The sequence below is a fragment of the Tauraco erythrolophus genome, chromosome 13 (genome assembly GCF_009769465.1).
Source record: "Tauraco erythrolophus isolate bTauEry1 chromosome 13, bTauEry1.pri, whole genome shotgun sequence".
Taxonomy (NCBI): domain Eukaryota; kingdom Metazoa; phylum Chordata; class Aves; order Musophagiformes; family Musophagidae; genus Tauraco; species Tauraco erythrolophus.
In genome coordinates, this window is record NC_141477.1 from 161,657 (window position 1) to 232,501 (window position 70,845).

Consider the following 70,845-nt stretch of genomic DNA (forward strand, 5'->3'; position numbering starts at 1 on the left):
CTTCCAGCCCTCAGCTTGCAGCCCCTGCAGGATTAAACATTGCAATGAGTGTTGCTCCTGAAACTGGGTTTAAGTCTGGTTCCTGAAAGGGAAGTCTGTAAGGCAAAGCAAGGTGAGCGCTGCTTGGGGACTGGTATGTGGAGTTGATGCTCATGTTGCCAGTTCCCATGCCCTGATAGGCTGGACTGCACCAAGATCCAAGCACAGTCCCTCTGTCCATCCTTCCCTCCTTCTTCCCCTCCCTCCTCCATCCCTCCGCCCTCAGGGAGGCTGTCCGAGTTTTTTCTTCTTTTTTTTTTTTTTTTTTTTTCTTTCTTTCCCCCCATCTGAGCTGTACTTATAACTCTCGATCTCACTGGCCTGGCAGCAAGCAGCAGCGCAGAAGACACGGGGCAGGACCTGGGGAGCATGACGGCTCGGGGCATCTCGGGGCTCGTGGGACCCTTGCTGAGCGTGAGCAAAACTCGCTTTGTCTGCCTCCGCAGGGTGACTGAGCACCATCGCACGCCAGCAGAGCGGGGCTCAGGGAGAGGCTTCAGCTCCACGCGCAGGCTCTGGGATGCCCCTGGGGAGTCGAGGTGAGCAAAGCGCTGAACCCTGCCGGGCTGTGCTAGGAAGGGCCTTCTCGGGAGGGACGCGCTCCTCTGCCTCCCTCCGCAGAAGGTGGTGGACGAGGAGGTGTTGGCTGAGCAGGTGCCGGCAGGAGGGAGTGGGTGCCAGGAGCTGCTCTGCTCCTGCTCCCAGAGCTGTGCAGGCCACGGTTGGTGGCGGGGATCCAGACCACGGAGATGACGACACGGCACAAGAGTTCACTGGCCATGGAGTCCGGCTGCCGGGGGGATGGGGGCGGCGGGCTGCTGGCCCACTGCACTCCTGCTATGGGAAGCTGGGATGACTGCTGGGTTGCTCTGGGAATTGCAAGTTCTCTTGGCTTTCTTGTTGCTGCTGCTGTAAAGGCAAAGCAGGGGGCTGCCACCTGCAGCTCCAGGGAGCAAAATGCCCTTTAGGTTATGGAAAGCCAGGCTGAAAGCTCTCGTGCTGTGCTGGCGCGCTCATCTGGACAGGGGGACGGAGGAGCTGGCTCCGTGCGCGGCCGCCCAGGAGGCGGCTATGGGTGCGAGGGGCCGTGCGGGCCCACGGTGCCATGGTCCTGCCGGGCTCCTGCCACCGGTGCCTTGTGCTGGGCTTTGCTGAGGCTGCATGCTCAGGACAGGGTGCGTGGTTTGTCACGATGGACGAGTTTGTGAGTCGAACTCTGCAGTGGAAATCAGGCAGAAGCTGTGTTTGGAAGTGCCTCTAAGTGCATCTGGTCCCTGCCAGGGCGGAGGATGCCCGGCTGGTCACCGAAAGGGCAGATGCTGCCTGTCCATGGGCCCGGCTGACGGAGTCCTGCGGGAGGCAGTCCTGAAGGGCGAAGGCGTCCAGGAAGGCTGGACGTTCTTTGGGAGGGAAATGGCAAAGGTGCAGGAGCAGCCCCTGCCCGTGTGCCGACAAGGCTGCCAGGCACGGCGTGCTCGTCTGTGTCTCTACAGCAGAACTGCTGCAGACTCCTGCCAATGTCTGCTCTGTCTGTTCCTTAGGCTGAATTCAGAAGGAGATTGCGTTCTTGTGAGCAAAATAAAGGGAATCTGCAGATCTTCTAGACCAGCGCGGTCTGGGGCAGACTGTAATTTGCCAGACATGGAGAAAAACAACCAACATCACAGAAAGTACAATAAACCATTTTGCTATCTGACCTTACAGAATAGTCTTACTGATAACCCTCCTTAATGAGGCTTATGAAAGCCTGTTATCAATGGGGTTTCTTTCTAATTGGTTTGTTGCTTATGAAGTTATCTCTGGCAGTACTTGCAGGTATCTTGCTGGTTTGAATGGCCTTGGAAAGTATCTTTTAGGGAAAAACACCAACAGGGAGAACAACCTCTTGAAACCACCTTTACTAGTTCCCTGCGTCACAAAAAGCTTGAGAGTTTTGGGTTTTTTAAAGGGAATAATCAGTTGGCATACATTGAACTTGCGGTGCTGAGTTTGTCACATCTTGAAGATCTTTCCAAAGCTCTGACCATGTATCCTGTGACAGTAACACCATAGTAAAATAGTTCAGCCTAAATGAAGCAAAGTTTAGTCTAATCAATTCTGTCTTGTTTTTAAAATCCTGGTTCAAAATTATTTTCTTAACAAAATGTGACAGGAATTTTTTAAGTTTCAAAAGTAAATAGAAAATAAAAGCTACAGATTTTCTTTCCAGGCTCTTCTGAAGCCTTGGGTATCCAAAGCAGGTGGCCTCCAGAGGAGACTTGAGCCTGAGGCAGATTTAGGGGATATGAAGACATGTAGGCCAGTATGTGAGTGGGTCTGTGGGAGGTGACAGAACTGAACAGTGAAAACCAAGTAATCAGGTTGGGTTTATGCCCCCAACAGAGGCACCTATACTGAGAACACAGACAAACAGTTTAAATCTCCCCTACAGCCAGTGAAGAGAGAGAAGCTGCTTACAGGTGCTGTTCCATGTTGTGGTCCAGGAGCGCTCGGCATCACCCCTGCTCTCAGGAAGGTGAACTGCTGCACCCAGGCTTGTCCGAAGTCACACAGGGGGTCTGTGGTGATAGCATCTGCACTGCTTATATCTATCTGTATGTGCTGTGTGCTATCCCTGGCTGCAGCTCGGCTGTCTCAGGGCTTGTTCAACTGACAGCAACAGTCAAAGCGGGGCTGTGTCCAGGAGGAACTGCATCGAGCAAATCCTCCTCACGTTCCGGGAGCCTGGTGCCAGGATCCTGCTGGGACTGGTGTCAGCTGAAGCTCTAGGTACCTCAAGGACAGCACAAATTAAGTTTTCTGTCAATAAGTCTGCATGCAGCCTTGCAGATTGTTGGATCCAGCGCTCTCTGCTTGCCAGCAGCCACTCGCATTATCCTGTTGAAGAATCCATTGAGTTGCAGCATTAAGTGAAGTCCTGTGACTTTAGCATTTCTATTGTGTGACCAATTATTTCATCCATAACTATAACCAACATTGGAGGAAATCTGCCTATTTGCCATAAAAATGGAATAAATGGGTCTAATCCATCAAAACATAGAGAGGCTTGTTTTGTTTTCTTTTCTTTTGACGTTTGAGAACTAGTCTTTAAACTGCTAATTATGAAGAACCGTTTGTGGGTGTCTCTGTGAAGGAGATTGAAATGTCTTGGAGATGTTCCTTGGCTGTTTGCTTTGGGAAATAGAGTGGTCCTGCTTGGCTGTGCGTGACTGCAATGGGATCTTTCCATTCTGCATGTGGGAATCTCTTCCCTCTGCATCGTGGTCTCAGTGCTAACTTCGCAGCTGTTTTCGTAACCAGGGAACCCTGTTGGAGACTAATGGCCCAGGCATTATTTTCTGCAGCAGCTTTCCGAAAAACAGGAAGCTGGCTGCCTCGGATGAAGGTGCAGCGGCCCCTGTGCTCTGCTGAATTAAGGCACAGCTGCAAACAAAAGGGCAGAGAAGGCAAAAAATACCGTTTCATCTTTTTTTCGTTCTCAAATTTTGATGGAATATGGGGATTGGCTTTCCAAAGAGAGAATTGTTTGGAATTTTCTGCACCTTAACTGTTGCCGATGAAGTTCATGTGACGTTTTAAGAAACAACATCCTTAATCATTTAGAGATGTACTGCAATGATTTGCAGCAGATAAATGGGATCAGATCTAGATGAGGATTGTTACATATGTGAAGTGGAATGAACAAGACCTGCAAACCTGAAAGAGGAGAACGTTTCTTCCTCCTTTTTCCATTACACTTTTACAGGAATTCTTTCCTGTCTCCTGTTCAGCTGGATACATACCCCGTACTCCACCTCTGCCTCCTGTGAATTAAGAAAGAGCAAAGGACATGGTTTAAACTTGATCCTTAAATATTTATGTATTTAACATTAAAAGGAAATTGGCAGAGATCTCCACATGCTTCATGTTCATCTGTCACAGAGCAGAGGGGATGAGCAGTCCTTTCAGCTGCTGGTGTTGCTATCCCAGGGACAATTCCCGTTTAACCCATTCCTCCTCCCAGTCTCTGTGGCTTTCCAAGAGGATGCCTGGCACAGAGGCGTGTAGACACTGCAGTGCTTCCTTGGCTGGCAGGTTTGCTGCAACATGTGGCTCTGGGGCTGTGACGTTTGTGGTCAGTTTATATTGCAAATACATTGCAAGAAATCAGGAGACAACTTTAGAAATTTTCAGAGCTCTGAGCCAGACTTGCTGTTTGTTTCACAGCCCCAGGGCTTCCAGGAGAAGCTTTATAGCAAACAGCGCTGCTTTTTAAAGAAGCTGGATACTGCTTTGTTCAGTCTTGTGTAACTGGGAAAAATCAGGAAGTTGTGAGCTTGACCAGCTCACTGCAAAATTCACTCTGTCTTCAAGGCAGTGATTCTTTCTTCCTATGCCAGAAATGAGAGCAGCAAGGCCACGGGGCAGCACTGGTACTTAGTGCTCAGGAATGTCAGAGCTGTGGGAGACAAGGAACTTTCCAAAGGCCTGGTAGAGTTTGCGTGTTCTTGGTCTGATGGAACAGAAGAGGCAGGACCCAACTTCTGCCACAGGAGAATATCCTGAGCTTTGAGATGGGCACTTGGGCAGTGCCATGTTGGGGGGGTACTGGGCAAAATACTCGCTGCCTCCAGAGTGCTGCCCTGTTTCGGCACTGGAGGTGGGACCTTTGGGTGACCAGGACCTCCTGCTTCTAAGTCACCATTTGGGTATGTACACTAAGGAAAAACATACTGCTCATGTGCTTCCCCTGGTGAATATAATAGATGCTCTCAGTATATACTGTCTCAGTAAGGAATCCCTGACACTGCTGTTCAGGATGGCAGCCTTCTCCATGCTGGTGGGGAGAGCCTGGTGTGCAGGAAATGAAGTGGATGCTGTTTCCCTCTTGTTCTTGGATGCAGTTTCTGCAAGTCAGCACTAAGAGATGCTGATGACCTTGTTCTTAACTCTCTACCAGATTAGATTTTGCAGGCTGTCAAAATAACTAGCAGTTTCTCCTGAGCAAGGACCACATCAGCTCAGAGGAAGTTACTCAGCATGGTTGCTCTGGAAGCTGGGGCTGTACATCTCGTAACAACAAGGCTTCCTGGGATTGAGTTCAGGGAAGGAGTGGACACTTCATGAAAGAACAAGCAGCAGAAAAGGAGCAGTCATCAAGTAATCCCTTTGGAAAGGGAAACAAAATGTGAATGACAGCAGCCCGTATTACATGATTAGTGTCTGATCCTGAGCACTTCTCTTGTTATTACATCACTCCATCCAGGATTAATATCCCCGGCCCAGGATTTGCAATTGCAAACACTTTGCCTGCTTACAGATGCTCCTTCCGCCAGCCAGCCCAGGCAGAGGCAGCGGGTGCAGAGCATCTGCGCTTCTTCATGTGCAGCTGAACGTTTATTCTGAGGGACGTTTGATAAAGTGGGAAATATTTTGAATCAACTCAGATTTGTCTGCCACTGGGAAGTGATAATCTGAATCTTTTCTGACATGTGTGGTGTAGTCCTTCTGAAGCGTGTTTGTATGCACGTTTGCCTCCAAGTGCTGTGTCTCTAGTGCTCAGCCAAAAGACCTCAACAGTGGGCATGCAAGAAAGGGTGGGCTCCTCTGATTTTTGCAACTTGTCTTACAGCTCTGCAGACCAAGTGACGGTGCATTTTATAAATCGGAATGGAGAGCAACTCACAGCCACAGCCAAAGAAGGGGAGAGCTTGCTGGAAGTGGTAGTCAATCAAAACTTGGCCATTGATGGATTTGGTAAGTGTTGCACAAGGGTACGTGCTCTAAAGATTTACGTGTCTGCGCAGTGACCAGTGGGTACCTGAGAATTGTGCGACTGTACACGTGCCACTGTGTTCTGATGAGACCATGAAGGAAGCTTCTCTTCCCCGACCCCTGCTTGCTGGGCTGGCTTACTGCGCTGAGATGGCAGTGTGACCTCCACACTGTCACTGCTGGGATTCTAGTGGCCCGTGTCAATGCGTTTGGCTGGTTAGAGTCAACACACGAATTTGAAAACTGATTGGGGTCTTCCCAGAGAAGAGGCAGGCTGAAATCTGCATCCGTTGTGTTTTCTGGCATCTCTTTTGACATGTTCCATGTCTGTTGAGGGACCTTTTCTCATGCTGTTCCTGAATATAATCTCTCTCACTGCCTTGTTTTTTCTGATTTGCTGCCACTCCCCTCTTTCTCCACCAGGTGCATGTGAAGGGACATTAGCCTGCTCCACCTGTCACCTCATCTTTGAGAAGGACACCTTCCAAAAGCTGGATGCCATCTCAGATGAAGAGCTGGACATGCTGGACTTGGCATACGGACTCACTGAGACGTAAGCCTCTCTGCTGATTGCAGTAGATTCTTAAGCCTCTGAGGCAGATTCTCAGCACCTGGTACCTGTTTCCAAGGGGACAGGACTTACTCTGTGTTACGGTTGTGCCTCTGCTTTCTCTCCAGGCACAGGAGACCTTTAACAGGAACTTCAGCAAAAATCCAGCCTGAACCAGACATCCCAATGTGGGTGGGGAATTTCTTGCTTCGCTCTGTGAACAGATGAGCCTCACTTAATGTTTTCTTCTCAGATCTCGCCTTGGCTGCCAGGTGCACATTAAGAAGTCCATGAATGGTCTGACGGTGCGGGTCCCCATGGATGTATCAGACATCAGGAGGCAGCTGGAGGTTGGAAAGCAAAGCAAACAGTAACTGGAAACAACTCCTGCACGACTCATGTCTTCGTGTTTGGTGTGCAGGGTACTTTGCTTTTGGTTAACACTATTGCTTTTTGTGGCTGGGCTTGCAGTAGACCGTAGAGGTGTGATTCAGTGTAAGTGCCTGTTTGGCAAATCTCTTATTTAAACAAAGTTTCGTGGTAGGGTCTTTGGTACATGTTTTAAGTTACGTGCTTAAGTGCTCTGCTGAACTCAACCGGACTAAAGCATATGGCTTTAGATTTCTCTGGGCAGGTGACAGTAAACATCTGTGCTGTATGTGACTCAGCCTCTCCTTTGAAATTTAAGGAATTCTGCTATTCTAAGTAACTGCTGGGAATTTTGCAGGACTTGGCTCTTTAGCCATAGAGCAGCTTTTTCCCAATTTGGGAAGCTTAAGAAGAGATAGCTGTTCCAAAGACAAGACAGTGTGCTGACTGGCTTGATGATAGAGTGAGTTTGCTAAGCAAGAACGTACTGATAACCATTTGAATGCTGACATTTCCTGTAAGAGAGAACCACTTGCTGTGAATTCGAGATGTTACACGTCCCTGAATTGTTATGTGCTGTCATCTGCTACTTTCTCCAAATACTAAATTTTCCCACTGCTGTTACTACCATGTACGTCCAATAAAACTCTAATAATCAGGCTTTTAGACCTATAAGATGCACTTTTCTGGCAACAAGAACCTGGTTGGAATAGAATGAGTTTAATGGAAACTTAGGTATAATACCCTGTTGCCCCAGTTTACTTGACTGGATTTTTTCCCCTTGTGTTTGAGTGAATATGTCAAACTTGCCATCTAAATATCATAGAGAACCTATGATCTGTAACAGAGTTTTCCAGAGTTCTGCACAGAAACCTTTCCTATGGATTTAGTTAAAACCCGGATATGTTTAGCAACCAATTTTAAACCAGCAAGTTACTGTTCTTAGGCAAGGTATCAATCCCATAAAAGATGTATACATTTTAAAAATGCTTATCTTCTATTAGGGGAGGGACTGCCCTGCGTAGGAGGCTGGGAACTGCTCTGTGCCTGTCACAGCCCCTTCCACCTGACTCTGAAACCAGTGTAAAAACCCCTTTGCACACCAAAAGTTCAATCAGTCAGAGGAGCACATGGCACTTATGCTCAAATATATCCAAGAAGGAGTGATAGCCATGGGGAGTAGGAGACACAAGGAACATGCACAAAAGCAGACATGGGAGTGGATGTGGGAGGAGGGAGTGGAGGCGGGTGGAACGGGACAGTGTTGGGACTCAGCCTGGTAAACAGTCAGGAGAGGAGGTGCTCTGTCCCAGAGGAGTCACAGCTCTGAAAGGACTGTGGCCCAGAGATGACTCACGCTGGAGTGGGGACCACCCTGAGGGGCTTGCAGCCCCTGGAAATAGTAGAGCCCCTCTACTCAAGTAGAGGCAGCAATTAAGAAACTGGGAGCACTGGAAGTAAATGGGTAAGAAGCCAGGACTGGCAGAAGGAAACTGTTACGTGCATCCCCTGACCACCTCTTCCGTCACTGAAGGGATAGGAAGGGACTGGTGGAAACAAGAGACCTTGAGACAATGAAGGGTGGTGGTGGAGAGTTGGGTTTGACTGAAGTTGAACTTGCAGAAGGGCGAGGAAAAGTGTGTCCCTCTGTTTAATTGTCATCTCTTCCCCCTCTCCCCCTAATACCTGAATTAATAATTAAAAGTTTGTGCTAGTTGGCAATAAATTAAAGTAAAATTCCACAACTGGAGGTGTTTCAGCCTGTGACAATAGAACCTGATTAGATGGGTGAAAAACAAATTTTGTGTATTGCGGTAATGTTTTTCATTAGACCAAATGCTGTAGCTGAGGGGAGAAGAGGGTAAACGCTTTCAGACATGCGAGTGCTGCTCTAGGTTGGAAGAAGAGCTGGAAACTCCAGGTTCAGCACCCTGGCGCCAGGCGGGTGGAAAGGCTCCGTTGGCTCTGCGAGGCATTCGGTAATTTCGCCGGGGACCGCCTTTGGCTCCGCCTCCGCCGGGAGCCGCCCCCGTTCGGTGCGGGGCTGGGCCGGCGTTGGTGCGGGGACGCGCGCCGGGACACCGCGCCGTGCCCGCTCCCCGCGCGCGCCCGGGCCGAGGGAGGGCGGGGCCCGGGGGCGGGGCCGGCACGCGCTGGAGCGGGGAGGGGGCGGCCGCGTGTCCGTCCGTGCGCGCGCGCGTCTCGCGCCCCGGCCGCCCGCGCGTGCGGAAGGGCCGGCGCTGCCGCCCGCGTGCGCAGCGCCAGCGCGTGCGAACCGGCGCCGGAGCCGACGGCCGCGCGGGGCGGCGCGCTCCGCTGCTGGAAGGCGCTCGGCATTGCCGGCCCCGCGCCGCCCGGGGGCGCTGGGCGAGGGGGCCCGCCGCGCGGGGGAAGATGAACCAAACGTGTATTTACAAGGAAGACGAAGCTAAAGCAGTTGTACCTTCCTGCTCTGCGGGAAGGCAAAGAGCGTTCCTCTTTATCCTTATCTTGTCAGCTGCCAGGGAGCTTCCCCTCTGCGGCACCCGCACCGATGGGAGCACCGACAGCACATCCACAAGCTGCCGTGGGAGCACGGGGTGAATCACAGCCCCGAGTGGGGTGGTGACCCGCTGCTGGCTGTCTCCTGCCAGGGACCGACAGGAAAGCAGGATGCTCTCACAAGAATTAAGTCAGAATTTGTATTTTGGCCAATTTATACTTGTGATCTTGAGTTTTCTGGGATTAAAGGCAGCAGTTCGGCTTTACTGTTCAGCAGAAGCCACGAGCTCCAGGACTTTTTGTTTTTCTTTATGGCACAGTCCCATGGAGATGGCCAGGATTTGGGGGGTTTAGGAGTGGGGTATTATGTTAAGGCACTTACCTGTTCTTCAGCTACACTTGGAGCATGCTGGGTGGTGGCACAACTCGCAGGTTTCCTGGCCTTCTATCCCTAGGAAATCTATGACTGATTTGCTACATGTATTTTGATAGCCTTGAAGAAAGTGGAACACTTCTGCTAAATTAGTGGATGTACGATTGGGTTCCAAAATGTGGGGAGCATCTTGGTCTCCGGCAAGCTGGACTCTCAGACTTGCATTACTGCGTGGGCTCATGGAAAAGGAGTGCTGCACATTTCCACACCCAGGCCCAGAGGCAGCCGCTAATGACGTCTCTGCACCCTGGGGGGGAAGCCAAGTCTCCCTCTGTCTTGTGGACCACTCTGCCTCTGCTGTGCAGCACGTGCTCCCAACGGGACCATTGGTTTGTGCTCTCTTTTCTGATAAATTTTGGAGGCTTTTGTTTTGTTTTAAACAAAGAAAAATTAATAGAGAGCTGGGTTAGAGCAACTATCCAGGGAAATGCACCCATATTAGGCAGCCTAAGATGAGGAGAGGAAAATGTGTGTTTTGCTGCGCCTCTCCCAGTGTTTCTATAAACGAATCTCTTTCTAACTTGCTTGTAATTCTTTTAGATGATGCAAATCGTGAGCTCTTACTCTGCATTTGGTCCAGGTCCCCCTTGTTTGAACTGAGACCCGCCCAGCCACTCAGCCAGTTTACAATCCATTAGCATGTTTAGAATACAGAATAATCTCTTTTTCCAAGTACAGATAGACTTTTCTCATAATATTTAGTGCTGTTTCACCTTCCTGAAAAGACACAAATAGGAGTAATGCCTGAGCTGATGTGCTGGAAGAGGGCTCCTCATCAGCATGGCTGACCTCACAGACCTGGGGTGGGAAGCACGTGTCTCGCAGCACGACTCTGTTCTGCAAACGCCACCACCCAAATGCAGAGGAGAGGGAAGTCTGAGCAAGGGAAGAAAAGGTGATCACCCCACCACAGTGTCAAACAAACTGTGTGTCCTTTATTGAAATAGTTACAACTGTAGCTCTGGAAGAAGAGACTGTGAATGCCTCGACAGTGTTCACATGTGAGGGAAACGATGGCGGGGGGGTGTGTGTTGTATCATGATTATATACACCTTCATCAAACAAGGGTCACCAAGGTGATCTGGGACACAGAGTGCTACATCTGAGAGTTAAAACACCCTGCGTGTAACAAATCAAACTCTATACACCTCGGAAAGTGGGCTCTGGGCTTCCCCTTCTCTCCCCTGCCTTGGTATTCGATGGTGTGAATTGGAGTGCTGGGCCAGCTTCCTGACACTGCCACAGGCACCTGGCAGATGAGTGGAGGCGTCTGATACCTGCTAGATCATGTTACAGAGGTGGCTTCCCCCTCTGTGCCAGGACTGGACCATGGCAGGTGTCACGCAACTCCAGCTATGCAGACTCTCAGCAACTTGCAGAGGGCACTTACTCCACAAGGACTATTTTTCAGTCATTAGGATTCCATATATTTCTCTTGTCCTTCACCCATTCACTGTTAATTGAGTAAAAGGGTGTCTTTCTGAGAGAAACCACCTTATAAAACTCTCATGTAAGTTTCAAATGAAACATCCTGAACCTTCTTACCTTTGAGATTTTTCTCATCGTTTTCTTCATGCCTGTCAAACTAATACCACGCTTTCAGCTTCTTTTTAGAGCTCACCTGGCAGCATCACAACCCTCTGAGCAAGTCATGTTATGGCTATGGCGCTTCTGAACATTGCTTTGAGTGGAATCATGGGGATGCTCCAAGAGTCCACAGGCTGCATTTCTTTAATGGTGCAACACAAGCAGCCTGCTTAGTGCATCCCTGCCTGGCAGTTCTCCAAACTTACTTCTGCTGGAGCGCACTGGGCCACGTACTATGCTGAGTGGGAACTCAGTGCTCCTCTGAGACAGCATCAGTGCTGTTGAAGCCTGGACAGTCTCAGCTTATGGACTGTCTGACAACTTTCTGGTCAGATGGGGTTTTGCTTCAGTGTTCACTTGACAACTTCCACAACTCCTTGACCTCATGCTAAAGCCAAATCCTGCTTAAGTCCCTTTCAGCATGGCTAGGAATTTTGATTAGTTGCCCTATCCACACTAAAGGGCCTTCTGAAATGTCACCATCATTTACGGAAATATTATAATGTCACCTTTTACTAGGCCTAAAAGGACTGGCTACTTCCAGAGGACACCGAAGAAGATGAATGTTCATAGACCTGCCAAAGTGACAGTGCTAAAATCCTTTATAGTAACTGTGGCTCTGTCAAATGCTGGCTTTGGGGGATGTATGAGAAGAGAGAATCAATGCATAATTAATTGGGGAAAAAAACCAATCCTGGCGTTAAAATGTTACATACGCTTCATTCGATGCTCTGGCACCCAGCCTCAAACAGTAACGAACGTGGACTGTCAGCTAGAGCACTGGGGGACAAAAGATCAGCAGAGAGAAGCAGCAGTGATTTCTGGGATGGAGGTGAAGGGTCTTTCTTTGGACAAATCGTGGTGATGAACAGTGAATAGTGAAGGATTTTGTGCAAATGTAAAGATTTTTAACTAATTCTGATGGAGTGTTAGCTGTCCCAGTTCTCTGGTCATCCACACACATCAGCAGCTGACTGGAGGAAATAAAGCAGAGTTTCTCCTTTCCTGCTTTAAAAAGAAACAGAGTCAGACCCTGTACAGGTCAGCTGATTCATGGACAGGGAGAGTCCGGTGGCATTCAGCCCACTAGACACCCAGCCAGTGAAGTCTCTTCCATATAAAAAAGGGTGTAAAGAAAAAATAACAACCCCCCCCCGCCCCAGCCAAAATAAATGTTAAACCCCAACATTACATACAAATTAGTGTCACTTTACACTTATTGCTCCATGCAGCCTGCTAGATTCTTCACACCCTGATCATATCTTACAGAATATTTTCTGCTGCACATACACAAAAAAATACTCAGTTCTTCCACCTCTGTCTCCCTAGACAAACGTCTCTTCTGCAAACGCCACTGTGTCACGCTCTTCCGTGGCTACCTCTGCCAGTGGCTGGCTCCTGAGCCACTCCACCCTGCTCCGAAGGAGTTCATTCTCCACTGCTTCCGCCTCAGCCATGGGACAGGTCTTGGTTTCATCATGCTTGAAATACTCCCTGACAGTGTTTCGAATGGAGGCGGGGAGGATGATACGGATGGTGTGGCTGAACGTGTTGAAGCCCTTGCTCTGGGTTGGTGCCTGCACCGTTCCCACTGGCTTGCTCTCCAGCTCCTTGGGAGCCGAGGTGCTTTGGGGGCTCTCTTTGTGCTCTGCCTGCAGGGATGGGATCATTGGTTCATGATGGTAGCGCCTGGAGATGGACTGCAGGACAAGGGGGGTATTCTGCCCGTAGAAAACTGTCTGGGGGATATGGACTCTCACAGTCTGCAAGCTTTTGGACAGGCTTTGCTCACTGCTGCTGCTGGGCGAGTCACTGCTGCTGGTGTTTGCCGTGGATCTCTCCATTTCCTCTTTCACTGGAGACCCCCAAGAGCTTTCTTTATTTGGGGTCACATAAAAAGTTATCTTGGTGCGCTTCAGGCTTTCCTGGCTTGGAGGGCAGGCATCGATGCTTTTGATTTCTATGTTCTTCACTGCCTTCTCCCTACGCTGCTGGTGGCCAGTCTGTGGGGATTTCTCGCTAGCTGGGCTGGCAGCTGGGAGCTCAGGGGTTTGTTCAGACTCTTTGGTATAATCCCAGCTCCTGAGCCCTGGGCCAGGGCCCCCTGTACAACTCAGCTGTCTCTCCTCTTCTTCCCAGTCAATGTCAGTTAGCGGGCTTCCTGCAGCAGCTCCGCTGACAGATGGAGAACTTTTCCTCTCTCCAAAGCAATGACTGCTCTCTGCAGCCTTGGGGTCATACTCATGGAAACTGTTTAGGTCACATGGATGTAAAGGCTCAGGAGACGTGAAGGACCTGTGCCACTCTTTCGGGGACCTCTTGGCAATCTTGGGGGACACAGCATGAAGCCTAGCAGACGTGCCAAACATGAATGGCAGGGATGAGATGTCTGTGGGACTAATGGCTGATGACTCTGAGCAGTAGGAGAAAGCACTGTCTAACGAGCTGAGCGAAGAGGCAGATGGGGAGGTGGTGGTAGAGGACAGGCTAGAGAAGCTGGACCTGTTGGACAGGCTGAATTTCTGAAGGCTGAGTTTCTTCACCCTAGAGCTGGTCTGAGGCGACTGCCACAAGTTCTGCCTGGCCTTATTAACCCCAGGGCTTAGGCCTTCATAAATCAACTTCTGGCTCTCCACCTGCAGCTGCTTGAGCCTGTGGATGTAGTCCGTATGGCTGTGCATGATGGTGGCATCGCAGCTGGACTGGCGGGCTACTGGCTCGTGGCTCTGAGCAGGAAGCTGGGAGCTGAGGCAGACGCTGGGCTCCGAGGAGCAGCGGTCCCTGGCTGGACTGAGTGAGCGTATTGAGCCAATGGAGCAGAAAGAGCCCTCCTCTTCCAGGAGGTCATAGCTGTCTGCACTGGTGTTCTTCTGGGCTTTGCTCTGGTAGCAGGCTGTGATCTCACTGAACAAGTCCCAGTCTTCCTGATCCTCATCGAGAAACAAGCTGTTGGATGGTTCAAAAATGGCATCTGTTTCAGGTACCAGGTGGTGCTTTGGTCCTTCTGGGTCACAAGCAGAAAACTCCAGCTCATCAGAGGAATCATCATGCTGAGCCAAGCCTATGCCTGGGGCAGAGAACACAAATTAATTTGTTGCCTATGTCTCCTAACCCCATACAGTACCTTACAAACGAGGCAGGGAAATTTATCAAGTCCATGGAAAAGCAAAGATGATCCATTATTTTCACAGGGCCCAGAGTAGGACTGGGAACAATATAAAAAATTCTGGCTCGAAGAGCATTTGCCACGGGCCTGTGTTCATAGGAAAGTTAACAGAGACAACTTGGTATTTCTCCATTCAAATGTTTGGTTTAGCTTTACAGAACACATCTGGAAGAAAAGACTGCTTGGACATGGCATTTCTAAGGCTATGCTAAATTCTTGTGATGGCTGGAACAGGTTCAACAGTAGCCACAGAGAAAGACAACCATCCTCAGGGACACGTTTCAAGTGATGCACCTCAGACCTCTGCTTTGCCCTTCCTTCCTGCCTATGCCTGACAGACAAAGGGAAAACCAAAACCAACTGTTTTACAATGCCTTTTCTTGGAAGAGACATGAAGGGAAAGACAACTCTATTGCATGAGGAGTTTACCTATTAAAAGATTTTAAACATCTCTGGAAGATACTGTACCACCAACTTACCCAGAGATTCCTCTGAGTTTTTGGACTTCTTTTTGTCTGGTCTTTGAAACAAGGAAGCAATGTCACCTCCAAAAATCTCTCCCGAGTTTTCAATCAGGAACTGCACTAACAAGGCCACCTGGAAAACATGAATTTGCAGCGTTATAGCCAGCTCTATCAAGCAAGTCCAATCAGTCCCAGAATGTTCCTTTTCCTTTGACAAAGATGTAATTTCCTACAGAACCTTTTGCTCGAGAAGCTGTTAGAACATGGCAATGTGCCTGTCTGAACTACAACCGCAGCAAGAATATGAGCTAAATGAACTGGTACAGTGAGCCAGGTACTACAGTTTTCCTTACTAACACCTCATAAGCTACAAGCCAGCATTCCTCCCCTCTGATGCATTGTCCTTTTCATTGCTTACCTTGTCTCTGCAAGATGGCTTTAGATCCTGAAGTGGCAGTGTCTAACTTCAGCTGCTCCATCTTTCTTGTGCTTGCTTGACCATATAGGAAGTTTATCTGGTAAAGCAACCACAGCTTCCCTTTCCACCCTGGATAAACTGAGTGGACAAATTCCCCTACCAGCATGGACACAGCTGCACAGGGGAAAGGACAAAGTCCAGCACTGTCACTGATCCTATGCCTTCCTTTAGTCTACAAAATCCAGTGCCCATAAAAAGCAGTAAAAAAGGGAAGACAAGCATGAGGCCAAACCCAGGAAAGATTACCTTCTTTGTAGACCTGCTCTCCTCTTCAGGCCCAGTGGGACTTGGTAGCCACAGCATATTGGGTGCTATGCAGAGTGCCAGGTTAAAGGCATTCATCTGATTCACACCGGAATTCTGCTCAATATGATGGAGAACTCCAAAGAGGTGTCTGAGCAAGATGAGATTGGCCTCTGGAAGCTGGTTGACTAGACTGTTCAGGGAGTGGGAACAAAGGAAAACAGTGCTGTTCAGAAAAAGCTGCTCCTCAAATATCAGAGGTTGCCTCCCAGAGCTTTTGCCCCCTTCTGCCCTTTTGCAACCAGTTTGAGCCATTTGCATTTGATAATGAAGTAAGACTGTGTCAGTTTTGTGAGAGCCACAACTTTACACGCGTATTGCCTGCCTGCTCTAGTCACAGAGCTGGAGAGACCATGGGACTTACGTCCAGAACATGTGGGCAGAAGTCCATAATGCCTTAACAAAACAATGATTGCCCAAAGGAGATGCATACAGCTCCAGGCCAGTAGCACACGAGACAAGGTCATTGCCTGTGTCCCATGCTATAGAGACAATGGAGGAAGGAGGCCCAGGCCAAACAGTAAGGTTCAAAAGCTGAGCTGAGCCATTGACAAGAAGAGGTTTGATATAACGCATGTCCCACAGGATGCTGATGGACTTGCTCAGGGAACCAGTTTCAAGGCAGTAAAGCCGTTTTCAAGGTCCTAGTCACCACGTTGGCAGGATTATTTCTTCTAACTGCCAATATGAGGATCAGCTTCATTTTGTGCACGTAAGAAAAAAGTTTGCATTGTTAAGGATCTAATTCCACTAACATTTGTTCTACGCCTGGTGGCTGAATTACTGTCTTTTTTCAGTTTGCTAGTTCTGGTAATTTGAATTGGTCATCCAAAAAGAATTTTCTAATGACATTTTTTTGGAGTCAGAAATCTTGACAATGTTCATAAAAGACTATTGAAAGGAAAATGTTCTGACCAGTGACACTGGCAATCAGCAATAGCTCTGGAGCGTTGCCAGGAGTCTCCCAGATGAAATCTATGCTTAGGGCCGTATACTCCCCCTTCTCCCACCAAAAGAAGCTTTTACAAAGGCTTTGACGAACCTTTTGATAGCTTCGATCTTATGTGCCCGATTTTCCGTGTCCACAGCTTCCATCCACAGTCCGTGCATGTCTGAGGATAGAACACTGTCAGGTATATTTCGGAGAAAATCCTGAATTAAATATATATATGCAGAGCAGTCTGGTCAGTTTTGAATTCCTTGTTTTGATTTCATGATGCATATAGTCATTGTTTATTCATATAAGCACGAGATAATACAAGACATGACACAAATACACTTCTCCTCCCCTCCCCGCTTCCACCGCGCTGACCCCTCAGGGCTCTTCCCCTGCAGCACTGCAGAGCTGTGTTGCACAGAGGGTGAGCAGCCAGCCCTGTGCCCTGCCCCTTCGCCAGAACAGGACCGATCTCTTCTGCAGCAGGCAAAGGACTCATATGGAAGGCTGTGCGTAGTTCTGTTTGAAACGTTTCTCAGCTATGGGGATTGCTGGGTTTTCCTCAGGGGACTATTTAACAACTTAATATATGTCTTGCATTTGAAAGTGCCTCAGTATCCTCCCAGTCAACAGCTTTTTGTATTAGGCCAACAAGAGCAAGAGACAGGGATGTTTTTTGATTACTTCAGGCACTTCAATTTTCTGATCAGGTCTAATTATCAGTGCAAAAGATAGGCTTTTTCTTACTAAAACTTGGGTCTTAACCCAAGCTTCATCCCCCACCCACCACAACCCCTCTGCTTGGATTTGGCAGCTGTTTTCCCTCTTGTTTCCTTCTTGTGAGAAGGCCAAACATACCGTGATAACAGCTGCAGCCACAAAGACCGACTCTCCATCCACCTGGACATCATCTCCAGAGTTCAGCTTCTCTTTCAACTCTTTGCAAGTCTTGGCATTGGCAGAACGTCTGAAAATGCCCCTAGTAGAGGGACCTTCATGGTACAGCAGAAGCAGCATATCCTAAGAGAAAGCCCAGTTGTATTTAAGAGCCTAATACTTTACCCTGTTGTTTGTGTATATTATACCTCACGTATTATAACATAATTAGCAAAGACCTAGTCAGTACCAGGAAGAGGACAGACATGCAAGAGATTTATCATGATTTAACCAGGGACAAGAGCCTGTCAGCTAAGTTGCAGGTACAGTTTATGTGGGTACGCTTATCCTGTGGCAAGTGTGAGCCCAGTGGACTCTTGTAGTGAATGAGGTCTGGGCTATGTAGCATGGCATAGTTCACTGACATTGCCCCTTGTCAGCTTGTGATGACCTGGTTAGAGACACCCATTGAAACAGGATGTACATCTGTGCATAAAGTGATACAGATTACACAGGAGAGGGATGCTCTCACCCTTGTTACTGAGCTAGATCTGAATAACAAGCAAATGATGGTCTTCTTCCCTATCCAATCCTCATAAATACCACAAGTGGCTTTAAATTCTGGGCTAAACACATCAGATTTATGGCAGGACGAACAGTCCAGGCGGCTCCTTACCATGATTGGCTTGGGAAGGATCCCATCAGGACAGACAGAGGATAGAGACAGGCCGAAGAGCTTCCGTGGGGTTGTAGGTGACTGCGAAGAAGGGCTGCCTGTGGGGGTGCTGGTGCTGCGGCGCAGGGCCCAGTCAATCAAGGACTTCTTCCTCTTGGTGTGTTTCTGCAGTGACTCTGAAAGAAAACACAGACCTTCATTACACACCTGCCTGTCCTTCCTACTGGCCAGTGAGTGATCTACAGTGGGGGCAGAGTTCTCAGCAAAACAAGGACTTTCTGCCATCGTGTGTTTAATAACTACACTCTTAATGGAGACAGTCAGATAGTATACAGCAGTGAAACCACTAGTTTGTCTCTCAACCATCAGCAAAACTCTTTCAATCACTGTTCTTCAGGGAACCTTGCTGTCTGTGCAATGTAGGAATGGCTTGCAATTGAAAGCTAATCAAGGACTGAAAGCTAATTCTGAACATTTGCACAGACAAATTTAGCCCCTCTGCAATCTCTCACTCTTTGCATGTGCTCAGGTATCAGAGCGAATCTGGGATACGTGTACAGTGTTAGGAAGAGTTTGGCACTGCCAAGGAAAGCAGCAAAGTCTCTGCCTGGTTGTAACACACTCCTGCAGCCCCTACCTCTCCTCAGCTGCATTGGAGCTTGGAGCCTAGGTTTCAGGACAAACTGACACTGTTTTTCCTTTGGGAGCTGATCAAGGAAAGAAGCCTCTGTCCCATCAGCCAGGAGGGTGTTATTGTTGGTTCCTTGTTGCTGGTCAGCAGAGTCCCGGAGACAGTTCAATGCGATGCTGAAAGGATGCTCGTGCCCTGTTGAGCAGAGAGTTGTGTAAAGAGCAGGCAAAGATGCAGAGCTATGTGAAAACAGCTCCATATCTCAGCAGGAGAAAGCAGCCAAGATGCCACATCCAATGGCTCCTACTGCAGCTGGGCCTCTAAGCAATGTTGCTCCAAACCTCTGCCTGTGGACTAAAGAGGCCAGGGCACATCTGTGTGTATGTACGATCATTGCTTTACAAATAAGTTCAGCCAGCTCAACCTGGCCAGCCACTCTTCATTAGCAGCTCTCCAGAACGTTTATGCCACAAAGCACTAGAAACTGGGTTTAAGCCCTGACTAATAGGCTTAAGGGCCCCACTGCACTAACAAAATACTGTAAGCATTGCTCTGTGTAATTAGCTTACTGTGACAGTCTAGTGTGTATTAGATGAATACAAAGTAAGCATATGCCACGACGACTTGGAAAACATCAATAAACACATGCAGAGTTGCTTGGCAAAGGGAGGTAAGTGTGAAGATCTTCAAAGATGTCACCATGTGTTGATTAAATGAGGATCCTGAGACCATAAAAGCCAGGTGACATCTCACATCAGCTTGATGTCACATCTCACATCAGCAACAGTCACTCTACTATTGTTTTTTTAAGTGAAGAGTGCAACGTTTGAGATGTTTCCCTGCCACACACACCAGTATCATTTTTCACTTGTTCCTGCGGTGCTAGAATTGAGGGAAAATGGGAGACCTCTTACCAATGAGAGGGTAAGCAGAGTCATCTTTTCCTGAGATCACCCAGAGGTGGTGTTCATTTGTCCTGCCCTGGAGGTTAAAGAACAGAAAAGAGAAAAACATTAGGTGAAGGGGGCCAGGGTGAGGCTCCACAAGGTTGCACTCCACTCAGAAAGCAACAGACAGCAACAAACAGCTGAACAGGCCAAGGAGCTACGCATGCATGGCTATCTCCAGGAGAGCCACATGGCTGGGAAGGATGGTGCTCTGGATCAGTCTGTCTGAGACACAGTGGAAGGGGAAAGGTTCAGGAGAAGAAAGGACTGAAAGCCAGCAGGATGTAAACCCACATGGTAGTTTCCTGGCCTATTTCAGCAATGTGTTCCACAACCTTCCTTGGTATTAAACTACTGGAACACTGTCAAAGCTACCTGTTAACCACTGTAATGGGAAAGGCTGGACCACTGCAGTAGGGAAGGCTCATCTAATAACATCACTGATCTGTTCAGTATTTCATGGCTGTATTAATAATCCTTTGACAAGCTTGACTCAATCCTGATTCTGGATTGCAAGCACTGACGTCCTCTGAAATCCAAAGGGCTTATTACACAAGGTTTGAATTTAAGGTAGGCATGTAAGCATGTTACTGTGTTTCTGACACTTGGCACCGACACAAATAGATTGCTTTATCTCGTAGTCCAGAGAGTATTAATGCCTTACTGGTTAGCTACAGCAAATCTAGACTTCTCCACATCTGCACTGTTCTGTAAACCAGATGTTGCCAGCGTCCTTAACTAAGATCTGGTAGACTATGCAACTGCCACTTACAGGAAGTCCAAGCTGTAGAAGGGTCCTCTTCATCACACCCTCTGCAGTTTCCACATTGGACACATTGACTGTGGTAGTCTAGAAAGAGAAACATTGGAAGCTAATAAGAAGGCATGAAGTTTGGCTGCAGTTTCTTGTAGCTTGAAAATCTGGGGAAAACATCACTCCTCTGTCTATTGACAGTCTTTAATAAATGTTTATGGTTAGAAGAGTTGTACTAATTTGAACTACACTGGAATCATTGTTAAGGGTGATGGCTATACATTGTGAAAACTGTTCTCCGCTACTTCTTCTATCATGGGTTTATTATACCATCCAAAGATTTTGTCCAGTGGAAATATCAGAAAGTGGGTGGTGTTCAGATGCTGTATTTGATCACATCAGTATTTGACTGATAGTAGTGCCACTATCACGCCAAAGGGTGAACACGGCACAACACTATTAAACTATGAGTGTTTGGGGTTGCTTTCTGAGGGAAGAGTCCCCAGGAGGTAAATGTGACCCACCAAGCTTGGCATGAAGCCTAGAAATATATGCTATTAATAGGAAGAGACTGGGACACATTCCAGTAAAATTAATTCAGGAGAACGCATCAGTGACTCTTTCATGATCAATATCCTCAACTTATTGCACTGAAAATAGGAATGGCTGGGCACTCAACCACAAACCATCACCAATTATGAAGTGAAGCAGAAGGAAATGAGAAAAGAAGCCAGAGGCCAAGAATAATCTTAAGAATTAACTGCTCTTTGGTAAGGGTCTGGCTACCTCCCGATTTCCCAAACCAAAACTCTCTGAGTGGGCTTCCAGTGGGAAGGATGCAGCTGCCCAGATGCATACCCTCTAAAACCTTCTCAGGTGGAACTTGAATTTTAAACAGGGAGAGCAGCAGCAGCAGCACCACAGCCCTGCCTTCCCACCCCTACCCCACAGACCTCCTTGTAATGTTGGTCTGACGAGCAGGTTCTTAGCTTTACTTACAGAAGAACAGTTGTCAGCATCCAGCACAAAGATCTGAAGGGTTAGATTCTTCAGATATTCATTCTGTTTTACCTCACTGATATGCCTGAAAGTCAAACAAAAAGGGAGGGAATATAATTTCACAACTAAACTTGAGAAGGATCCCAAGATTTGGATCCAGGAGGTCCAAGGGATCTGCTCCTTAAAAAATACACTATAATACATACAGATTAATTATGACATGTTGTGGCCAAACACCACGCAGCTGCTCACTCACCATCCCCCACCCCCGGAGGGATGGAGGAGAGAATTGGAGGGGTAAAGGTAAGGAGACTCATTGATTGAGAAAAGATAAATTTAATAATTTAAATAAATAGAAAATTATAATGATAATGATAGTAGAATATGCAAACAAGTGATGCACAGTACAATTGCTCAACACCCACTGACCAATGCCCAGCCTGTCTCCGGCTAGCAATCTCAAGGGACAGAAATCCCGAACCTGCAATCCCAGAAGAGAGAGAACTTCCCAGCCAGCCCTCATTTATATATTGAGCAGGACGACACAGGATATGGAATATCGCATACTCGTAGTGTGGTCACATGCTCTTCCTTGAGACCCCAGTCCAGCAAACCCCCACATGGTAGTACTTTAATTCAGATAGATTTGTCTAGCATAACACCTTCTAGCACCCTTAGGATCATTACTGTCCTCCACAAATCAAGAGACTTCTTCCTCTCTCTGTACCTATATACACACTTCTGCCTGGATGTTAGTGGAAACAACATATAAAAACATTACATGAAAAAGAAACAGCCATAGCCTCTAGATGCCACGAAACACAAACTTTAGTTCGAATCAAAAACCCTCTGAAGAATCAGTAACACTTGTGACATTTCCATAGTGATTAGCAAAGCCGACCTCCAGCTCCAGAGGAGAAAAGGTGCTCCAACAATGTTATCTCCTAGTGGATTTCATCTTTTCTGGACTGTTAACAGCAATTTTGCTTTCACTCCAGGGCTTCTACATTCAGGTTTCAAAGGTGGATTTTTCAAACAGTAGCTAGACACTTAATGTGCTGAAAATCAATTTGGCAATTTGACACCTAGCAATTTCTCGGAAGACTGTAGAGGAGCCACCCAGGAGGAGGATGAAAGGAGTGTCACTTACCACAGTAGTGCTGACAGCCATCGTTCCTTCACGTCAGCTGAGCTGAAGATAAAAAGGGAGGCATATCACCAAACAAGTGCTGAGTGGGTAACAGCCTTTGAAAACTCTACCCAGTTTCATTTATATGTAGCTGTAAGTCAAAGTTCCTTCCTGCAAAGCCCTGGAACAAAAGCACAGTCCTTTCCTGCTTCTGTCCTATTTTAACAAATAACAAAAATCACAATAACAAAAAAATCCCAGCAACTAACTGGACTACATTTCCTGCCCAGGCTGGCGAGTGTTCACATAAGGGATAAATATCTTTCTGTGATGCAGTTAACTCATCTTGTGGGCCATTATTATTTTTGCAGTGACCTTTAATTACAATTTTATTTCTCCTATTATTTCCTTCCCAATGTTTGATGTTCCTAGAAGCTTCTGCTGCCAACACGGGTTACCCAGCTCTCAGTGACATGAAGAAAATGGAACCGCTGTTCAGTCTGGACTGACACAAGCACGAGTTCGTTCAGAGCATGAATCCTAATCAGGAATGCATCACCTGGGAGAGACCATCCTGACCCTTGGAAATGATGAGACAGCATATATGAAACCATGGTCTGGGTCCCATTTCTTTTTCCACCAAGGCAGCTGCCCCACAGACAGAAAAGCCTCAAGCCAACTCAGCCCTTCTCAGCTGTGCCAGCAGAACACCTGAGGACAGAGTGACCCTTGAAGACTGCTGATCTCTCTGCTTTGCAAAAGAGAGTTACGAAGCAGAGGTGCCTGAACTAGCAGTGACCTGAGCTCCCTGTGGACATACCAGCTCTAGATTCAATTTAGCCAGGCTAGACTGAGCTCCAGGTAATAAAAAGCTCACCTGCTTTTTGGTGAGCCTTATTAGCTCAGGCACCACACCAGGACAGCCTTTGAGATGGCATTTGGACACGAATGAGCTACTCTCTAGTCTGCTCCATGCTCCCCTGCATTTCTATTTTTGGGGTTAGGAAGGGCTAAGCAAGCTCTGGACTGTGCTGCTTGTGCAGACCATGTTGAAGACCCTTTCAATTTTTATAGTCCGTTGCTGTGGGCTTGGGACACCTGGAAGTTGGATAATGGATTTAATCCTGGGACAAGGCCATATCTGGCATTTTTCATTGACATAACTAACCTGTCCTTCGTAATGAAAAATTCTCAGTGTCTTACAGAAATGGCTGCTGGCAGGTGCTGAAACAACATGCTGTGGGTTATAAGGTAGCGCAAGCTGGTTTGCTACGGCAGATTTGGTTGTGATGTTCCAGGATGCTCCGCAGCAGGGTTAGCCCTTGCTATAACAATACTTGCAAGGGTTGGTCTTCTAAAAGGCTCTCAGGGACCAACCTGCAGATATCTTTCTAAGATGACTGTCTCTCAACATCTAAGTTTTTACCACACTGCCTAATGTGAGTGGAAGTCTTCTATTCAATGGGGAGAAGGGTTGCAGTAGAGTTCAGGGCCCTATAGCCTCAGTCATTGTTTTGCTTGACACATGGGAGACTTGGGAAGCTGCAAGGCTACAGAGGGATATCTGGTGCCTGATGAGATACCTGAAGGTGACAACATAGTTGATGGTAGGCCAGCCGATGACAAACGAGTTCTCAGGACCCATCTTTTTCTCTGTCACTTCGCTGAGACAGGTGCCGGTCCACACTTCACTCAGAGGCACCTGCTTTTTCAGCTTCAGGCTGGAGGAGGATCTGCAATTCAAATTATGTATTTCTTAGGCCAGATTCTAACATCTAGACCTCCAGTGTCTGGTCATGTCACCTTCCAGTCATGCAGATACAGTGACAGCAACAAGCTCCCCAGAACTAACATCTGGGCACGTGGAGGCATTACAAGAAAGTTTTGCAAGTGGATTTTGGGGTTGGTGGCTGCAATGGGACAGCTGCAGCTTAGGGCAATATGATTCACTAGAGCGACATGCAGGTAGAATCGTGCAGGTGATTTAGGCTAATTACTGTCTATGCTAATAACCGAAGGCTCTGAAGCTCTTATTTATGTGTGGCAGAAGTAGCCAGACCAGGAGTCAGTTTTCTGTCCTTACTGCCTCTTGCCCTCATACTATTTCTTCAAGAAGCCATATAAGGGAAAGGGCAAAACCAATTAGACAACTTTTTCCTTCAGGAAAATGGAGTAAAACATTAATATCAAGAAGAATTTCTGGAGGTGGAAAGGGGAGATGCCACATTTGTAAAGAGTTGTCTTGATGCCTGCTCTGCAAATAGCTCAGAGCCTAGCTTCGACAGCACATACTGAGGAGAAGGACTGAGTGTGAATTCCTCTTACTTGGATTTGGCGATGACCAGCACATCACTGAACAAGATCAAATGTCTTTCCTGGGTCTGTAGGCCCATGGTTAGCTGTACTCGCTCGTCCAGGATGAAAGTGGAGCCTGGGCTGCTGAACACCCCACTTGGCAGCCCATTGTCTGAATGGGAGGAGGAAAGAGTAGTTTCCCTGGAGGAGGAACAAAAATCACAAAACTTTGTCAGAAGCTTTTCTCACAAGGGTTCATGCTTGGACATAGGAGACTGTTTTGGAACAGCCCAATAGCCCCATCCTCCTCCCAGCACTGCCTCTAATGCTCTCAATTATGAACTGCATTTGCCTGCCTATGCCCAGCTAATTTTACGTGCCTTAGACAGATGGAGAACTGCCTAAATGCCCACATCAAATCTGGAGGGATTAAGCTGCTGAAATACTCTTTTTTTCAGTCATTTCTCACTCAGGTGAAACACTTATTCCCTGCACATGCGTGTGAGCTATGACTCGAAAAGAACACAGAAAACCCGTGGCTCGTGGCACTGCTCAGCCTGGCATGGGGAGAGAGTGCTGTTCCTGGACATGTTTTCCATCTGTACTGAACTGCTTGTAAGGGCTGTAGTGCAATGAAATGAACTGCATGTACCCATCTAGTTCCAGCTGTCTGACTCTGCCCTGCCTGGCTGCAATTCAGCATCTTGTTTCTCCTGAGATTGATATAGGTGCTGACCATTTCCAGAAAACCCCGATGGTTTTTGCATGTTGACTGCAGTCAACAAGCCATCGTTGGGCTCGAACCAGATCCTTCCTCTATGCTCTCCCCAGCTGGAAGAGCTCCACCAAGTGCTAATCTCCCCATGTGCCTCTCAGCACCCTCCTGGAGCACCTTCTCAGCGCAGCTCCTGGCTCTGGCTGGCAGCGCTGGCAGTACAATGGGTCCCACCGTCATTTCTGGGGTCCACCCTTGCTCTACAGGTGGGATTGTGCTGAATGAACAAGCAATAGCTCTTTGCTGAGCCTCGTTCAGATACTGGCTTATGCATCTGTTCCCTATACAAGCAAGATGCTAAAATCACCTTTAAACTTGATATTAAAAGCTTTGCATGTGCGTCAATTGAGCAGTGGGAGCCACACCATCTCACAGTCTCAGCAGTGGATTTCCTAAAGCTGCAGAAGTTACAGAACTTTGTAAACACAACAGCAGGATAGCAAAAAAATCTCACCAATACTCTGATGGCCTAAGCAAAGATGGCATCATACCAGCTCCCTCCATAGCAATCCATCACAAGAAATGTTTAAAGCTTCCCTTCCTCATGAGGATATTTTCCAAATAAAGTCAAGAATTTGTTTCTCTTCTTTAATTTTTTTTTAGTGCAATTTAGAAGAGGGTGGGGGGAATGACAAAGAAGCCACATAACTTGGTCAGAAGACAACCAGAGGAAAATCAGTCCTGCCCTTTATTTTAAATGATCCTACGAGACTGACCCCACACACTTGTTTCAGAAAAGCAGAGTGGACTATGCCTCAGCTACCTGTAGTGCGATATAAAAGGGGTATTCTTCAGGAGGGCTGGTCTGGATCTAAATGTCAATCAGTTCAGCTTTATCATCTCTTTCTTACAAAGAAAAAAACCCATCAAAATAAACAAATCCTTCGGGAAGCGTTATCTATAAGCTTGCTATCAGAGCAAGGCAGAAGGGAGAGCAGCATCCCCTGAGCTGTGCCCAGCAGTTACGTGGTGCTGCAGGGGGAAGAGGAGATGATGTTGAAGAGGGCTCAGCTCCCAGTAAAGGATCAAGACGCTCAGCTCGTGGCTCACACCTGGTATCTCAGCAGAAGATGTGCACGTCCTGGAGGACGGCCAGATCCGATGGTTCTCCCGCCAAAGGCCCCGAGCTGATGGCACCCTACGCAGCACTGGCGGGGTGCACGGACTCCCCGGTGCTCCCCACATCCCCAGACGCAGCTCCCGGCCCCCTCGCACACCTGGATGAACCTGTGCCAGACGTGGCCCAGTCTCAGGGCCGCCCTCCAGCTGCTGGTCCTGCAGAGCTGGGGCCGGAGCGGCTGGGGTTGGAGCGGCCGGTGGCGAGTCCCGGGGTGGCCCAGCAGCGGCACGCTGGGGCTGGACACCAGGACACACACCCCCACATACATGTATACATATGCAGACACATAAATATATATATATTTAAGGAAAATCTCTTATTCCTTCAGGAAGTGTGGCCTCCCAGCATTGAGACAGCACGTGTGTGGTGATGACTGACCTGGTGTCTGCAGCTCAGGAAAGAAGTGCCCTGGACTGTGTGCCTGTGAGCTGGGGCTCATTGCTCCCTCCTGGCAGGAGCACACCGGGGTCTCTGCACCGGCCACGCTATTGGGCAAAAGGGAGGCAGTATGGGCTTCCAGCTGAAAGCCAATTTTGGGAAAAACTCCAGGCTGACAACTTAGGAAAGCAGGTCCTCTCCTTACCTAGATCCCGAGTGTGACAGCAGAATCACAATATGCCTCATGCAAGCTCTGAACAGACCCAGAAACTGACAGGCTGTTTCTCGTACCTGATTCTACCTGGGTGTCTCTGCACTGTGCAATATTGTCCAGGTGTATTTATACTGGGATATAACAGGCATCAAATATCTAGACTTAATATTATCTGCACTGAAAATAATGCGCTAGGTTTGCACGGTGGGTTGACCTGAGCTGGCTGCCAGACTCCCAACCAGTCGCTCTCTCACTCCCTCCCAACAGGACAGGGGGAGAAAATAACATGGGGAAATAGAGGAATTCATGCAGTACTTCCCATCGGCGGGCAGATGTCCAGCGTCTGCCTGGGAAGCAGCGCCCCAGCACGCATAGCGGTTACTGGTGGAGACAAATGTGAATGTCCCCCCGTACTCCTCCTTTCCCTCAGCTTTTATTGCTGAGCACAATGCCACTCCAGTAAAAAAGAAACTCTTCCATACCTGTCTACAAACAAATTGCCCTTGACACCACTAAATGAATTTGACAATCAGTTTGATTTCAGTCTGTAGAGCAGAAAGGTGGAAAAAGGAGCCAGAAAGGTACTTCCTCTACCTGGAATGGTACTTGGACTTGCCGAGAGCTTTAGTAATGGCAGAAGGAGTAGATCGTCTTCTTTGGACTATGGGCTTCATCTTCTGCAAGACAAAAAGACATTCCAGTTAGCCTGCCCACCTTGGAAGCAGATCTGCTCATTGCACTCTACAAGTACTCTTTTTATCTAGTTAACACTCATGAAACCTCAGCACTGAGAGCCATGATCTGTGCTTTCAGACACCTCCTGCCTCTTCCTTATTACTAAAACACTTGTCAACTCTCACATTTACGTGGCACACTTAAAAATTTCCTATCTTGAAATGCTTCCAGTTTTCACAGCCAAAATTCAAAGTAATTACATGAAACTAAGCCGGGGAAAAAACCCATAGGCTGAAGGTCAAGAAAAACTTCCTAACACTTAGGCCATGGAATAATGTTAAGGAAAGGCATAGGAAATCCAATTTAAAACTGGACTGGACAAAGATACGAACAGCATATAATACTGTAGGGAGCCATACTTTATGGGCTGAAGGAATGGATGAGGTGACTTAGTAGATTTTTCTGTATCTGTATTTCCCACGATTTACAGCAAACAGACTGTTATTAGGCCCCTCTCCAGGTAGTGAAACCTCAAGATAATTGTATCTCTTTCAACAGCCACAGCCGTCAAGTCTTGTATGACACAGAAATGAGGAGACTGTAGTGTTGAGACTTGTGAATTCGACATGATAACCCTCCAAGTCAACATATACACACGAAGGTCACAGGTCTCCTTTTATTTGCTAAATGAATTTTGTGCCGGAGAAAGATAACAGATTTTAGCCTGGGAGAGAAATCCTTACACCAACGGCTCTTGCTTAGTAAGCATGGGAAAATCTGTCCCATGGCTCATTTCTAATTTCAGCATTTGCCTATATTAGAGTTTTAAGTACCAGGAAGTATGCTGAGAATTAGTGTTCTTTTGACTTCTGAACGTATCAAAATATGCAATAGCCTAAGAATAAAAGCAACCAGGATTGCTGGTTGAAGAGAGGTCCTACAGAGAAAATGCGTTCCTTTATTAACCACCTACTTTTCAAGCTCTGTGCTGAAGGCAGAAATATTCGTTGCACATGAGCTCATTAGTCCCGTCTCTGAGTACACGACACTATTACAGCTCAGTACCTTAAAACCACATGAACGTGACATTCTTATGATGTTAGAGGAAAGTATTATCCCCATCTCACTGAGGGAGAGGCCAAGAATGAAGTAATTACAGTGAATTTGAGTGCCTGGTGTCCAACACATTGGCCCTGATTTTTCTGAGCACACAGAGAGGCTGGCTGAGCGGTTGGTTTGAAGTGTTGTTCCTGCTCACTCTCGCTGGAGCTACAGGGGCTCAGCATGGCTATAAGTCTGTCTCCAGAAATTTATGTGAGGAATCAAAAAAATAAGAACAGGGCATTAGCGACCACTTCAAAAGTTGGCAGAAGTGATTTACCACGCTTCAGAAAGGAAGTCTATGGCAGAAGCCAGCACGGAATCCAGCTGCCAGGGAAGGCATGCTCCTCCTCATGTCCCATTTTGTTTACAATACACATTTTGACTTCTGTGACAAAAGACCAGGCAGCTCTACAGGCAAGAGCTTTCTGAAACACAGGCTCCTGATTCATTGCCTGATCAGGTCCACCAGCGCCCTCCAAAGCACAGACGACCTTGTGAAAAAGAGCGTATGATCACATAACTCACAGTCGGAGTGAGCACATTTAATAAAGCAATTTCCTAACATATGAATACTCAGCTTTGCAACATCAGTAGTGCTCTCTAAGCAGATTCCGTGTGTACGTGTATATATGCAGACAGTGACAGATGGATGGCAATTCCTCCCTCATTCCCTGATATGACCTTGCCAAGCAGAGATCTGTCTTCAAAAGTTTCACAGAGAGAACTAATAAAAATAACATCAGCTCAAAAATGTTTGTTTTAAAAGAGGAGAGTCCCCACTAAAATGGAACATCTGGCTTCCAGAGGTGCCTTAATAGGATAAAAACATTCTTACAAAACATAGTACAGCAAAGCATCAGTCATGCAGAATCTAAGGGTAGGAGGAAAGGATGGGTATGGTTGCCTGATGGAAAAGCCCGGCAGGCTGTCAGCTGCAAAGGTCACTTGATGAAGACAGCAGGCACACAGAGAGATTGGACGCATCTTTGTGCCAGGGACGTGATAGGCACATCCTAAATGCCATTGTAATAAAACCTTGGACGTGATAGCATCTTCTGTGTCGAAGAATCCTATGGCATATAATAACCTGACTGTAGGCAAAGCAATCATTTTGGCCACCCCAAAACTAGTCTCCTATGTGGTAAGGAGCACCAGTGACATACATGACGTGAGTGTATGTAGGAGGACATTTTACACAGAATAAATTTCAGTGGAGATATCAGAGAGTAAAGTACTGCTGGATTTCTTCTCCTGATCGTTAGGAATGATTTCAGATTAAATCTGAACGGTGGCAGTAATGCCTTCCAAAAAGCCTGTCTTTGCCCACTTACTGCACTTCTCCTGGGGAGCCTGTGGACCTGTTCACTAGCTCTGCTTCCAGCAGGCACCGGACTATCCAAGGAAGTCTCACAAAGACAGAACTGTGGGTTTCCAGTGAAATGCTGTGGCTACAGAACGCAAGGTATTCCCCATACTTGCTATCTCCAAATAAAATGCTGAGATCACCAGTGATCCAGAGGTCCAGTTGCCTGATATGAAATAGACTCTAGGCAAACCAGAAAATTGCCTTTCAAGCCCTCAGCCAAAGTCTCTTGGACTCTAGCCAGGCAAGTATCCTTGGCAGGACATCACTGAGATGATGGACACAGGTCATGAGTGGCATCTGACTGAGGGAATGGGACACAACTAATTGGCATAATTTTATGGTTAACATACTTATTTTGCATATTTAATAGAGGAATAATAAATTGTTCTGCCTTTGGTTCCAGTAGCCATGCAAGGTGAAACAGTTGCTCATGTCCTTAAAAGTTTCCTTAAAAGGCTGCTGGACAAGGACAGAGTCTCCTAACACCTTGAGTGTTCTTCCAGTGCCATGTAAAACGTGCTCTGAACCCTGCATGTTTCTAGGGTGCACAGTTTTACGGTTTTGTTGCAAAAAAACTCCTCCTACCCCACTACACGGAAGAAACACCACCAGGTCTCTGGCGCAGGCAGGAGCTCTCTGCAGCAGCCGCAGCACCCTCACCCTCCTGCCCAGCGGCTGTGCCTGGGCAGGGCTGGCACAGGGGAGGGAGCGGCTGGTGGTCCACAGCCCAGGGCTCACCTGGCTGTCGGCAGCATTGCACAGCCTTTCTCCATGAGCATCGCTTTCGGATGAAGGAGGGGCTTAGCTATGCCCCTCTGCACCAGATCCAGGGAGCGCTTTTGCTGGAAGCCAGCGCTGTTCCCCTTTGCCAGGCACTGGAACCAGAGAACCGCCGCAGGGACACAGCGTAATCTCTGCTGTTTTGATGCCATGGAAACAGATACTCGTTTACCCAACATACTCTGGAAGTGCTTGAACACTTGCAACACTCTGGACCGTGTTTGTGCATTACTCATCTCAGAGCTGCCAATTTTAGCTGTGTATTTCTTGGCACCGGGGAGGCTGTGAGTCTAATGCCCCTCATTCCAAACCCATGTATGGCCGACGCTATCGGCTCAGCTCCCAGCACAAGCAGGTTGTTTTCTTTCCCCCACCATGGACCTCTGTGCTTGAATGCTATTCTTCAGGTAGTTAAGGTGGGATGGAGCTGAAAAATAATGACACCTGCTTAGTATAGGGTGGATTTACCTTCTGTCATTAGCTGGTCAAAGCTTGCAGTGTCTGTGGCACTGGATTGCTGCTGTTTGGTTTAGTTCACAGTCAGAAATGAAATCAAATTTTTTTTAATAGTGTAATTTTTCTGCAAGACATAAAGTGAAATATTTGTTTCAGAAACATTGATACACTGTGTCTTCAAAACCACCATGAGCTTCCTTTGACCCCAGCATCAGCGGCAAGCTGACAAGACTGGTGCTCTCTGCCAGCAGCCGCGAGAGGCTGCTGGGTCAGACTCATCTCTGTTGGTCAGTGCAAAGCAGCAGAGAAACACGTCTCTGTCACTCATGAGCTGCTCATTCTACGAAAGACTGTAGGTTATGATGGCATGGACCAGAGACCCTGATGCTTCCAGACCAAATGTGGGAGGTAGACACAGCCAAGGGGCTGGTTGGCTTGGCCACCTGCAAGGCCAGGGCTGCCTGGATGCAGGACCACCTGCACAGCAGGATGGGACAGATCTACAGGACTTGGAATTTCTGGGTTAACACGTATGATAGGGCTCCCGCAAAGGTGCAGACTGTGGGGCTGGGTGAGTAAGCTGGCATGAATCGAGGACGTTTTCCAATGGAAACTTGCCTGGCAGGAAGCTTTAAGATCCTGTGTGGCAGGAAGAGCTCCTTCAGAGCCCTCCCTTCGTTTTACTGGAAGGCTCTTTCAAAGCAGTGTGTTTTGATAAAATATTGGTTTTCAATTAATCTGCATTTTCCAGGGGAAAAAGTACGTTACAAGAAGGCTCCTGGGTAGCTCTGCTTTGGCCATTAGGTATGTCATCACTGGAAAAGAGATTGAAAAGCAAGTCTGACAACAAGTAGCACTGTAGAAATAGTAGGATGAAGCTATGCAGAGCTTCTGCCAAGAAATGGGGCCCAGCTAGCATGTTTAAAACCAGCCTGGTACGTCCATACCGCCCCGCAGTCTGTAGTGGAAACATCCTTCACGAGGGCTGAACACACAGCAAGGAAGATCAGTCAGTCAGCCTGTCTCCACCCCATAAGTCCTCTGCTGAGGCCAGGGTGATAGCCATCCTCTCCCTTCTCTTCTGACAAGGGGAGAACTGTGCACTGATTTTATTAATGTTGTCCCTTGCTAGAGGGGTCCACATGTCTTTGATTATTTAGAGCATCACAGATTGTTCAGAGCCAATAACACCAATGTTATTCTTGTTCTCTGATGAATCTTGCAAACCACTCTCTTCCTACGAATACTCTCATCACAGTATCGGTATGTTGTGTTAGACCAGATAGCTGATCACTGCTGTTAATCAGCTGAACCCAGTAAAGGCACATTTTTCAGTGGTCTACTGGAACACAGGAGAAGTTACAGTATAAACGTAGCACACAGTTATTTAGCTCTCAGGCAACATTCGAAAAAAACACTTAAGAATCCAGTTAAGAGTACAGACAGAACTGAACGATCACTTGGGCTTGGATCCATCCATGTAAAACAAACTGCTGCTGCTTTTCTATCCAGTAATGAGTTTATGTTAGCAGTGGCATTCCTGCAGAAGTATCTTAATGAGATAATGTGAGATACTTCTGCCTCCTGCTCTGTTACATCTCTTGTTTTTGTGAGCGCAGGGTGCTCTTACAAAGTGCCCATGTAAGACTGCAGCTGCATTTCTAGGCAGAAAACCCAAGTAGAGAGAGACAAAGAAAGAGAAGGGGAAATTGTTCACTGCATAAAAGGAAATCAGGCATTAGGTTACATGACCTGAAAACAACTAGGCTTGCCATTTCATGCTGATTTGCACTTAAATTGAGTTTAGGGAAAAATGCACTTGAACGGCTGCTGTCTCCTTCTTCCCTTGTTCTCAGACTTCACCTGCCACTTGAAAGACTGTACAAACTTGTGTGTGATTCCACAACCAGGAGCAGTTTTTGCAGGGGCTCCAAAAGCTGCTGTCTTGCAGTCATCCCCCCTTGCCTCTGGCTGGGGAAATCCATGGCAGGGCACTCTGTCACCTTACCAGAAGGCAGCCTCAGCCATGCCCACCTGCCCTGCATCTCATCCAGATGTGCTGTGCCACCCTGCCAGCCTGACCTTGGGTGACCCTGGCTTGAAAAGCTAAACTCCTACCATCTGCTCCTTGGAGGAGGACTTGTTTTCTTCTCAGCCTTGATTCCCTGCCCAGCTTGCCATCCAGAATAATATAAAAACCTCTTCAGTTCTCCTCCAAGCATCCCTTAAAAGGTGAGCGTTTGGAGTTCTAGGACCAGGACAAAAGCCTGGGCTGTAACTTGGTTCCCGCGCTGATTTCCCCATCTTTGCCCAGTTCCCAGCCAGGGGAAGACACTATATATATCAGAGATCTGTTGTCGTGATGGTGATCATGGTTAGGCACTGCTAACCAGCTTCCTTCCAGTTTGCTGCCAGGCAGGCAGGCCAGCAAAACCTGATGGGGAGAAGGGAGAAGGCCCTCCAAAACACGTGCTCTGTATGAACCAGCTCCTGAGAGCAGCAGCTGCTTCCCACGGGACTCCTATCTCACGACCTGCCCTGCCTCCCGCTGCCCTGGCCACCTAGCACCACAGTAACCTGGCCCTGAGCGGTGGGCTGCAAACACCCCGACTCTGATGCTCACAGTGGAGAAGGTCCCAGGGGCATGCACGGAGGGGAGAGGAGACAGGAGGACAGGGGGCTGCCACAAACCTTGCTGTGGATCGCTGAGACCGAGCACAGTCTGGCAAAGATAACAAGATCCTCAGCTAGGGTAAATCAACATTGATCCACTACAGTCAGCAGCTTTACACTCACGTAATGTAGGGAAAGAGCCGGGCCAAGGTCACTCAGCTCTTGGGGGAAGTTTTTTGTAATGCGTGTATAGCAACATAATGACTCTAGCTATGACTGTAGCATGAAATACATACAAAACTAATTATTTTAGTGTAAGAGCCTTGTGTCTCTGCTACTAGAGTAATAGGAATAACTAACCTGGTGGAGCACTACTTGGAAAGGTTTGCTAAGTAACAGAGCTGTTCAAGCTCTGTCTTTAGAAGACATCCAGAAATCACGCTATGCCTAAAAATGTAATTTCTAGAAGCGCAGTGCCTGATGGTCTACTGATTTTATTTGTGGCTGCAGAAAAACAGAAGAAGAAACAGGGCAGGGTTTAATGCGAACTCAGAGCTAAGAAACTTGGATGTAAATATTTATCTGAGCTGTTTTACACAAGTTCGTCTTCCTGTGCTGTTTCACTAATTGCTTCCCTCTCCCCTACTGCTAAAACGTGGCTCCAACCAAACTCAAACATCTCTTAAAATATGCAGAGCCTGATGGGAGTAAATCAGTTTGCAAGGACACACTTTGGAACATTTCCTTTTCCTTCCAAGAAATGGAGCCCTGCTGGTTTATTTTAAAGTGTCCCATATAAGGGGGACTGGGAGAAACAATTCTCAGCTACCAAAGGGCGAGTGGGTTTTCCACTCGGAGGTGGCTGGGGATTAGTTTGACTCACACTAATCTGTTCCATGCCACTTTTTTTTCCCTGCTCCCATGGATTACTTGTGCCTGCAGAAGCTGCCTTCCTCAGGAGTTTGGAACAGCACCGAGCAGATGGCAATGAGAGAGGACGTCCTGCAAAGCACAGAGGAGACTGCTGTCTCATGGCACACCCGAGGTCTTCCTGACTGAAGTGGGTCTTTCCGAACAGCTGATGTAACGGTCCATGTTCTTCACTGACACTGGACTGGACCCCAGATCAGGACACTTGGAATTTGTCAAGGCTTGAGTCTGTGTTTCTGGCTACTGAACCCAGCCTTGCCCACATGTCACTGCTCTCCACCCGAGCGTCCACGCCTGGGAATGAGCACAAGGGTTTGGTTCTGTGATGTGGCACCGACCAGGGTCCTAAACCAAAGTGAAACTCTCAACTGTCACTCAGACAGCAGGAGAGGTACCTAAAAAGGGGCCCAAAAGCTTTAGGCAGGAAGACAAGGCCACAGCTCCTGTGCATCAGCTGTGCCTCTGTAAACGTTTGAGTGCCCACCTGGAGCTCTGTGCTTCCTCACTGCGGCATCTGGTACTGGACAGATTGCTGAAAACTGATGAACACAAGAATAAAAAAAAAAATCCTGCTATTTCTGAGCCTCAGCCCACTGAGACAGTGTTGCTGGACAGAATCTGTGAAAATTATGGGCAACTGCTGCTGAAAACATCCATGGGTAGTCTTTTCTCTGCAAATCTGAAGGTTCAGCAGGAAGAGGTGGGTCTGTGTATTCTGGGACAGCAACAAAAAAGCACTGCAAGAAAAACACTTACTGCCAGTGAGGATGATTATTAGCCATCATCTTCAGCAGGATCAGGCTTGAACATCTGAAGGATGTATTTGGACAAAGTCTTTTTCACATTGATATAAATCCGAAAAACTTCAAGTAACACAAATGCAAGTTTCTTCTCTGTAGCCAGCACAGATTGCTAATTGATGGAAATGGAAGAGATCAACAAATACTAACGTTGATTTAGAAATACTTCTGTACTTTGTGCTTCTGGCCTGGCGAGAAACTAACAGCTTCCAGAGGAAGCGCTTCCCCCTTCTAGTACTAGCACAGGAGGCCAAAAGCAGTTGGAAAAGTAAAACTTCATTTTGTAAAATTTCTTCATGTTTTCTTGGAGGTCTCAATGGTTTGGTTGCAACTCTGAAGTCCAGAGCTGAGTAAATTTGAAATATTTGCTGACAATGGATTAGATCAAACAGCTGCCATCCGTTGGGATTTTCCTGTAATGCTATTCCCAAGGTGAAAACCCACTGCAACAGATTCCCCCTATATGTTTTGATATAACTTTATAGAAGGACTCTTTCCTCATCTCTTTCCTGCCTTTGAACCAGTGATGAAAGCTACCCCAGGAACCTCTCACAAGTAATTCTTGCCTCTATAGCTCTAAAGAAAACCCCTGCATAGCTCTACACACATATATGGTCTCTAGCACCAAGATGTGGCATGCTCTGATTATGAGCATAGCATCAAACAATTATGTGGTGACTGCTGAAAACACTTATGTGGAAAATCAGCCATTTAAACCATCTAATTCAGGCTGGTACTTCAGGATAGAAGTCTCTGTTGTAAAGTTGCGTGTATGCATAACATTGGAAGGGAACTTGCTGGGTTTCACAGTATAAAAATTCATCACTGAGGCCAAATTAAATTAAGAATCGTGCTCTTTCTTTTAAAAATGCAAATAAATAGTTCACTGAATTGAGCTTTGGCAAAACGAAAAACTTTCAGAGCAGCCAAACTTGAGGATCAGAAAAATGTAACACATTCCTTCGTGTCTTTAAAATAGCCCCCTTCTCTTCCCCCCTCTTGGTTCAGACCTCCTCCTCCTGCCATATTAAAAATTAAAACCTCATAGACAGCTGTGTCTGCCTGGCTACAGGATTACTTCAGCCTTTCCAAAGCAGGGCCTCTGGGCTTGGGCACGCCAGTCCAGCCCCTGCCAGGGCCCAGATCAGCTGCCAGTGCATGAAATGCACAGCACGCACGCTCAGCAGGTGATAGAGCAAGGTATAAACTGTGCAAGGAAGAGAAAGTGTTAACTGCAGTTTACAAGGCAGTAAGGCTTCAGGTCCACTGAGCAGACAGCACATCTCCGCTCGAATGCCGTGGTACGGATCCTCACTTTTCCCTGGACACACATCGCTCGCCAGCGGTCCACCAACACACCCCTGAGGGCAACTGACCGGACGCTCACCACCTTCATACCTGCCTCGTCTCTCTCGTAGGGGTAAAACTTCCCCTAGCCCTAATGCAAACATCTGCAGGAATTGTGACCCCTAAGAAAGGTCCCAAGTTCCCACCTTACGGATGACGCTGTTGTAGGCAGAGGGTCAGCAGGTGACCCCATCCCCTCCACCGGGTAACCACCGGCAGCCTTTGGTGCCTGTGAGTTTAAGTACCTAGTGCCTGTTGCAAGTCTGGTGTTTCTCATCTATTTACAATGATTAAATCATTTCATTTGCAGCTTGGCCATGGAAAAGACTTTGAAAAGAGGCAGCTCTGTGCATCTGGATTTCATTAGAGCTGAACATTAATCCCTTTACGCCTTATAAGCATCCTGTTAGCATTATACAGACCTGGGGTTGTTAAATGGCATTCTCGGAGCTGGCTGTCTGAAAAATGGGTTATTCAACAGCACCTCTGCTAACACACACCATGAAAGGCATTTTACTCTGTCGCTTGCTCATCTGCCTGTCAGCATCAGGACGGGTAACACACTTACTAGTAATGTTCACTGTCGAACTCCTCCTCAAAACCCATGATAAGTTTGTGCTGAATTGTAGGATTGAATCCTACAGAGTTCTGCAGTTGACAGAAATGAAAAATAGACATCCCAGCCTCAAATGAGGATCTAAACATCATGAATTTCAGTGGAGCTGCAAGTCTAATTGTTATATGAGCTGGGCAAATAAAAGTAGACTTTGCCTTAAACAACTGCATTTTTTTTTCCAGTTTTTGGAGTTGCAGGAAGACATTAAGGGTTGAACAGTGACAGAAGCCAAGAGAGAGGCATCGCTGAGCAGCTGGGCGAAGGTCAGGAATGGAAAGGCAGGCAGGAGCAGCACCGGGTGAGCTGTGCCCATGAAAAGAAGGCGCGAAGGTGTCTGAAAGCACAGCCCGAAGAGCTGCCAGTGGACTGAGAAAGGGAAGGAGAGAAGCTGCTCACGGAGGATGAAGAGCTGGAAGATCAAATAACCTGAAGGCCAGAGGACAGTTTGCCAAGTGAGGCTAACAAAGAAATATGCACATTCTTAAAGTAAAAAGCTCTTGCTATGAACCAATGCAAGTCAAGTCGTATGGCCTTAAAGAATGTGCCCCAGTTCTTTGATGGCACGAGAAGTGGAAAAAGGTAAGCAGTGGAATCAAACTATTCACATTAAGTTCCTTACACAAGCTTGTAATAATTATTCCATGGAAGCAACTGCTGCAAGCTACTGCAGAAACTCATAGATGAGCCAAGGAGAAGAAACAATTAAGGCAGAAAATGTCTTGTTCCTCTGAAGTCAATGACAAAACGCCAGCGCTTTGCAGAGGCAACGATTTATAAGAGTGGGTACACATCCCCAACGAGCCAGAGAAAGGCCTGACAGCGTAACAACTCCTTCGAACCCAGGCCAGGGCGCAGGCCGGGGTCAGGGAGGTGTTTCTGCTCTGAGGAACAGTGGGCAGAAAGGAGGCACTGCGACACAGAGGTGGCACCTTCTCCTGGGAGCCCCCAGCCTGCGCTGGCAGCGGGGACCGCCAGCAGCTGCGGGGATGGGACGGGCCAGCAGCCACGGGGCTTGTCGGAGACGCTGCGCTCTGCCCCTCTATTTCTGGTGCAGCCTGAAGGGGCAAAGAGCGGAAAACTCCGAGAAATGTTCTATTTAAAGACCATTGTTCTGATTCATGTATTTTGAGGGCTTTTTTACTGCCTTTCTTCCAGTATTTCTTTTTTACTTTTGCCTTAGCTTCTACAGGAACTAGTGTGAAACCTGTATCTGCTGAAACTAGGCCAAATATAGGACACATTATGGGGTGGAGATAACCCCAAAGGGTTCCTAATCTGCTCCTTACACTGACATTTCCCATTACTTGGGTTTTACACACACTTAGGTGTAAACTAATACCTCCGGTCATGAGCATTTTTGTGAGTCTTTGATACATACTTTATAATTTTATAGACTCTTAATTTTGAGTGTTTGGAGCGGAAAACAATTGCCCAGCAAGATTTACAGAAGAGCTACATAGATGGAACTTAAAATTTTCCATCACTTAGCTGTTAGTCCCTATTGATTTTACTAATTTTCAGGCAGAAAATTGTCCTGAGGCTGAATAGTAGCCTCTTCATTTGCTCTCCCTGCGCAGGCACACATGCACACGCGCACACACACACATACATGCTCTTTGGCTGATAAATTTCCCAATAAATGTCGCAGGCAACTTCAAACCCAAACAAGGCTTTCAACAGGAATCATGAAAAATAAGTTTTAAATCACAAAAACATCCTGTTTTGCTTCACTCTCTCCCACATGCCACAAGCTGGACTCTACCCTACGTGTTTTCAGAGGGGCTATCTATGGGCACCAGGTTCTGGAAACTTTCGCGCCCTTATCTGGCCTGCCATTGCTCTCCGGGGAACACGGGGAGGGCAGCACTCGGGAGACGAGAAAAGAGGGGTTGATCCTCCGCACCCATGCGCGCCCATCCCTGTGCCAGTCCTTCCCACAGCTCTAAGATTCCTCAGGAGAAAATGCTGAGAAGTGGAAGATGAATGGAAGTGGGGTTTATTGGGTGTTGTTACTTGTTTTTTAAATCACAGTGACTGCCACGATCCCCACCTCTGGCTGAAATGGAGAAGGTGCTGTTAAGCAGACTCGCTATTTGCTCTACGAGGCATAAGAACTCACGTTGGCGACACTTTTGCAGACAAGTTGGAGAGAATATCCTGACTAGATGCCAGGTCCCTAACTAGAAGCACACGGAGAGGTGGTGAGCTGGTAAAGCAGATTTCCTGCCTTAGCTGAGAAAACAGTCATGCAGACCAGGTGTGCACCATACTTTAGTACCACCTCTAGATGATCTCTGCACATCAGCTTCCAGCCAGAGGATACGGGTTGTCTCCAAGCAGCGCTGCCAAACGGGTGATGAGCTGCCTATGCTCCGGAGGCTGCTGGGGGTGTCCATCTGAGACTGGTGTGAGTCTGACGTAGGTGTGACCCGCTGTAAGCAGGACACAGGTGAGTAGAGCCTGGAGAAGAGAAGGCTCTGGGGTGATCTTACAGCAGTCTTCCAGTACCTGAAGGGGCCTACAAGAAACCTGAAGAGAGGCTTTTGACAAGGGCATGTAGTGATAAGACAAGGGACAATGGCTTTAAATTGAAAGAGAGGAGATTTCCATTAGATCTAAGGAAGAAGTTTTTTACATTGAGGGTGATGAGGCACTGGAACAGGTTGCCCAGAGACGTTGTGGCTGCCCCATCCCTGGAAGTGTTCAAGGCCAGGTTGGATGGGGCTTTGAGCAACCTGGTGTAGTGGAAGGTGTCCCTGCCCATGGCAGGGAGATTGGAACTAGATGATCTTTGGGTCCCTTCCAAACCATTCTATGATTCTATGAGTAACAGCAGGAGAGCCTGAGTGCTGCTGTAGGCATTTTCAGAGATGCATGTATTCGGATCTGCTGGGGTGCCGCTTGCTGTGATGGTGGCACTGGCAAGGGTGGAGGAGTGAGTAACACGTGGATGAAGGTACAGGAGTCTGGGGGTGTTTGTGAAGGTGCTGGCATGACAGAGGGTGAAACAGCAGAGGGGTGGTGAACCTGTGGCAGGCAAGAAGATGGAGTACAGTGTGCTGGTGTAATGCTGTCCACGAGAGACTAGAAAAGAATCCAAAACAAGGATCTCTGCATCAGAGCTGCAAATCAGAATCTTTCATATTACAAGCAGAAGAGGATCTGAGATCCCTCATGGCTAGTCATGAAGAACAAACATCCACCACATCTTCAGGCTAATTAAGAGAAACCAAATAAATGGTACATTCCTCAACATCTCCCATATCTATGAAGTAAAACCAGCCTGACTACACAGATGCTAGAGACACATACCTTGGTTACAATCTAAAAGAGTTCTAGCCCCTGGAGCTAGCTCCTCTGCAAAGACATGGCCACATACTTCCTGTTTCTGAGGCCAGCCTAGCTGAATTACAATGAACAAAGGTGAAGCACCAAGAAGCATAAATGGTCCTTTCTGAAAATGCCAAGCTCACCTAGACCAGAGCCACGTTAAGCGACCTACGTTTGGGTTTGGCCAAAACCTAAAGTGCAGTAGCACTTAAAGACAGGTCAAGAGAAAGGAACTGTGTCCAGTGCTGTTGATGGAAAGACCTTCACTGACCACCACTGAGAGTCTGCAGGGGAGGCAGAGACTATCATTACATCTCCATGTCTGGAGGCGCCTACCCAAAATTAGGTTATGCACCGATCCAAAGTGTGGTATTGTGTTTGGTAGGGATTCACTGAAGCAGTTGACTCTCAGAAAATGTAAAACTTTTTAAACCAATAAACTTTAATATTTGTTTTCCTCTTGAAAATAATCTATGTTAATTTTTAAAACATCACTAGAGGGCGTTAAATAAGTGGCTTCTCAATCAAGCGAACTGCCCGTACAGGCAGTGAGATCATTGAGAATAAGTTGGTAATGTTGGAGGGAAGGTCTATGCATATCAAAACAGCCTCTTGGCCACTTTCTCTCTGGCTCACAAACTAAATGCTTTACTTCTCTTTAGGTGTGCCCTGGAGAGCACCAGCCCAGGGGCCCAGGAAACACACCCAGGAACTTCCCTGCAGCTGGGTCTCAGCACATCACTGGGCAGCTGTCTCATGACCACGAACGCTGCCGTTTAGACACATCCCATCAAGCATCAGTGGCTAAATTAGCTTAAAGTCATGCTGGACAAACTGAAAACCAGGTCCTTGAAGAAATCACTGGGAAGCCTGAGGTGCAGTGCCTGGTGATGCTCTATGCATCCCAGGGAATACAATCCACATAGGTGCTCCATGCTCCTGCAGAAGCAGGTGTCTGTGGCCCTGCCGCTCTGGCTGTGCAAGCCAGCAACTGGCTGTGATGTTGAGGCAAAGAACATACATGTTAAAGGCCCTCATTTCCTATCTCTGCAGGTAATGTAGAGTTGGTACATCACAGCAACACTTTGTCTGGGTTACACAAAGGCATCATCAGACAGATGTCTGGTTAGGAAAAAGAACATTAAGGGACGTTCTAAGTGTAGAAGATGGGAAGGTAAAGGGAAAAACAGACATCTTTGTCTTAGGTAGGAACCACAGGTAAAAACTGCAAGCACCTCTAAAGAACTGGCAGCAAAAGCTGAAATAATACATCACTCTGGATCACAAGGTTCTCTCTGGTTGTGGGCACCCTCTGGCCCCTGGCAGATTTTTTATATTTTTTTTTTTTTTTTGGTAACAGAACTTGCTATTTATTCCAGTGGAAACTCCCTGCAAAGAAAATAGTTCCACTCAGCTACTGTTTGTTTTGGACGATTGGTTTGAGAATTTCAGACTGGCATTTTGAATAATGTTTACAGTTTTCCCTCTTATTTTCCATTATTTCAGGCTAACCTCATGCTAATATGATATTCCATTGTTTGTTCTGTTGCATTTAAAAAAATCACTAAAGGCAGCAGCTGCCATTCAGTCCAGGCTGAGCATCCCTTCCCCACGAGCTCCGCTGGAGCGGGGGCCACACGCGTCACTCGCTCCGGAGGGGAGTGCGGTTCCTCCGGTCAAGTCTGAAAATCCGCGGCCGCGACAAACCGGCTGCTTCGCCTGTCATTGTGTCGTGACATGAGCGCCAAGCAGCGCGCGCCTGACGGGCCTCTGGTAACAACTCTCGGATGCAAAAGCGCCGCGATTCCGCCGCCGCTCTGGAAAAGCGACTCCGCGAACGCGCCTCAAGCGAAGCAGCTCTCGGAACCCGCACGCATTTTCCGGTTATTTCCTCCCTGACCCAGTGCGAAGCCAAGCGGGTCCCAGCCCCACACACGGGCAGACACACACCACGAACGCCCCCGGCACCTCCCGTCCCTTTCGCAGCCGGGCTGAGGAAACCAGACACCTTCGCCTCCTCCCAGGCTGGCACCGGTTTCTCCCCAGCGCCAGTCCAGCGCCTTCTGATCCGGCTCCCCCGGCGCCAACAGCCAAGCGACACCGCCACCGACCCGCGGCGGCCCCCGGGGGAGCGTGCGGGAGACCCCCGGCGACACGCGGGCAGCTCTGGGAAGGGTACAAGGAGACACCCCCTCCCTGAAGCGCAGCCATCCCGGGGGAGCCTCCAGGAGACACCCCCTCCCCGCAGCGCGGCCCCGGGAGGACGGGCAGCGGCGCCGCGGCGGTACTTGCCTGGCTCCGCGCGGAGCCCGCGGCGTAGCTCGGGGCGCGGCCGCGGTGTCATGCCCGCGGCCGATGCGCGGCGCGGCGCATGGTCGGCAGCAGCGGCTCCGCGCTCAGTGCCGGTGCGGCGGCGGCGGCAGCCGGGGAGCAGGCTCGGCTCGGCTCGGCTCGGCTCGGCTCGGCTCGGCTCGGCTCGGCGCGGCTCGGCTCGGCTCGGCTCGGCTCGGCTCGGCGCGGCTCGGCTCGGCTCGGCGCGGTGCCGGCGGCCCGGCCCGGCCGGGCGGGGCGGGGCGCCGCGAGCGGGACAGCTCCGCCCGGCGCGGGCTCCGCCGGCCATTGGCTGGGCGCGGGGCTGGGCGGGGCCGGGCGGTGGCGCCCCCTGCCGGCGCGGGGCGGCGGGCCCGGGCGGGGGGCGGCGGTGGCGGCGCTCGGGGCCCGGCGGGCGGAGCCCCGCGTCCCGCTGAGCCCCGCGTCCCGCGCCCACTACCGCCCGGCCGGAGCTAGTGGAGGCGGGAGGCCGGGATGAGTGCCCCGCCCGCGCCCGCTCCCCCCTCCAGGGCGCGGGTGCCCCGGGAACGGGGCGGTCTGCTGCAGCTCTGCCGGCGCTCCCAGCCTGCGGCCCCTCCCGAGAGACTCCGCGTGGGAAGTTCACCGGGCGGCCGGAGCGGGGGGGAACGGCACGTCCCGGGCTCATCCTGTGCGGGACGAACGCACCTCTCTGCGTGCTCACCTGGGAGCCCTCTCTGTTTGCTCCAAGCATTGCGGGGAAGAAGGGCACGGAAAATGCCTTGTGCTGGGGGAGAAGGGCAGGACCTGCTCCATGAAAATCAGCTTTTCTGTGCAGGGTTTAAGCACAACGGGTGTGTGATTTGCCTTTAAATAGATGAAATAAAACAGCCAGCCTCCCCCCAGTGCACACTCACGGAGTATTGCAAACCATGCAATCCCTCCTCATCAGCTCTCATTCTCCTGGGAAATACCTCAGGAGGCATTTCCTGTAAGCCAAAAGGTAGAAACAGGCCAGAGAAATTCAAGATTTCAAACAATGCTAGTGCTTATTAGTGCTTTTCATTCATATTTTTCCATGTCTGGCAAAGTCAATCCGCAATCCTCACATGGCTCTGCCTGCTGTTTTGTTATAGCAACAGTTCTATAAGGAAAATGGCACAGCCTTTTCCAAAAGAGCTCTCCAGATAAAATGTCTCAGTTTTTCATTCCAAAGTACCTCCTTCCTAATCTAGAGAGCAGAAAAAGTTTCCTTTACAGTTGCGAGTTTAATAACACTCATTATATTAACTAAAAATGTTTTGGGGCCTCTAAGCTTATTACACTACCACTAGTAGCTTAGTGGAGTTGTGTTCCTTTATCTCCACTGCATGGGCATAGCATTTTGGGCTATCTGTGTTTTATAGATCAGCGAAATGCATCAATAACCCAGACAACATTTCTTAAATTTTTGAGCAAACAGACAGAATTGTCTTCCCTCCCCTTTGCCTCCTGCCCAAGAAACATCCATGAATGATCATTTTTTGAAGAGCAGTTAATCTTCATAAGAAAGGATTCAGAAACAGCCTGCTATTTCTCAGACTAGTTTCTTTTATGGTGTCAGGGCAGCCATGCAGAGAATCAGATATGGAGAAAGGAAATAGTTGTATCACGCTAGGGTACCAACACTGAGGCACTCTCTCCAAGGAGTGGAATTAGTGATATGGAATTTAGGAAGGTCATCCCTGTTTGGGTTGTCTTTACTTGTGACTTTGTTGCTCTGCTCCATCATCTGCCTATCTTTCTGAATCACTCTGCAATGTCATTGTTGTTTTTTCCTTTTGAAATGTGAATACAAATCAAGCATTTTTTAAAGATACAACTGCTCCAAAACAGCCAAATTGGCTGCAAGCCTGGATATTACAGGGAGGAATTCAGTCTTGGAGATCTGACAGCATCAATGGTCTTTAGGTCCCTGGTGTCTTTCAAAGAGGTGCTGAATGTCAGTGCTCTTTCGCAAACAGATCAAAACTAACTTGTTCCAACTGTAGCCCTTAGAGTAAGTTTCTAAAGAGTCTTTAAAAAAAAGAACCCAACAACCCCAACCCCCACCCCCCTCAAATAAACCCCTAGCAGTTGGGAATTTGTTTTCAAAAGGGCATTCAAGATAAATTCCTTGACAACAGTTATTCTAAATCATTGTGCTTTGGAAAGATGCAAACTACGTATCATCACATGGGAGGCATCTCAGATGGACCCAGTTCCACACCTCTGACCCCATCTACATTAGAAAATAAGAATCAGCCAAGGGACTCTGCTCCAACACAGTTGTTTCCTTTGCTGGTTATGGATTTATTTCAAAACATAGTGTACTCCAGTCCTTATCCTCCTGTCCAGACAGGGAAGAGCTTGGAATACTTCCCTTGCTTATAGGACATGGCTGAAAACTTTTCTCCGCTGCTGTCAGAACTCCTTGATCCTGTTGCACGAGCAGCAGTGATGAGGTCTCTGACACGAGTGACTCAAGCAGAGATGGGCCAATGCTGAACAAAAGTAAATTTCTCAACAGATATGAATACTTTGTTTAATTTTTAGAGTTGTTATTTGATAGTGCAGAAGAACTATTTGAAAGAGTCTGCCAACACACAGGATCAACAAATAGGTTCACTGTGCTCCTGGGTTTGCTTTCCATGCTACAGTGCTGCAGAAATACTACGTGACTCACAATTGCATCTGCTGTGCAGCTGACATTGCTACCTATGTTTGTAATGCACTGATGTCCAGCGGTCCTATTCAGATGTTTGCTGAGCAAATGCACGGATCAGCTAAGCAACTTAGTCTGGCACTGCCCTGTCAGTGAGCTGAAACGCAGGGATGTTCCTCCTTCCCTTAAAACATTAAGTCATAGACTGTGGCCGAGAGCAGGAAATTGGGTTAGCCAGGGCATGGATCAGATCTGTACAAAAGTCTGTGTTCCTGTGCCGTGAATTTTGATGATAGCCTTTGATGCATGAAGGTTAGCCCATCACATCCTCCTTACACAATGTCATTTAACGTGGTTGCCCAGGCTGGATCTTGTTCTCAAGCCAAAGGTTGAGCTGGCAGCTGCTATAGAAAGAATACATCCTATAGGCATTGTGTACTCCTCTCCATGATTTACATCGTGTTTCCTTTAGCAGGGCTCACTGGCATCCTGTTTGCCTGGTTCTTTTGTCTGCTGTAGCTTCGTTCAGGGCTGAAAATACCATAAGGATGTCTGTACAATGATTTGGCATGTCTAAAGAGCATGAAGGCTGCTAAAAGGAATATGTTTCTAAACAGCAGATACTCCTTTTTCTTTCCTTCCTCAGGGAAAAAAGTCAGTTTTATAACAGCCCTTCTTGCCACAGTCCTCTTAACCACCACTTCAGGTATGCATTTCCCATGCAGTTTCCAGTCATTGCCCTTTCTTACCCTCAGACTGATGATCTTTACCTCTCGTGACTGACTTGCTGCTTTGTGAAAGGTTTTTGGCCCAATCAGCAACAAGTTCCTTCACTGCTTGGCTAGTATTCGTTAGAGTGGGGTGTCAACATATTTTTGCTGCTAGGTGAGGAGAAAAATGTATCTACAACGTATGTGATATTCTCCCACAGGTACCTCACCCCAACCCCTACCTGGCATGAACACAATCAGAAAATGTAAAGATCTTTTAAAACCATCTCTAACTTGGAGTTGTGCTCCTGTTTGCAACGTAAACATGCAGTGTCTTGCCATGCTGTTAATCAAGCAAACAGGATTAGAGAATACCTCACTTGTGCTATTTGACCGAGGTGTTGTTGCTTTTGGAATCTCATCTTTTGCATTTCCATGCACAGTAGACTAGCCAGTTCCAGTGTGGTTAAACATTCATTTAGCTGTAAGAGTAGCTGTAAGAGTAGCTGGGAATACCCATGCAAAAATCCATGACCTCCTGAAATTAGTGAGATAACTTATTGGTTGCTCCCTGTTCCTCTGTTTCAATGAAACATTAATCACATGAGTAAACCTAGTGAGATTTGGGCCATGATTTTAGCAATGTGATTAATTAGGTTTTTCCTTGCTTCTACTTCATGCTTAGAGTCCTGCAGACTCAGAGGAAAAAGCCACCAGATTAGAAAAGCTGTATTTTCTAAACAGTTTGCAGAAATGTGGAAGGGACTGGAAAGTGAAAGAACTGGAGAACAGGTCTTTAGATCTTTAGTAGTGATGGCATGAGGAAGGCTCTCTTCCCATGCTGTTCTTGTTATTGCCTGTCTGGAAAGAGCTTTACCCAAAGCTGGCTTGAAAGGGCAGGAATATATCTATTTACATTGTGCCTGCTTTATCTCAGGTAGAATAAAAGATGAAAACTCAGGGCTTGATTCCCAACTGAAATGAGCATCTCTCCAGCACTCTCTTCTCACACACTGTTCCTTGTTGAGTGCAGCTGAAATGCAGGAGTTCCCTAGATGCTGGGAGACCTGTGACTTTGATTCCTGAATAAGAGACAGGTCTTCTGAGGATTCTGCTTTGTGAAGCTGACATCGAAGTCTTAGCAAACTATCCCAGCAGAAACCCTGAAGCAGCAATGATTTGGCCTATGAGATGGAGGCGAGTAAACTGTGTTAAAGTCCATTACAAAACTCTAACAGATGCCCCAAACCACACTCAGGGGGAATTTTCAAGCACTGGTAATAATTTCACTTCAAGTTCCACCCTCCTCCTGTCTCCATGTAATGTAACGTACATAGCAGCCAGAGATTTAGTGGCCTTGGATTAAGTTCTGTTTCCAGACCTGGTCCTGAGCACTGCCTTTCATCTCTCTTTGCTGGAGGCCTGTTGAAAAAAAGTACAGCCTCAGTATTTTTACAGAAAGGAGGATTGCATGCTAAGGGTTTGACTTTGTTTCTTTTCACTTTCCTTGAACTTGAAAATACCTACTGGGATTTTGCTCCCAGTTTCGAAACAAAACAAGCTCCCTTAAGAGAGACCAAGCATGGGAAATGTGAGGTGAAATACTCAATGGAAGCATCCTAAGCAAACTTAGGGTGACAGTGGTTGTTGCTGTGCAACCTTACCTCGGTGGTGGCTGATATCTGCCATAATACCACGCTGAAATACACGTCACTTTGAGAGAAAATACACTGAATGTTAGAAGGCTACGACAGTCTTGTCAACACTCATTATGTGCCAGAGCTTCTGAAAAATAGTTTAAACCAGTGATTAAAGCTATGCATTTTCCAAAATAGTTTAGAAAGGAGTTGCTATGGTTGTTAGAGTGTGCTGGTACATTCTATCTACTTAAAAGTGGTTTGCTTAATTCGGGGGATACCGTCACACGCTGCCAGTGCCCAAGAGAGGATGGAGTCAGAGGTGTGCATGCTTGCTCTGAACGTTCAGGGAGTTGCTGCGAACCTACGTGTGCTAAAAAGGGTCTCTAAATTACTCCCTGATACCTTTCCAGGCTGTTCTCACCCCATGGTGAGCATGATACCGCCTGTCCCTGGCAAGGGCAGTTAACCTCCTCCAGCCTCCCTGGGTACGACCAGCGCCTGCGGGGCTCTGACTGGCTGCAATGGCCCCAGCAGCCCCCTGCGGCCTCCGGTGCTGCCCCCCGGGCCGGGGGCCCAGGGCCACCCCCAGTCCAGCCCGGGGCTGCAGGACCGGCGGGCAGAGAGCGCGATGCCAGCGGCAGCGGCAGCTACGGTTGGGTTGCTCCGCATCCTTCGAGGGACGCTGGGCTGGTGGGAGCACCAAGCCCCACATGCTGGCTGCGGTGCCCCGAGCCCCGTCTGCGTGTGCTGCTTAGGCACCCACGATTTTATCCTGTGGTCCAAATGCGTCACAGAGCAGCTCCCTCGTCATTAATGGACACGAGAGCTCCTCCCTGTGCCCCCACCAGTTCGTGGTGACTGGTTCTTAGTGACCAGCCATTTATGGGGAAAATATGTGCTTCTGAGAGCAGAGCTTTCCCCGTGGCAGCACTCTGCCCACGCAGACAGGGCTGCTCTTCTTGCCAGCTTCCAGTCTTCACCCTTCGAATACGTGTTAGCCTTTGGAAAAGCAGAGGCAATCGGCGCATCCTGTGTGTGTTTGGAGAAGAATGCACAGCAACCTGTGAAAATGATTTGTTGCACGTGTTGAGCACCGAGAGTGTCAGGCAGGCGCAGCACTGAGGGTTCCCTGTGGGATCAACCTGTGCTTTCTGCTGAGAGCAGTTCTGAGAAGCCACCATCAAATATTCATGGCTGTAAGGAGCACGATGTTCAGAAAAAATCTAGGATTTCCCTTCTTTTCCTTCTAGTCTTTGTCAGCCTCTAGGATCAGATTCGTCTGAGGATCAGTTTACCTTCCTTCCAGCTCCTTTATTTGCTATTTTCACACTGCTGCAATTTCAGTTCTGTATTTTGTCACCTGTAAGGCAGAACTGCCTCAATATTATGATATTTAAGGAGAGGGCATAGAGAAGGCAGGCAGGCCGTTCTCAGAGAGGCAGAGTGGTAGGATGCCAGGCAACAGATTTGAGCTGTCAAACATGAAACTCTGTTTAGATAGAAGAATTATTTTTTTCACTGTGAGGGTAAGTCAAACGCAGACAAGGTTACCCAAAGAGGTTGTGGAGTCTCCGTCATTGGAGATATTCAAAGCTTGACCGAACAAGGGCCTCAGCAACCTGATCTAGATACATCTACTTTGAGGGGCAGACTGGACTAGATGACCTCCAGAGGTCCCTAACATCTTTACTGCAGCATGAGCATTAAATACTGAGGCTGGCTGTTGGAGCACCATTTTGTGTGAAGAGGACTAGGATTTTAATTTCAAGTTTGATTTGTCTTCTGCTCAACTAACAGAAGTCACCTGTAAGTATAGACATGTATTTTTCAGCGTGTATTTCTCTTTCCTACACTGTCTGAGGATAGGTAGGAGCAGGTGAACCAGGCAAGGCCTGGGGACCTCGGAAACTATGGTTAACCTGGAAAACTGCACCCCCAGGAACACCTTCCTTCTTGTTGGAAGTGGATCAATTGTGAGGAGCACAGCAAAGTTCAAATGGCTTACCCAGAACTGATTTTAACCTGAAATAAGAGAAACAAGAACTGGGAATAGTCCCCCATCTGGGATCCAGCACCCTGAACGACACAGGAGACAGCTGTACTGCACGGTACAGGTTACAAGCCAAGGAGCTTGCACACTCTGACCTCGTTTGCGTTTGAGCTGTGTGTTGGGGCACCTGAGCTGGATGAGAAATAGCAACGACAGGTTGACTGTGACTGCAGGCCCCACGTTTTCCATGAAGAGTGTATGTGACTTTACGTGAGATGCACGATGTGTGTTTGCAACTGTACGCAGCATGTGTTTTTGGACAAGTGTGTTTACAGATGTTCTTGGCCCACTTAAAATACCTTTGGCAAAAGGCAGTTCTGTGAATTTCAACCAAGCCAAACACACCTCTGAGGTCATTGCTGCCATGAGATCACCACCTAGGCATAATGCTCAGGACCTTTGAAGACTCCCTTTGTGTTTTTTTAACATTTTCCCTCATATTTGAAGCTGATCCAGAGCAATTAGAATCCACCAAGGGAACAAACAGAAACCCTTTGCAAACCAGAGCCATAACTGCTAGGCATGGAGATCGCATGCAGGGGCTAAGGCAAAGTGTGTGTTGCTCTGGTCTGATTTTTCGGAAGGGCTCCAAACTCATGAAGTGAGTGTAAATATCAGATGACCATGATCCTCTGGAATTTTGAGCTTGAGCACAGCCCTCTACTAAGTCACTGTTTCTATGTTTTCACTCTCTGCAGAATATTTATGAACAAGCTTAATTTTTTTGTCTGTTGGGCTTGAAATGAATTAATTTAATTTATCAATCTACTTGGCACATGTTAGCTGTTGTTCAGGAACCTGGCTTAGAGAGGGGTCCAATCTTAAACGTCAGATGTTAGCACCCTAGGGTGTTGGGGGTCAGCTGCATCCTGGTCCAAGCCATGTCGCCAGGGCAATCTCCAAACCAAGCCAATTTTTTTTTTTTTTTTTTTTTTTTAAACCAGAAAACCAGAAGAAACAAAGCCTTGAACTGCAAAGTGTCACAGTCATATGGAAGAGTGTGGTTGGAAGGCTACTGCAATGAAGGAGGAAGCTTTTGTTTTTCCTGTGGTAACACTGATACATGTGTGCGCTTTTGGTAAGAAGAAGATGTGTCATTGACTCAAAAATCAGGAGAAACATTTCTGGAGGTGTTGTTCCATAATGATCCTTGAACCACCAGCACTACAGCAACTCTGAAGTCTCTCTATTCGCTCAAGGGAGTTTTGAAAAGATGCGATGTTTATTTGTTTGAAGGGATGGACAGCTCTTGCTGAACCTTGGCTCCCTCCCCAGGCTGTAATACCACAATTTTTCTGCTTTGGAAAAGGACACTGGATACAGAGTGTTGACAGGGTAAAATAACGGTGTAGTCCATGGGATTGCAAAAGGCGGTCAGGGCATCCGGGGTGGAGTGTCCTGTTTGGTAGCGTGGTGCAGGCTCTGCATCCATCTCTGTGCCACCCACAGAGATTCTGCATCACATCTCCCCTCTGCAATCCTCTCACCGCCCCCCTGCGCCCACCCCTTTTCAAGCAGACTCTCTCTCTACAGCCATACCCAGCCTCTTCCATCCTGTTCCCGCTCCTTCGCCACCACCCACCCACCCGCTCCCTCTCAAAGACTTCTCTGGTTTTCATGCAGACACGTCCCCTCTGTACCCCGCCTCACACAACATCCCCTCTTGCCCAGCGCACAGACACCCTCCCTCTCCACAGCCTTTGCAGAGCAGAGGCATTTCCTTTCATTGTCCGTACAGCCCCTGCAGTCACACCCGTCTCCCGTTCTTTCGCCGCAGTAGCCCGTTTGGAGTGGAAGTAGTCCTGCTGAGAGCAGCCGCACATGCAATGAAGGAAAGCCAAGTCTTCGCCCCAAATTGCTCCTACTTGTAGACTACTGCTTCCTGCCCGTGCACTCAGAGAAAGAGGCATGCTCAGGCTCGGGAGATGTGGTGGTGAGATGTCCTTTGCTGCTCCACTATTGTGAAAATGTTCGCAAAGCCCCTCTCTTCTTTGCCAGGGCAAATCTGGCACAGCCAGCTTCAACTATCAGTTTTCCAGCACACGCTTTCCTGTGACATCTACCTTGTCTGCAAAAAGGCACGAGTGTTAACATCTCTTTGAGCTGCTTACAGCAATGAAAGATCAAAAGGGGCTGGTGGGTGGTGGGGAGGGCAGAAGGAGCAGGAGGAGTGGTCATGAATTTTGAGAGATGCTCGATTCTGTTTTCTGGAAATGCCTGACAACCCTAGTCCTTTTAGGACTGCTGACTGTCTTTGCTAGAACTTTGTTCAAAGTTTAATTAATTAGGAGCTTAATTACTTTTGGGTTACATGTTAAAGGAAACCCTGTTAGCAAGGACTTTTCCCACACAGACAGATGAGGCCAACATTTGTCCAGCCAAAATTAATGAATCTGATGAAAATTTGATGAAAATTTCCAAGTACTCAGATGTAAAACCTCCCAGTGCCTGGACTTCCTTTGAAGTTATGGCTTGCCAGACTTGGTCCACAACACTTTTCTTCCTACTCCATTATTTGAGGGGTGAATAAATGTAGCTCTGAACAAAGAAAGTGCTAAGAAAAGTCTGAGATTGCAAAGTATTGTTATAAAAGCTTTTTTTTTTTAAAAAAAAAAAAAAAGAACAATTAGATCCATGATCCACAGGGCAAGAGAATTCTTGTTTCTTTTTCAGTCACAATCTGCTATGTTACCTATTATGTCATATGAGGGGTGAACTAGATTATGTCCTTTTCTGAAATGAAAACAGCGTTAAGATCTCCCTGTTCAACACAGGTCCTCGCCTCTCTAAAACCTGTATAAACTTCATTACCTTAAAATGACAAAACTCCAGAAAAGGCTGGCTGAAACTTTTCCAAAGCTTAAGAAAAAAATTAACATATTTGGGTTTATAGTAAAAGCTTCGTTTTACTACAAAACAAAGCTAAGAATACATTTGAGGTCTCTAAGGAACAACGGACTAGATCCCCTTTACCGCTCAAAAAAGACAAACTCTGTCGGATGTCTGTTATATGTCTCTGCATGAAATGGTTCTCCACGGGTTTCTTTCATCTGGATCTTATTGAAGTTTCCCTAGGAGTAAGACCTGTGGAGAGAGAATATTAAACTTATAGTTTTTGGCCATGTTTTATGACGTACTACAATTTCAAAGCATTTAATCTCCGTAAGAATCCTGTTGTTCTTTACTGCTTAAGTGCTACAAGAGTAGACACTATATGGACTGTACTACAGTATGTTGCTGGCATGGTGAAACTGATGCATCATGGCAAGTGCCACTGGTTCCACAGATATTAGACCACTGCCTGCTGCCCTGCCTGCTGCCCTGCCTGCAAGCAGCTACCTACTAGTGACCCAGGTGCCCAGTCCTCCCTGAAAGAGCTTATTTAACACCCAGGCAAGAGGGTACAGAGCAGGCGTGGAATACAGCAAAGCCAGGCTTTCAGCTTTCCACCCTTTAAAGGATGAAAACATAAGGGAAGGTGTCAGAAGTCAATTTGCTTTGGCAGAGAGAGGGGGAAAAAAAGCCCTGCGGCCTGGCTGGGGGCCAGAGGATTTGTGCCTGCCACAGCCAGGATGGTGCTGTGGACTGGGGGGAACAGACACACATTGTGCCTGTGTCCCTGGTGTCAGTGACCGGCTCTCAGGGCAGCTGGGGAGGGCTGCGTGGTGCTGGCGCGGGGGCACGGGGAGAAGGGCACATGAGCTGTGGTGTCACCGCAGGTCCTGGCCCGTGTCCTGCCATCCCCGTGTCCTGCCATCCGGCTGCACAGGGAATTCCTTCCCTCTTGCTTCAGGATGTGTATGTGTGCAAGACTCTGTGTGTGTGTGTGTGAGGAATGGGGGATGGAGGAGAAAAAAAAGGCATCATTCAGCTAGAAAACCTCATTGGCATTAACCCTTACCTTCCTGGCTTTTTCTGCCCAGCTGGACAGAGGAGCTCTCTGAGGGACGGGTAAGGGAAAATCCCATTCCTTCGTGCAGGGAAGCACACAGACCCATTTGGATGAAAGTTATTAGTACACTCTCAGTCCCACTTTCGTAGTGGGACTGCCTCCCAGTTCCACTCTGTTTCTGAATTTCCACATTCTGAACAGTCCTGAAAAAGCCTGAACGCCATACAGCAGTCCCACCAAGTGAAACTCGCCATCCTGGAGGAGACAGGCAAGGTCTTAATCTAAACTGGAAGTGAAAGGTGCATCTGTCCAGGTTCCTTAATCAGTAAAATATGATCATGGTGTTGAGAGTTCAGTCCATGCCAACCTCTCCCCATCCCAAAACTCTAGCAAAAATTCCAACTCTGCTCACTGACATACCTGTCTTCAACGGATTTTGTTTTGGTGGGGTGACGGAGACCAGAATAGAAAACAGGATAGATCTTATTTTAGAGGAGATGGAAATCCTGCTGTCATCTGACAAGCTGGAGAAGACACCTCCTGACTTGCAGCTCTTGGTTTTGGGTCCTGCAGATGGAAATTGTTACTCTGAGTTCTTACAAATAATTATGTAGTGACACTGGAATTCCCCGGCATGGTATCACGCCCATGTTAACTCTGCTTCCCCATGCTGCTCGGAACTGGCTGTACGGAGGACATCCCTCAGGCGTGACCAGTCTGCTGTCTGCAGCCTGTGATTGCTGTTTTGCGGAAACGGGCTGTATGCAGGAGAGTTAGTCACAGTGCTTTGAATTGGGTGGAGGAGTTTTGCAAAGCTGTCTAACCCTTAGAAGCATCACTGAGGACCAGGTTGGTCAAAGTATGATCAAAGCGTTTCCCTCAACTGGCTCCTGCCTTGGACAGTCACTCGTTCAGGTGGTAAAAACCCCTGGTAGGAAAATAATAGATGCTTAGAAACAGTCCTGATTCCTTCCAACAACCTGCTAATTGTCTGTGACCTCAGTCACTCTCTAGCAGAGCAGGAAAGAGTTCCAAGATTTCAATCTCACCTTCTAACACCACTGACCTGCACTCTTCCAAAGGTGGAGACGCTTTGAGAGCTCTCCAGGCAGGCAGAAATCCCCAGCAAATTTCTGCAAAGATGCTCAGTTTTAATGACCTCATATAAAAGATTGCCATCACCTCCCCTTGAACAATGAAGCCCATTGTACTATTAGGAAATAAAAGTCCATCCTTGTGCAAGTCTTGGGGCACCATGAGGCACAAACTGTGCTTATCAGACAGGTAAAAGCATCAGGACTAACGAGCACGGTCATGTTGACACACCATCATCACATCAGCTTTTGAATAGAATGAGCAGATCTTCTGCTGTCCCTATTCCCAATGATTTAATGGGATCATTGTGGGACACCTAGAGTTAATAGACATTAGTTAGGAAGAAAACAATCTTAGAAATGGATTTTTGTGGCTCCCATGACAGATTTACAAAAACAATAAAATATTTGTTTCTATTTTCTTACTTTTTTGCACCAAGGCCAAATCATTTCAGAAATGAAACAAAACAAAATTAAACCAAACCAAACCAAACCAAATTTCTTTTTCTTCTGGTTTGTTTACAATTAAAAACAAACAAACAAAACTATTGTATGTTTCTATTTTTTTTTTTCAAATTAACCTTAGATAGACTGAAATTAAACTATTCAGAAATAAAAAAGACCATCTTTTGACTTCTCACAGTTTTTCAGGTTTTCTGGCTAAATAAATTGGATACTGATGGCTTGGATTGCTGGAAATATTGGGGGCATTTGGTTTGAACAAACGTTCCTAGTTTGCTCAGGATTTCTGATTCCTTCTGCCTATCTTCACCGGCAAACTGATGTTTGCTGATAAAGGAGGAAAACAGAGGAGAAAAGAGAAATAATCTCCAAGGACTTTGGCTTCCATTTGACCTTTAGGACTTTGGCTGGAGATGCCCAGCACCCTGACAAATACAGCTCACGTCTAGTGCTTGGAAAGAGATGGTGAGGAGGGGGAGAGTCCACAGCTCAGCGCAGAGCCGGGCGTCACTGGCAGCTCTGCCAGGAGCACAGTTTGTTCAAGGGACAAGACCACACGAGAATCCCTCTGAAACCCTCCCAGCCTCCATCCCTGAGCTGATGGTGTGAGAAGACGGACATCTGTCTGCAGCGTGTGCATGGGAGTGGGGGCACTTCTGAGGAGAAGCAAATGTTTATTCTGTTCTGTCGTTCAGAGCCCATCCACTGGTTCACACTGGGCAGCCTAGACTGCCTGCCAGGCTGGGCAGGGACACAGCATTGCCCAAGGAGTTGCCGGGGAACAATGGGAGGAAATACAGACTCGGAGAATGACATGGAGGGGGGGGTTTCTTTCCAAAGAAACTCGCAAAGAAACTTCAATGAATGAATCTTCAGGACTTTTAAGTACACACAAGTGTGCTTCACTGTATGAAAATAAAACCAACCTTCTTTGTATGAGACCTGTCAAAATGTTTATAAACTTCTAGTGAAGTACATGAATCCTACCGGAGAAGCCTCAGATTCTCCTGCGCACATAATAAAGATGCGTTAGGCTAAACAATTCAGTAAAGAGGACACAGAAAATGCTAAACAGACTCAATATACATGGTTTTGGCTGCAGTCAGTCTTAGGCTAGTTTATCACTTCTCATGCACCTGAATATTTGGGTATCAGGGCTGCACTGAACTGCAGTCCCATGAGTCTCCCTCCATTCCCATCCATTCCTTCCTGCAAACTGTCCATAGAAGGGGAAGCCGGATATGAAGAATTTGAGGCAAATTCATCTAACTTCACTGTAAGTACTTCAGCACCCGCCATCAGATGGAGCAGCTGCAGACCTGAGTGGAACTGAATAATCATTTTCACTGTTCCACTCATGTTTGGTGAGGGAACAAAAGGCAACAGACTTCCTTTAGTGGTGTTTTCAATCTTAAAATTATTTTATCAGAAACAGCATTTTTGCATTTTATTTACATACATGCAAATAATATTCGATTTTCCAAATCAAATACCACTTTTCATTTGCAGATCACAGCACTTAGCAAAGAATGGAGTACATCTCAGTTTGTGTTGTACAAATGAGACACTGGATGAGTGCCCTGTCTTGAGAAAAAAGATGAATGAGTCTTTTCTTTTTTCTTCAAGTCTTCCCCTGTAAGGTAAGAATTTCCAAGTGCTTTCCTCCAGAGCCCTTTTCCACCAGAGCCTTTCTTCACAGAGCCATTCTTAACTCCTCATGCTCTGACTGCAGTCCTGACTGCTCACACCACCATGTTTAACCGGTGCCATGCTATCTCAGCTGTAAGCCACACCGATGAACATGGTCCTGGTCAACAGTGGTGTTATCTCAGGTCCTGGCTCACCTGCTGTCTTACACTGTGGCACTTAACTGCTGCTCCGTTTCTAGATCCAGACTCAGCACTTTGGCCAACACACCTTGTTCCAGAACTACAGTGCTTTTATTCACCGTGCTAAATTAGAGGGTGGTTAAATGCCCTCAGTAAGCTTTCCACAAACACCAAGATGAGACCTACATTATGCATTGAACTGGAACAAAACAAGTACTGAAGAGAAGCTTGTGCTCTGGTTGCTAAAGCCTTGGCATACTTTCCAATACTAAAAACTGTACTTGTGGTCAATGATAACTGCCAAAATGATTGACAGCTCAAGAGCATATAGGGTATTACAACCCATGCAAAACTCCTACAGCAGACTCATTCTAAGGAAGGCAAAACGCCAAATAGTCTATACTGTGTCCTGTGCTTGTGAGACTTTCTCCCGTCCATTTCATCATTTTGGTGAAAAAGCAGTGATCTAACCAGGGAGGAGCTAGAAAAGAACAATTTGACAATTGGGGATTTTAAAGGAAAAGCTTACATGAGGGAATAAAAAAGGATTGAACTGGGAGATCACAGTATGTATAATCCTGTCATCTGCCTAGTTCATGCAACACACCAGAAAAAATTGAAAGTGTAAACACTCAGGTAGGAAGGAAAATATTTATAACAGTCCAGTAGGACACATGCAGGAGATGTATGTTGCAAAAAAAAAAAAAAAAAAAAGGTAGAAAGACTCTCAGGAAAAAAATCTTGACATTGAGATGTGTTAGGCTGTTAATTGTTTTCTGGAAAGAAATGGTGGAAGCTTCATCACCTAGGAAATTTAACGCTTTTCTGGAGCAAACGATGCAAAGTGTCCCATAGGAACCAATTCTGTGCTATCCAAGCAAAAGACCTATCAGCAGGTCTTTTCTATATTTAGTTTCTGTGACGCATTTATGGAATGCTGCCCATGTGCCAAACCACAGGAAAATCTTTACACATTCCTAATTTAAAGAGTCCTTGCTGCAAAGCCCCAAAGCCTCAAGCTGTCCAATTTAGATTCCAGGAGCAGCATAGGCTTTGCTCAGTGCTGAAAACTGTTGGCTCCAAGATTATTTTCCATTCAGCTGCATCACTGCTTGAGTAAAAAATCCCATGTAGAGGTACAGTTGGGAGAGAAAATGGGTGTTGGCCTTGTTGGATTGATGTCCATGGGGGTAGATGAAACCTGGTTAAAGGCTGAAAGAAGCAGATTGACAGGTACCTCATGCGCACATAGAATACACGTAGCTGGGTTTCCCTTGTGAGACTTCCTTTATCACTCAAGGACTGCAGTTATTCCTGAAAATGCCTGTGAGTAAGACACAACCTGAAAATTACAAAGGGAGTAAGGCATTCCAAGAAAATCAAAGTCTCATCACGGGTGATTAACTCATCATTAAAGTAGACTGAAAGAAAGTAATGATTAGAGCGGTCTGATTTTGTCAGAGCATATTAAAGTTGATAAGCTGCTTCAACAATTTGCATATAAGCTCAAGAGAAGGTGAAGTAGAGCCATGTGGCCATCCCAGACCAATCTAAAGCCTTTTGCACTTTTTTCATCTTTTTGTATGTTTTCCCTTCATGCACAGTGTGTGTGTGTGCGTGTGTGTGTGTGTAAGCACAAGCATGTACCACTCTGTAAGGCCACTATTTCCAGTCCTGAAAAAAATTGTACACTACATTTGTATTTTGAGCCTTTTGCCTCTGTTGATGTTTTAATCAGTTTTAGTACAAGTACAATATCCTCTAAGAATATGCTCCAGGGACTTCTCTAGCATAGAGTTGAAGGGTCTGAGAGATGGATTTAAAACTGATTAGGGATTGTAGTTGTGTAAAAAATGCACAGGTAAAATATAAAGCTTTTGCTATTTTTCTTGGGAGCTTATATCTCACTATAAGTATGTTTTACATGTTAGGTTACTACTTAGCTTAATGCCCCCTTTGCACAATTTTCATATTCCTCTTGGCTGTAGACTTCCAACCAAAATACGTAATTTATCCCCAGTCCTCATATCTCCCAGTGTATGCCTGTGCTGTCTCTGTGTTCCTCTGCTTACTCTTTGCCTAGAGTGCAAGGGCTGCACGGTGTGTCTCAGCGTAGAAGTCAGCCACATCATTTTATTTCCTGGACTAGGATCTATAAAAAGTCACATTCCTGGAATCAGAAACCTCCCAAGCCCATGCTGTCCCCAGTGCAACACAGGCGCCTTGCTGCAAGGAAACCCCTCTGCCCTCCCCTTGTGAGATCAGGAACAGCAGCGCCGAGTCCGAAAGCCCGTGTTAAAAATAAATGATAAGTCCTAAACAGAGCGATTTCCCCGTCCCAGACCAGGGGAATTCACTGCGGTACATTTCCACTGCTCATCTCCCTCCCCTCCTGACACGGAGCCCACGCGCAGCCCGGCAGCAGAGTGGTCTGGAACCTCTGGGGCTGCCGGGGACCGCGCACCGTCCCGGCCTCTGCCGCCTTCCTCTTCCCTTTCCCGCTGCACCCAGGCAGAGATGGGTTCTCAGGGGGCCTCCAAGAGACAAAACCCTCCTCCCTTTGCTTTGACCCTGCTGTGGGGCCCCAGCACCTCGCTGCTCTGGCCCTCCCCGGGGTTTGCTGCAAGGGAGGAGGGGAGCTGGGGGAAGGCGGCTGCCCGGCACCCCGGCAGGAGGAAGAGGTGACCTTGGTCTCTGTCATCCTCTCCATTATTTTGAATTGCCACGCTCACCTTGGGAACTGCAGCAAACCCCAACATTTCTGGCCACTGGTGTGAGGTGCTACAGTTTTACCATCTTTAAGAAAAAGTGCTGTTTGCATTGTCACAGCCTGCTGGGGGGTCCGTGGGGATCTGGAGGAGAGAGGGGACCTCGCTGGGTCACAGCCAGGGTGCAGCACCGACATCGCACAGCAGATACAGACACCTCTTTTCCTTCTTTCCTCACACTTTTATTTAGATCATCAAACCTTTGTGAAACAGTAAAGATGCCCCTCTCACATCTCGCCTGTTTTTTGCCGTGGGTGCATTACACGGGGCTGGATGGCGGCACCACTCACACACCCAAAGACGTAGATTTCTATAGGGTTAATGTAAAACTTAGGTGTCAGTGAGCTCTGCTGGGTTTTGGCTCTCCCACTCCCCAGGTTTGCTACCATTACCTTGTGTGACAACTCCACAGGGGCTCTGTAGATCTGTGCAGTGGAAACCATTTTACGGTCTTGGGTGGCTGACGCATGTACGCTACTGCTGGCATAGGTTTCTTCTCCTTAAAAGGCATTGTTTTGAAATGCCATTGAAAATTATCTTGATTCTTGCCGAAGCTGGAGGACCCTCATCCTGTGCCACTGGCTGTTTGGGGAAGAATGAAGAAAAACAACAGCTCAAATTATTCACTTTCTCTTGAGAAGCCCTACATATCCCAGTGCCCTTTGCAGAGCTTCGGGCCTTGGTGTGTGTCAGGGCTGTGGGGGAACCATGAGATCTGGAGGAGGTCCTCAGGGCATAGGCTTGGCAAACTACAACCCTTCATTTTCATGACACATTTTCCATCCAAACACATTCAATACCTTGTCCTGCCCTGGTCAAGATTCTAGCCTCATGTCTCACATAGAGTAGCCAGTAATACACAAAAAAGTAAAACAGGACACCTCTCACAGAAGGCAGAGCTATAATACAGCTCTTCATTAAATATCTTTTATTCTAAACAATGAAATAGTTTCCATTGTTTGCTGTGATGAGCAATTGCACTTACCTAGCCTGCTCCTGAATTTACTCAATATCAAAGGCTCAGAGAACCTGCTTATCTTCCAGGCTTTTAGTATCCTTTGATGAAGGTGACTCTGTATCCTTGGCGGCTCTCTCTTGCTTTACTACTCATCCCAGTAAATTGTTGCAGCAAGTTTTGAAGTCTGGCTGTGTCCTGGAGATATTCTTTCATATTGATGGGGAAGGCTGAATAGGTCACAGTCTGGTTTCAGTGGATGTATTTACTGCTGATAAAAAGGGTCTCCAGAAACTGCGGAAGGTGATGGTTTCTGCTTAGCTGTAGTATATGTGCATGGCTATACCTGTGCAGCAGACAACTTGACGAACACTCAGCTATTTCACGTAATCAGTCCAGCAGATACTGGCAGATTATGCTGACTTCAGCTTGACTTGAGCAGGTGATGGACTGCATTGGAACTGTAGCTGCAGTCAAAAGCCTTTCAGAGAAAGTAAAATATCACTTATTGATAGGCTTATCCCAGCATGGAGTTGCAAGGGATACACCTTTGCTGTCAACACACCACCTTCTTTCCTTAGCTCCTTTATAAGCACAGCTTCAGGAGTTATTTCACATTCCTTGTGAGCAGCTCGCTTTATCACAGCCAATCTTTCCTCCAGGAAAGGGTGCTTGGTTAGAGACAAGGAGAAGAGAAGCCATGGAGGAGAGGGGACACAGCCAGCAAGAGGATGGGCGCTAACATCCATCGCTGGGTGTAGAAAAGCAGCCAAAGGGCTGTCAGGGTGTCAGGTGATTTTGTGAGGGTGTGTGTGAAGGTGGTTTCAAAAGACAAACCGTACTGAGCTTTGTGCTTCGTTTTTTCTGGGCTGGTTTAACCCACTGGAGACTCATGGAACAGGTCAAAACTAAGATGATCCTCTCAAGGAATTCAGAAAGCAGAATTCCTCCTGAGCTTTCCCCAATACTTTACTGACCTCCTGCACTAACTCGTCTCTCATTAAGATTGCTGGTCTGAAGTCAAAGGCCTTGGCGCCGACAACAAGCTCTGCACAGGTAGAGGTGTCCCTGCTCATTGCAGGACTGGGGCTCAACTGTGCAAATTTTGTACAATGACATTTCTGTGAACCGTTGGACTGCTGATGCTCCCTGTTCTGTGAAATGGAACTTGAGAGACATTGTGTAACATCTGCCCTTTGATTTGCATGAAACATTCATTGCAGGCAGACTTCCACGGAGACCCAGAGGTAAAATCACACCCTTCCAGGCATCACCAGACCTACAGAGTTTGATTAGGAATTCATGTCCCAAGGCTTTTTAAATGTTTCTGTTTTTTATGGGTTCCTCCCCTCCCTTCTTTGCACTAGTGCCACGCACTTCCTAGGATTGAAATCAGTAGGAGAAAAAAATAATGATGGAGACAGACGAGCAGAAACATCTGTCAGCCAAATGGTCTCTCAAGACTGAAGCTCCAATTTCTAGCCTATGAACGGCACTTTTTGTCTCCTGCCAAAGGGTGTGGATGGATGCCCAGGAGCCAAACAAGAGCTGAGCAGAGAAAGCATCAGCACAGCCAGTAATACAGGAAAAGGCAGAATTTTTGTGGAATCTTCACTCTTTCCTGCTGTTTTCCTGCTTACTCCATGTGAGCAACAGAGACAGCTTTCGTATTGGAAACTGAAGCACAGCAGCGATTCTGGGATGAGAAAAATAGCCCATGGATAACCCACTGCCACTAATCTCACTTCAACCTTCATTGTGATCTATGATTCAGTTAAAAACTGCTCCGATTTCCAGGAGTTTGGTCAAAGTTATCTTTATTTTGTTTCTCTCATTCCTTTGGTAAATGCCTGTCAGCCATCCAGCATCAGGGAGGACGAGCACGCTGGAAGTCAGCGCGGTCACCAGACTTACCGATCTCACACATGTGCACACGAGCAGCTCTGCCTGCATGGGTTTTCCCTCTCATGGTTGTAAGAGTTTCTGTTTATTGATATATGTTGATCTACGTGGTCTATTAATTCAGGAAAACGTTTATCTGGCGATCTCACAAGCTTTTCTGGGTGTGAGGACTGATAAAACCCTTTCGCTTGAGCTTCCTGCTGTTGAAGAACAAAAATTAAAACAGACGTTCACCGAGATGTTTCTTTCATGTGTTTTAGAATTGGTATGGCAGTGAAGTGGTGTGATTTACGGCGAACACCACCTCCAGCACCAGGCTGGTGTAAGCTATGTAAGTGTGTGTTTTTATAAAAAGATTACCTTTATCTCAAAGCCAGAAGGCTGGTGGGGGAACTTCCCTAGGGTCCTGACAGTATTTTGCATAGAAAGGAGGAAAAAAACCCAACACAAAATCTTACAAAAATACATCATACTGCAGTTTTGGAATGGCTCACAGTACAAAACCTGATCTACTGGAGAATAAACCTCGATCTGACTAAATGAGCCTGATTCTTTCGAAAGAAAAGCTTGCTTTCTTTTGAAAGAAAACAGGCCATGCCCCATCCCAAGAAACTGCCTACAAGCGAGTGCCAGAGGGATGGGAGGCTTGAGAGATAATTCACTAACCAACGCTGTTATCGTTATGGCTCAAATGTGATTAATTCCTGTGGAATTTGTTGTAATAATATTAGTCTTGGTGACCTCATTTGTTATACATGTTGCTGCCATGAGGACTCCAATGTGTTACGGAAAAGATACTGAGCTCGTAGCCATCTGTGCTGTACCTGCAGTGAGAATATCTGGATCTCCTCATCTGCAATTGCTGCCCAGATCTTCCCCCTTGGCAGCTGAAGCTGACAAAGGAAAACCACCAGCAGTGATTGAGACCGTTTGAGATTCGGGACCATGTCCCAGCACGTTTAGACTTTGCTTTGCTGCCACTCCACTCACTGAGAAATCCCCACTTTACTTAATTTGTCTTTGTTGAGTTTTGACATCTGCTTTTTTTGTCATCTTTCATCACCCTGGTCATCCCTCCTCTTTTTCCATCTTCTTATCTCTCTCTCCTGACAGATACTGGGGTCTGCTGACCTGGACTGCTCCTTCCATCTGCAGCATGACTCTCTTCTGAATCTGATTATTACAAAAAGCAGGAAAGATAAATCAGTTTAAAACTCTCTTTTGTTTGTCGAATGTATGTGGGACGATCACAGCTACTGTCAGAGGTTACTGGACCCAGATATTCTACCCAGGGTTTAGAATAGTAATCCATTTCCAGTGAAGTGACCACTACGATTCCCTCTATACTGTTTAACTCTCATGCAATTAAACAAGGTTTGACAGATACTTAGAGTCAGATTAATGCACTTTTCTTGAGTTTAAGCTCTGCTCTAAAAGTTACCCACTTGCTGTGTGCATCCACAAGGCAGCAAGTCCAGAAGACTCCTGTGCACGTGCCCAGTGCTGGGGAAGACCTTGTGACTGTGCGGTGGCCTTCAGTGAGCCTTCTTGGTCCCTATGCTCGCTGTGCAGTTCTGCACGGTAAGGTTGGTACACGCTGACTTCACAGCAGTTGTAAAACTTTCTTGGTGTCTGCACCATGAGATGTATTATTAACAATCAATTTCTTTGTCCTACCAAGGACATTTTGTCCTGTTCTCTCAATGTGCTCTGCAAACATGACTTAATGCATCTCCCTTGGCTTCACTTCATATAGTGCTTTTTAATTTTAGCCTGTATCTGAAATCAATGGGATGAAACTGTGCAAAAGGACATTTAAGATTGAAACCCAGTTAGAAAAATGTCCTAGCAGCAGGAAAACCTTGGCAGCATTTCTCAAGGTGTGGGAATGAGAGCCCTGCCTCTTAAATCATGTTAATCTGGGCTCAGTAAGCAGTTTGGGAATATGCTGTAGGAAACCAATTTACGCTGGGCCGAAGTGCCTTTCACTCCTATGAATCCTCCCACCTTAGACGTGAGGCTTGAAACAGATGCCACATAGGACAGATATCTCTTTGTAGTCTTCCTTCTTGAAAATAAAGTAGAGTTTGATTTTCTCTTTCCCTCACTTTCTACAAACGGTCCCTGGAAGTCTTGACTGGTAGATATATCTAAGAAAATATGAACTAATGTCAAAGTTTGCTGAGAACAAATATTAAATTAGGGAACAGCAGCAGAAAAGGCAGTCCCTTGGTAGTGGCCATAACACTGGGAACACTTCTCCCACATGAACCAGGTGTGTTCACCAGGAAGGTCAGGTCTGACTTGTGCATCTGAGCTGGGAGCTGCCTGCGAAGTCACTGCACATGGAGGATGTGTTCACAGACTGGCACAAGCAAATAGTTTTAAATAGTGTGTCAAACAGAGAAAATAAAGGGGGGGCAGGGGAGTGGGGGGGGGGTTGGTGGTACCTGAAGAGAAAACTTACAGAGGGTCAACTGTGTTGAATATATTATTGACTATAAGTAATTCCTGCTGGTCTCAAGAGAAGAAAATGAGCTGTTTAAAAGCTTCTAATGTCCTTCAAAACACATTAGAAGTCTTTGTTCTTAAAGGCTTGTTCTTCTAGCTTAACGACCCTGGAATGTTTTTAACTACTATTCCACCATGTGTGGACCACCCTGTGTTTTAGGAGTAGTCAGCAATTATTCCTTCCCAATCCCAATCCTGCTCCCATGGTGTTTCTGTTCGCTACTAACAGTGGGAGCAAAGTCGTTTACTGGGCACTTGAAGAACAACAAAGGCAGCCCTTCAAAACCATTTCATCATCTCATGCAGCCCTGATCGTTGCTTTAGTATCCAGAATACCTGAGCATGGAAGCACGGATGCTACCTGTGATGCTCGAATGCTGTCACTGTCCTTGCAGAAAAGCCTCCTCCTGCTCTCCAGGTGGCAATCCTTTGCTTGCTGCACAGACCTGGCATGTCCATCACATCTCCTTCCTGCCTGAAACCCTCACACAGTGTGCAGTACTTCATCACTCATCTTCTTGCTGTTTTGTGTCAAAACAACCTTCATAGTAGAACTGATTTTGTGATGATTTAGACAAGGATGCAAATATTATGGTGCTTGAATTGTGGTGCAGCAGCTGATGGTCACTGAAAAGAAGAAACAAAGAGCAGTGTAGGAAGGCCCAAGGTTTCCTGATGATCTGGGATGTCGCAGTTGGCAGAGCAGTATATAAACTACATACTTCCCTGATCACGTCCTTCCAGCTTCCGTTGATCCTCAGGCTACGTCTGCGCTGCCGAACAAAACATTGCTAGGTTGAGTGCCTAAGCACTAGACAAATGATCGTCTGTCCTGCTTAATTATTAGCTCACACCCTGGCACTATTTTATCCTTTGCTAATAATACTCTCCAAAATGATGTCTGAACATTGTTAGGACAGTATCATAAATCAGGAACCGTTGCCAATAGGCAGCATGGGCAAGCGTGCACTTTCATGCTGCGAGAACGCTGCTCTGATGGACTGCAGCACAGGATGTGTGTTCTTTCATGTGCTTTGAACTGAAAAAAAACACATGAAAAATTAAGGCTTATGCCTTAGGACACAAGGCTGGAGACCAAGGACTAAGAGCTTCGTAACGTGGACACAACCAAATGGGCGCTCTTTGATCCCAGGACTCAGGGAATGGCCTGTTCTGTTCAGTGCTGCCGGCAGAGCCGGGTGCTCCTCACAGAACCTGGGTTTGGTCCTGGTGAAAGCAGCGCGATGGGGAAGGGCCGTGTCCTGCTCTGTGCGAGCAGCCCCACGCTGCGGAGCTGCGACCGCTGGGTCGGGAGGTGCTGCCTTGGCCTCCCCTTCTCCAGGCTGTGATGCGGGATGGCCGGCACGTTGCCTCTGGTCCGTCAGGACTGGGCTGTGCCGGACCGCATCCAGCTGAGGGCATCGGTCTGTCCGGTGGACTCCATGCGGTCTGGGGTTCCCCAGGGCACTGCTGTGCCACACTATGGGCTACAGGTTAGAAGGGAGGAAGCTCTTCTTTTGGAAGAAAACCCCTCCTTTTAAGACTGATAAGGGCCAGCCAGGAGTGAAAGGAAATGGGAAGCGGTCCCGTTGTGCCACTTCAGCCTTCACTGGACCTTGTCAGACTGTATTGCTAACAGATTTAAATCAGGTCCACAGCTGAAATGCAGAAGATTTTAGGGGCGTTTGCCTTTCATGTTCTCTCTGCCACAAAAGGTTTTCACCGCGGTGGTCCCCGGGACCCCCTTTCTAACCGAACGGGTGGGAGAACAGCCCGCTGGCAGTGCCAGCAGCAGCGGGTCAGGCTCTGGGCAGTGTGGGCAGGGCTGCCCCCGCTGCCTCAGGCAGCTCCTGCCCCATCTTCTGCCTCTCAGGCCCCGGGGAACCCCCTGTCAGACACAGCTCCTGCCTCCACCGCGCGGCCTCAGCCCCCACGTCTCTGCTGCGCTGCACCGAGGGAGAGAGAGGAGAGCTGGGTGCTGGTGCCAAGGCCGATGGCTGGTTCTGCCTCGCGGGTACTCACCAAAAGCAGCAGCTTTAGGTGGGCACGATCGAAGCGGCCAAATGTCTTCAGTGCGTGGCAAGCTCAAGAGAGCTGCTGAAGCCAGGATTTTGTCAGAAGTGAAATGCTTCCCATCTTTTTTATGTGAACTAAAAAAATAGGGGAAGACACAGAGCTACAGTCACATTGTGTGTGCGTGGCACTGTGTGCCCGTGTAAGGTGAGAAAAGGTTTAAAAGATAAACACCCCCAAACTCTCAGGTCACGTCAAGTAAGAAAAGTTTTTTATTTTTCTCATGGGAACATGATGCAAATGGCTAAGAACCAAGAGATGAAAGAAAAAAGTATCTGAAATATGCATTTATTTTATTCTTTCCATGTTTTTGCAAGTGAAAAATGTTACATATGGAAAGAAACCAGAGAACCCTTTCACTTTACCAAATAAATGAAAGGACATCTGAGGAGGACCATGCCCCATTCAGTATGTGTATATTTTTATTGATTTCCAAAAGATTGATTGAAGTGAAAAAACGTGGCCCTGAATAGAGAAACAAAATGTTTCAGTCTCTGAGAAAATTACGTCGCAAAACACATTTTCATTGACAGATTGCACCAGTGACAGTGTGACTTGGGAGCTGCTCAAAGGGGCTGGACGACCTCTGGGCAGCTACAAGCAGGAAGGCTTGTGGGACTCCGGAAAGGGGAGCCAGACGGGCAGGGGAGCTCCAGCACTGCCGCTCACGCAACAGGCACTGCCGTTTGGATGCTTTGCCTTTCGCTCTCCCTCCCCACGCACTCATGGGAACTCTGATTCCCTGTGAAGTGCGGATACTCTTGATGATTCAGCTCAGGTGTCCCTGCAGAGCAATAACGTCTCTTCTTTTGGCCCGGCTCTGCTGTGATTTGCAGCTGCCATCACTCACTCTCTGCAGCCCAGCCAAACCCACCTGTTGGCACTTATTTATAGTGCCAGATGCTGGCCCTGTTCCCTCCCCCCAGGGCTGGCTCCCCTCTCTCAGGATGGGAGCAGCTCACAGAGCAGCTCGGTTCCTCACCTCATTTCACATCCTCTCGGCCTTCAGTGCTGCCACCAGCCCGTTTCCTGTGGGACGTTCCAGGGGTGAGTACTCACTGGCACTGCAGCTGACGCTGAGTCTGCACACCCAGTGCTGGTTGCACGGCATGGTCTTTTGCTCATGGATCCCTTTTGTTCCTCGAGTTTTCCCTGACTTAAGGCATTAGTAGCAAAAAAACCTGTTACAGTGCTCATCCCAACTGGAAACACCTGCAAAACTCGTGGCACTGTAGCTACCAGATAGTGAGAAGGGCCTTTGTGTGGGTCAGGCTGAAGGATGCAAAGTCGTTCTAGTGGGGGGAGGCGGTAGAGCTCATTTCTGTGCCCTGCCTCTGTGTGCTGGAAGTCGGCTTTGCCACTGCAGAGTGGATCCTGCACCTGGTGCATCTTCTGGAGGCACTTCTAGGTAAAATGGGATCTATACTTCTACACCAGTGATGTGCATAGCAGAGATGCTAGGCTCTTAGCTTGGGAAGTTAAATTAGGTGCCTGGCATGAGACTGTGGCAACAGTAGGAGTAATAAATTTTAGGTGTGTTAATTAGGAGCTGAGTAGTTTAAAATCATCACTATGTTTAAGATACACTTTGCCATAGAGGCCTGGGGCTGTCATCAACAGTTCAGGGGTTGAACTTGAGGATCACTCATGTGATCCTGCACCCAGTACTTCAATCACGGTGATTGCTGCCTTCTCAGTTTTGTCTGTGCTTCATAGTCTGCGGGTCCTCTGGGACACAGATTGCCTCTCCCCAGTCTGTTCATAGGTCCTGGTAGAGTCAGGCCCTGACCTCTCATACAAATATACAAATACATATGATTGTATTGCATTACAGTTCATCAGAATGATTGTGATAAACACAGCCCTTGCCTTGAAGAGTTTGAAACACAAGGTGGATGAACTTCTAAGAGCAAGGGGAAGGCATTGCTTTCAAGGTCTAAAGTCTAATATGATATTGAATCCACACTGTGTGTCTGTCCAGTGATAATATTAAAGTTGGTTAAAACTGCCTACCTCCAAGCAGATATAATGGATGGAGTTTTGGAGGAGGGATGCGCATGAGAGGGTGCTGCAGTCCTGTTCAGGGCAGGTATTCTAAATATTTGGGGTATGACAGGCAGCTGTAGGCTTCAGAAAAAGATTTTCACTTATAATTGTCATTAAGAACAGACATGGCTGAAAACAGGGCTACAGAATGAGTCAGAGAAAGCCCTAATCTCCTGGTATTCATATTCTCCCTTGCATGCTCCCTGTTTGATGTCTGCGAGGCTTTCCCATCAGCCTTATCCTAGAAGGAACAGCAAAGGGGGCAGCATGGAGGGACTTGGGCAAGAAGTTGATAAGGCAAATCACCTTTGGTTAAGCAGTGCCTACTTTTACCTGTTTTCTAGAAAAAGCAGGAACATTTCTGTTTCTTCCCCTACTGCTCTCTCAATTTCTCTGTCTCCAGATCTTAAAAAAAGCAGTTCATTACTCCTGCTAGTGTGAACCAGAAACAGTGCTTGCACAAAAAGAACAGACAGTCCACTTCTGCAAGTCTGCTTTTGTGGTGTCCCTGCTTTTCTGTTGAGCGAGGCAGCTGCTGCCTGCCTGGGAAAGCCACCCCCTGCTCATCC

General features: G+C 47.4%; 2 protein-coding genes across 3 annotated transcripts; one reads left to right on the plus strand and one right to left on the minus strand.

Moving 5' to 3' along the window:
* The first annotated feature begins 408 nt into the window (after nt 1-408).
* Nucleotides 409-6,717, plus strand: LOC104373933 (adrenodoxin). The gene is made up of 4 exons (XM_009979921.1): nt 409-578; nt 5,651-5,775; nt 6,217-6,346; nt 6,597-6,717. The coding sequence occupies exons 1-4, from the start codon at nt 409-411 to the stop codon at nt 6,715-6,717; spliced, it is 546 nt and encodes a 181-aa protein (XP_009978223.1).
* Nucleotides 6,718-11,677: 4,960 nt separating this feature from the next.
* LOC104380777 (rho GTPase-activating protein 20) lies at nt 11,678-28,029 on the minus strand. Of its 2 annotated transcripts, none has more exons than XM_086619748.1 (14): nt 27,950-28,029; nt 24,899-25,069; nt 24,157-24,306; nt 22,595-22,636; nt 21,445-21,529; nt 20,464-20,541; nt 19,659-19,725; nt 18,751-18,939; nt 18,114-18,289; nt 17,420-17,581; nt 16,667-16,776; nt 15,568-15,757; nt 14,859-14,976; nt 11,678-14,274 (listed from the first exon to the last, which is right to left on the minus strand). In XM_086619748.1, exons 1-14 carry the CDS (start codon nt 28,027-28,029, stop codon nt 12,539-12,541), a joined length of 3,354 nt encoding a protein of 1,117 aa, XP_086475874.1. In that variant the 3' UTR covers nt 11,678-12,538. The 2 variants fall into 2 exon arrangements, with proteins under 2 accessions (XP_086475874.1, XP_009986653.2); XM_009988351.2 differs by having other exon boundaries at nt 11,678-14,280.
* Between the last annotated feature and the right edge of the window lie 42,816 nt (nt 28,030-70,845).

Coding starts and splice junctions, on each gene's coding strand:
- LOC104373933 (XM_009979921.1), top strand. CDS start 409: ATGACGGCTCGGGGCATCTCGGGGCTCGTGGGACCCTTGCTGAGCGTG. Junction 579..5,650: donor GATGCCCCTGGGGAGTCGAG/GTGAGCAAAGCG, acceptor CTTGTCTTACAG/CTCTGCAGACCAAGTGACGG. Junction 5,776..6,216: donor CTTGGCCATTGATGGATTTG/GTAAGTGTTGCA, acceptor TTTCTCCACCAG/GTGCATGTGAAGGGACATTA.
- LOC104380777 (XM_009988351.2), bottom strand. CDS start 28,029: ATGAAGCCCATAGTCCAAAGAAGACGATCTACTCCTTCTGCCATTACT. Junction 25,070..27,949: donor AAGTCCAAGTACCATTCCAG/GTAGAGGAAGTA, acceptor TTCCTCCTCCAG/GGAAACTACTCTTTCCTCCT. Junction 22,637..24,156: donor AACTATGTTGTCACCTTCAG/GTATCTCATCAG, acceptor TTTTATCTTCAG/CTCAGCTGACGTGAAGGAAC.